We start from the raw sequence: 72,089 nt of genomic DNA on the forward strand, positions 1-72,089 counted from the left end.
GTAGTGAATGGGTTCTTGACCATCGAATGACTCAAGATCATCGATTGCATTGAAATTTGCATGGTACATGTCAACACAAGCAGCAAATGCTTAAAATTTCATACTATCGACATGGATAATGTACATTTATTATTTCAAAATTTGAATTCATTATGAAAATTATCAGGTTTAAAAATTAGGCTATTTGAGAAAACTTAATGAGAACATCTCTAGTCACTGTTGACAATTTTGTAACAAATGTAGCGTCTATATAATTAATTTAATAAATCAATTATTTTTTTATAAAATTAGTAAAATGTTCCTTTGTTTTTTTTATTATTTTTTAATTATGTAGGTATAAATTTATCTACTCATCGTTATATTTAATGAATGTTATTATATATATTAATAATATTTTAATTGTGTCCATTCACTATTTATATGTAATGGAAGAATTTATAATTAAATTTATCTTATTGTATTATTTTCTTTAATCATAATGTGAAAAAGATATAATATTCAAAATTTATCTCAATTCATGTTTCCTAAATTTCGATTGAAGTAATCTGTAATAAAATTATTTTTTGATTCGTGAAGTGCATAACCCCAATTCGTATAAGTCTGTGTGTCCAACATGGATCAATAAACAAATTTATAAGAAAGTGGTAATATAGGTAACATATTCATCACAACTTTGACATGAAAATATTATATATATATATATATATATATAAAAGCTACTCTAATGAAAACCAATTTTAAAATGGAAAATAGAATTAAATAACTTTTTTTAAAAAAAATTACTTCGAAATATAACATATATATTATGCAAATCGATCATTAACAGATGTAGAAAAATACATTGAAATCGGATTTTTAAAAAAAGGTTACGGTTTGAGAAAAAAAATTAAATTAAAAACGAAATGAAAAAACTAAAATTGAGTATGAAAAAGTGCAGAGTGATTGGGTGGGGTACTTTTAGGGGGCATTAAATTAGGTTGATCTAATGGTTGAAATTAGTTCTAAACTTCTATTTTAAATTTACTTTGTATTTGATCATTCTCATATATATATATATATATATATATATATATATATAGGGTTACTCTAATAGAAACCATTAAAATTGAAACTAAATGAAAACTTAACTTTTAGGAAGATAGGAATGGTAGTGGAGCACGAAGGTGGGCCCGAAGGCCAGGGTGGGGCCTAGTGGGCCAGGGTGGGGCCTACTAGTCCCATTGGGGTTTATTTTACATATCTGGGAACTATCTGAGATTATGATTCGAGTTTTGGTAAGGTCCAGTAGACCCGGGGTGGATTTTGGGGATCCAGAAGTAGGTCCCGAATAGATGGGGGCGGGTGATGTTATATAGGGATTGTTTATCTTGGTTTCCATTTAAATTTTTATTTTAATAATTTCTACTTGATCATTTGTTTATATATATATATTAATAAAATTAATAACTTAATTATATTTAGAGCATATTTGTGTTTTGTACAGATTAAAATTTACTTTAAAATTAATATATAGGAGTATTAAATTATCTATACAAATAAACATCTTAAAACGAATATGAAATAGAAAGAGCTAATTAGCGAAAGTCAATATAAAAGGAAGAATGATCAAAAAAATCGGAAAATATTCAACAAAAGAATCGGTAGGGTGAGTGATAATTACCTTAATATACACGAAAAAATAAACTTAATTAAGTTATAGGCTTATTTATATAGCTACATAACCTCATCTGCTCCTGCGTCTTCTCTTAACAGTAGTTGAAATTGTTGAAACATGATCTTCAAGTAGAGATGATGAAGATTCAAACAAAGATTCAATCTCCTCAGCACCTCCAACGGTGTCTTCGAAAAAATTTAATTTTCGCTTATGCGAAATAACGACTTCTTCTAATCTTCTTTTTCTCCGGGGTGCAGGTGGACAACTAGTAGCTCTTGGAATCTTGCTTTCTTCTGAACTTGGAGTTGTACAGTACTCCTCTGCATTTTTGCATGATTCATCACCTTCTTGCACCAAAGTATCTTCGATTTTTCGCTCCGTATTCGGAGATTCTTGAGTGTGATCTTCTTGCTCGGTTTTCGAATCATGATTTACTTCGTTAATTTTACTGTCTCGTGGCCTTGAATTTGGCTGGAGGTTGTGATCATCAGACATAGTGGTGGAGGAGTTGCAAAAAAGTTGTAGAATGATGGAAGGAGAGGGAGAGTGCTATAGTTGAAATATTGGGAGACTTGTTAGTTTCTGTCTTATGTTTTCATTTCAATAAATATAGAACATGAGATATCGTGCGTGTCTCGTCTGAGCATAAGATACCTTAAATATGTAATAATTATAAATGTAAAAAAAGGTGATGGTACACTAATATTATCGCATATAGCATACTTAGTAATTAGCATGAATTTTTGCATTGAGAATACAAATTCTAGTTTCAAATTTATTGTAAAAAATAATAACCACTGTAATTTACAAACGAGGAAGAAAGTGATATACTCGCTGCAAAAAGTAAAGGGGGTGACATTACAATAAGATAGCTACATTAAACTCTTACGAGTTTTATAATCTAAAAATTACTTACATTTCTTCATCTTATAAATTACTTATAAATGTCCTTGTCTATAAGATCCCCCGATTGAATCGAAAGTTGGATCATGCCGGTTTCACAAATCTTAAAATAAATAATTTATTATTTAAATTGAACAAATGACTTATAAGTAATAAGTTAATGAATACTTATAAAATTATATAAATGTTTAAATAATTTTACTTATAATTCAGAATTTTTTTTACTTAAATGGACTAAAATAAATAATTTTTAAATATAATTATCTTAATTCTTATATTTTAAGTTAGAATAACATTTTAATTTTTTTAAAATTTAAAATTAATAAAAAAAATCAAAAATAAGTTAAGAAAAAGTACGTCGTTACTAATATTCAACTTATAAGTTTATAAGTTGGATCGACAAAATAATTATCGATAAATTGTTGCGGACTTATAAGTGAAGAGATTTGTCAAACATGTCCTAAGATTAGGTTCTCTTACTAATTTATGCTAAGGGCTAAATAATCCACATATTATATTTTATACCTTCCTAAAATATATAAATATTATCGAAAGTTATTTAATGAAAGTTTTGTACATTTTTGATGGTCTGTGAGAATGTAAATAGAAAATGAAAAGGAAAAGAATGAAGAATGAAAATGAAAATAATGAGTTAATTTATAAAAGCGCCGAAAACAAAAACACGTTGTGATTGAAGACAATGCATGTTGGTACGTATAAAAATTGTTAAATAATAAGGAAGGTGCCTCCATTGTATGTATCTCACTCTGATAATGTCGTTTACTTGGCAAAAGCCATACTCTACGTGACTACATATCTCTCCCTGATCTCTCACTTGTCTTCATCTGCATTACTGCATAGGATACCCGTTATTTTAGACTTGTATCATTTATCATCTATTATACATTTGATACCTACTTGATAAGAACACTATGTACCAGCAACTTATAATTATTTATATTTATATACAAACATGTTGTAGGTAACCGTGTTGTTTCTGTCAACGGCTCCACGCTAGCTAGGGTTTATCGGGAGAATGTTCAATCAATTTGCAGACAATGTTGCCAGTAATTTTTTGGAAGTGCATGGTTTAAATAATGATAGTTCAGTTCATATTATCCGACATCGCTTGTTTGTCTACATTTTTCTGGGGGGGTCTAAGTGTACGTTAGCGGCCACATGCCTATTGTAATTCTGATATTTGGTAAGGAGGCAAATATTCGTGGAGTCTTATTTTACAAGTCACGGCCGTGAATAGTTGCTATATAGTAAATAAACTTGAGTTCGGTTTATTTTCAATTAGGCCTATCAATGAATCGGAGCTCCGACCCGAGTCCTTCTTAGTGTATATGGATCGCCTTAAAAAAATTTCGATAAAAAAAAATCAAAAATAAATAAAGCGGATATGTATTTAGGTTGATTCGATCCGTTAATGACGCGATTCGGTAAATTATATATATTTATTTATATATATATTTGTATATAAATATTTATAATTATATATTAAAACATATATTATTTTTATTCTAATTAACTAGATTTTTTATAACTTTTTTTTATTCAAATAACATGACAGAAACCAATGAAAATGAGCAAGTTTAGAAGTAGACGCATGAACCGTTCAGTAGCCTGGAGTCTGGACAAGGGTATTTTGCTGCTTGTTGCCAGTTTCGAGAGTAATTAATGGTTTTTCTGTCTATTAATTAGTTGCCACCTTAAAGTTTATATCAGTTGCATATAGAAAAATTATGCATAAGCGGATTTTACAAATAATATTTTAGCATCTTTATGTGTGTGTTGAGAGGGTAATTAGTAATTAAATATTATGTTGGAGTTTTGTATTCTAAATTTTTAATATTACAATTTAGTTATTCATTTTTAATTTCAAGACATCGTACAATTTTTCAATATTAAGAAGACTTTTAATTTAAGTAAACAAATAGAAAAAGTTAAATGAATTTAGACTGATCCGATCCGAACCCGATCCGTTGACGGGCCTACTTTCAGTCGACTCGGTTGAATTCATTTATTAATCGAACTTGAGTTTGAAAATGAAATTATATTCGATAAATAAATGAATACGAGTCGAGTTTACACATGTCTGATTCGAACTCAACTCGTTTAGTTTAGATCGGCTTGTACACATTAACCGGGACTCGGTTTGTTTTATCTGATCTTAAATTATATAATTTACAAAAAATTATAACAAGATACTCAAATATATAAATAAATTTAAATTTTTGTTTTAGTTATTATCGAGGTTAACGAATGATGAATTATACACTTTCTAAAATTTATATACAATATGTGATTTAATGGTCATGGTAATTTATCATATTTTTTTATCATATATTAAGGGTGATTTTTCGTGAATACAAAAATCAACTTGATATTCTTGTTATGGAAAAAAATTAAATGAAATGATTTCGTGTTAACAGATTTTAAAATGTAATTTGTGTATAAGACCGTAAATACTGTGAGTTTTTAAATAGTTGGATTTGATCAAATACAACATTTATGAAAGCTAGGTAAATAACTTGATTTGACTCGAATTTAAGTTGCATTCGTCTTGACTCGAAATACTTGTGATCAAATTCATATTCGACTTGTTAATAATTAAGTTGATCTTGTCAATCAATTTTTTTCACTAGAAAAGTCTGCTTGACTTGATTATAATAAAAATAAGTTTGACTGGACGAGGATAAACAGTAGATTTCGTATTTTACATTTCCGCCTATGTTTAAATATATTTCTGTGTCTGTAAATTTAGTTATGAATACCAATTATGCATTATAATTTATAATTGAGTATATGTTTCAAAAGATTTTGATAGTGAGGAAGAATTAAACTCTAACAGACTTTGAGAGTAAGAGAAAATTAGATTATTAGAGTGAGCGAGAATTGAATATAAACCAAGTGAGAATGATAAGAGACAGACTATTAATCAATTTACAGTAATAATTATGGATAAATATTAAAGCGAAAAGAAAACAATTGGGTATATTTCCTTTGTTATTTATTATAAAATATTTCTCCTTTCATTTAATAATTTTTCAGTTTTTTTGTCGAGACAATTTTTTAGTTTTAGATTAATCCAACAACCTGAAAAAACAACGCTCCATCCTCGTTCCTGCTACAAATTCTCTTTCTTGTGCCCCACATCCTTTTTTTAAGGTTTGCACTCTTGTCTAAACTCTAAACATACTAAAAATTTAATAAAATTTTTAAATATTATTTTCTTTTCTGAGCTCCAAGTTCTTTTTAAATGACACTGAGACGTACTTTGCAACATGGGGTTAGAACATTTTCGAATGGACTTTGCTAAAATGATTTGATAAAGTAATATAAAATAATAATTAACTAAAATTTGCTAAACTATAGGACTATGAGCTCCAATAGAGTTGGGCCAGTTGGCTAACTATATAAAACTGATATTTTATTATTTTGAACATAGTTTATTTACTAAAAAAAAATTAAGTTAACACTAATTGTTATTAGAATGTGATTATAAATTTTTGAAAATTTAAATTTAAATTTTACTAAATATTGATAGATTAAATTTCTGAATACATATATATCCCTTTCACTTTATTTTTAATTTTTACACAAGTCCTGATTTGAATAAAATAAAAATTAAATCAAATGAAAAAAAATGGCTGGAAAATCAAATGGTCGGAGAAAAGAAGAAAAGGAGAGAGAGATTATAGCCAGGCAAATGGATGGGGCTATAAATTTAGCCAAGGAAGATCACCGGCCGGAGAGAGGTCGTAAATGAACAGAGCTGTTTGTGAATAAAATTAGGGATCGACTTGTTTAAGTTAAATTAGGCTCGTTTCGTTTTCTAAATAAGCTGGTCTTGAACATTAAAATGAGCTCGGATAAATAAACGAGCTGAGCCGAACTTCTTGTCTGTTCGGCTCAGACTCGCCTCGTTTAGTTTGGGCTCGGTTCGAACTCGGTAACTCGACTCGACTCAAATAAAGTTTATATATCTAATAAATAATAAATTATTACTAATCACTTAAATATTTTCACCGGTACATTTTTTCATCATTTATTAATAATTTAATTATTTTAGAGATTACTTGTTTTTTCTAAATTTAACACTTAATTTTTTCGTAAATAAATTATCAAATTGTTATCATGATACATTCAACTCCAATTATTCATATTTTATAAACATCATTAAATAACTTGTAATTTATATAAACCAAATATAAGTAAAATAACAAAACATAATAAAATTTGATATAGTCATTTTAAAAAGTAATGTACGATTTATAAAATTGTGAATGTCTCAATAATTAAAAATAAAATTGGATATATTTTTAAAAATTATCTTGAAAAATAAAATAATATAGCTAGATTAAGAAATAAGTGTAAAATGTGAGTGTGCATATATAATTTTAAGGTAAAACTAGTATTTGATCTCGATACAGCTTGTAAAACTATAAATTATAATTTAGGGTTATTCGATTGAAAATATATTCAAAATATTAATGGACAAATCGACTCGGTTTGAGTTCGGCTCAGCTTAGTTGTTCGTGAACAAACTCGTGTTCGGCTCGGGTTCGACTCGTTTATAAACGAGCCGAACTTGAACATCATTTTTCGCTCGGTTATTAAACTCGGCTCGGCTTATTTTAAAATTAAATTAAGCTTGAATCAGACTGAACTCGGTTCGACTCAGTTCATTTGCTATTCTGGTTTGAGAGGTCCATCCTTGAATAATTGCCTATAATTGACAATATTAATCTGCCAGTTGGAGCTTGGGTAACACAAGGTTGGAAATGCTCACATGGTTTTAAGCAAAAACTAAAAATGAGCGCCTCAAGGAAGAGGACTTTAGTTTATAAGAGCATATCAAAAACTACATATGAACGCCTCAAGGAAGGGGACCTTATAAGAACATCTCTAATAAACTCTTTAAACAAATTCTTAAGCGTAAAAATAAAAAATATTGTTAAAATTGGAGCTTCAAGAGACTCTCAGAGACTCTTTAAAATCTTAACAGTCTCTTTTATCTCCTCTCTTTAAAGAGCCAACAACTTGCTCTTAACCTATATTTTATTATAAAATAATTCAACCACCCACTTTCTCTATCCACTTTATATTGTACTTCTCATCAATAAATATATTTTAATATTAAAATATTATTATCCTAAAACCTGTGCGATGCACGAATTGTTTTAATATTATATAAATTTTTAAAACTTTATTTTGAAGTGAAAATTTAAAGTTATGAAATTAATTTATTTGAATTTTTAATAATATGATTTAGCTGCAGGCCCATTACATCAACCAAATTATACTTCATTTTTTGTTTAATTTATTTTAGCCCGCGGTGAATGTTATTTTGTTCTAGACCGAATGGATAATATATATTATTTAGACTGATGACATTATCTTGACCAAACGATTTTTTTTAAAAAATTTATTTCATTTTAGCTTGGTCCAATAATATAATGTTTTTAGCGGAATCAATAATATTTATTATTTTGTTTTAATTAGAGCCTGCAAATTCAACTAACTATATATAGTTCATTTTTATTTTTTATTTACGATTTGATCAATAGTATTATTTTGTTTAGCTCGGCCCGGGTGAATATTTTATATTATTTTGTTTAAACCAAAATCATTAAACATATTATAATTCTATCTTGAATAGTATCTATTTATGAGAGTTTTTTGTTTTAAATATTACTATATTTAGGGTGACAGACCGACTACCAACTAAATTTTCATTATTTTATCTTTAATATAATAGTATAGATAGATAGATATATATATATATATTATTGATATGAAATAAAACATAATTTTTAACTAAAATTTAATGATATTTTACATACATAAAAATATAATAAAACTATATTGTTCAATTAGTAGTATTATTATTTTTTTCTTTCAAAAAGCTCTTATTAAAAAAAAAGTCGTAAACATATATGATTATTAATACATTATCATGAAATTATTTAATTTATTAATTTTAAATGAAAAAATTTAAGAATTTAATTTAAATTATTTTTCTGAAAGATTATATAAAATTAGGATGAGTGTGATACAACGAATATCTTTAATATGGTTACATTTATTATTAATGTAAATATTTTAGTTATAAATAAGTTTAAAATAAATTAATATATTAAAAAATAATTTATATAAATAGGTGTTTTATTAGCATAGATTTTTGAAATACTTTGTATGTATTCTAATTACAATATAGTTTTGCAGTAATTTTGTTTGAACATAGAGACTACTTAATTTTATCACACTTGAACAGTCGGATAACAAAAGATACTGTCTCTCTCCGTCTCCCCGGATACTTATCATGTTTAATTCTTATCACAATCCTAATTATATAATTATATATAGTTTTTTTATTTTAAATTTAATTTATACAAATTCATAAATAAGGGTAAATATATAAATTTAGCATGTAACAAAAAATAAGTACCATATCAAAAATTTTAATATTTCGTCTTTTATATAATATTAATAGATAGTATTAGATTTTTGGGTTGTAGATTTAGTTCTCTCAAGATTGTACGAGCTTTATTCCAATTTGACTGAATATATTTCTTGCGTTTAATTTTTTTTATTAAAAATTGTCTAAAATATTTGTAGAGTAACAGTTGTTTTAGTTGGTGAAAACAAGAAAAAGCAACATATTTTAATTATAAAGGTAATTGATTAGATATTAATTAAATAAGGGCAATTGATTCCCAAAAAAAAGTAAGGGCAATTGAGTAAAATATTAATTTTTTTTAAGAAAGGACAATTATGTAATTAAAGGAACGACAATAAACTTTCTTATTTAATATAATAATATAGATAGATAAATAATTCGACTTCAAAATCAAATATATATTTTTTTTTAATTTTGTTTATGTAATTGAATTGTAAGATAATGCTTACTTTACGTATATTTGTCTTACATTAATAGTAAAAATTATATAAAACAAATATATTTTTACTGTGAACCCGTACAAAATATATGTGCGACAACTACTGGTTAGAGGTGCAAATTGTTTCGACTTTTGTATTGTTTTAAGAATATAGGGTTTTTGCATTGTCTTAAACAATGAGATGAGATTGTTGTTGTCGTCGAGAAATAATGATGATGATGCTAAGTTGTTTTTGTAAATCATTTAAGAATTCATGAATTGCTAAAGTCAAGGAATTTAACGAAGTCTTTAAGTAAAATAATAATTAAATAAAATAAACAATTAAGTAACTTAATTTATTAGTTATTAGTGGTTATAATATTATTATTCTATTTTATTATATAAACTTGTCCGTGATATTTAGAGAAGTCGTTTTAATTAACAGAAATAAAAAAGCTAACGTGTTATAGTTGAAAATAATTTTTATTTATTTTTCTATTATAATTCAATTAGTGAGACTAATAAATTTTTTAAGTAAACTAAGGATAATTCAGTAAATTCAACGTGTACCAAAAAACATGTACCGTACCAAAACTTTTAATATTTCGTCTTTTATGTAATAATAGTAATAGATTTAAAGAGCCGATATAAAGAGTGTTGTTGGAGGTGAATACATTTAAGTTGTTAACAGTCAATTTTTAATAATATATTTGAAGAGTGATTCGTTGAAGATGCTCTAAGTTTCTAGGAAGCCTGGCCCTGGCCCTGTGTTTTCTCAGCTAAGCCCAGATATGAATTTAGAAGGCCTGTGATTCAATGTAAAATATGGGCCAATGTCTAAAAAAAATAGCCATTTTTTTTTGCCAAATTTAAAGCAGATTTCATTAATGAATTAAAAGAGATTCAATCGGGACAAACCCCCAACTGATCATGCAACCAGGTTGAAAAACAAATAGAGTTAGATAATTAGCCATTTTGTTTCCGGATTGCTTAACAAACTACAAATATTCTGAAAATTAAAAATGAAGGTAATGGTTTCCCGGACAATCCAGTACGCATCTCCCCCGAAAACAGTAGCTTCACAATTGACCCTCACATTAATTCGATTGATATTGCAATGAGCAGAGGACTTAGTTGCAACAACGGAGTTTAGAGGCCTCATATTATGAACAAATATTTTTTGTGAGAGGTGAGCACATGTGATTTTCACCACCGTTCCAAACGCACCCCAGCTATCTACCTGCCGGACACCAGTTATAGACCTGCCGAAAGTGTTGTTGATGCGAGATATCCAGATCTCCCAATACACCATCCAATTCATTTTCAACACAACCACCACATCGCACAAAGCGAGACACATCGCATAAAGCGAGACAATCAAACACACAAATAATAACTTAAACAGAACAATACGAAAAAACCCAAAATTCAAAAATCTCGGAATAACACCAAATTGTAATATGTTGTTAGACCAGAGATTTTGAATCCAAAAACTGAATTTTATTATAAAATCCAGATATGAAAACTAAAGTGAAAAACTGTAATGGATTTTTCGAGTTTTGTAAAACAAATCTCGATTTTATTAAAGAAAAAGTGAATAAAAGAAGAAGATGAAGATGAATATGGAGATAGAGATGGGTAGAAAGGGGGAAAAAGAAGGTAGGACGGCTAGGGTTAGGTGAAGCTCTCATGCGAGAGAAACCCAGTTTAGGTTGAAAAAATGACAAAAATAGCTGATTTTTGAAAAAAATTAACAAAAATAGTCATTTTGAAAAAAGTGGTCAATTTTGGCCGATTGAATACTCCACTGTCAGTTGGGTATCCCAATTTGTATAAGATACTCCACTGGTAGTTGGGTATTTCATATATGGATACTCCACTGCCAGTTGGGTATCTTATATAAAATGGATACTCCACTGACAGTTGGGTATCCCATCGGCCAAAATTGGCCAACTTTTCAGAAATTGATTATTTTTGTCAATTTTGTGTAAAAATAGGCTAAATTTGTCCTTCACCCGTTTATGTTTGAGTTTTGTTTTATATATGAGGGAGTTAGTTAGAATAGAAGAGCAATGGTTCTTTCTGGGAAATAGATTTGGAAGTCTACACAAAAAAAATAGCCATTGATTTGGTAGTTAGGTCTCGTTCATAGGTGTGGGTTGCGTCATGCGTGGCTATTATCATCACACAGTATAAAATATGACTAGTTAAAGCCTAGAAGATAGATTAAAAATAAAGAAAATTTTGAAGTCGGTCGATTAAATTAGGGCCGACCTAATGAAGTGGACTTGCTGGGTTCCAAACAGAGTGTACCCTCCCCTGTCATCATGCACACATCAATTAGATACATGTTACGTCCAACAGGGTCTCCTTTTCCACATTTTCAAATCTAATTAAATTCGTCATTACTTTTTAACCCCTTCAGGCTTCAAGGCTACAGCAATGTGAAAATTGATCCAAATTCCGAAATCTCGAAACACGTATTTCTGGAAATACTTACGTTTTAATTAAACAAACCGAGTTTCATAAAATAAATTTTTTATGGCTTCGGAACTCGATTGTTTGGACGGTTTAATTTATTTGAACAGACTGGAATTTAAATAAGAAAGCATACTCGCTGTACATTTCCATTTTTCGAGTTCTCACCACCAACCTGCTCTTCGATCCCTCTGAACTCAACCATAATCATCAGAAAAATCTCCGGTGATTGAGCTGCCTACAAAATGTCTCAAAGTCAGTCGGAAGAAGAAGAAGAAGAAGAAGAAGAAGACGAGCCAAGACTAAAGTACCAGAGAATGGGAGGCAGTGTGCCGGGGATTTTATCTGCCAACTCAGCTTCATGTATTGCTGTTGCTCAGCGTTTGATCGCTCTCGGTACTCGCGCCGGTTCTGTTCACATTCTTGATTTTCTAGGCAATCAGGTACTAATATTACTATTACTTTTTTTAGTTTTTATTTCTGGTGAATTATTTACTTGTTGTCTCGTGATCACGGAGTTTTAGCCAGTGTTAGAGCATGTCTTTGTTTCGACTACTCTGCGTTAAACTTAAAATGTTGCTCCCAAATACTCTTATGGGGAGTTTGGATCATGAGATTTCAACTAATGGGAATGAGGTTTCAATATATTTTTGTATTGAAATCTCATTCCCATTCCCGTTAACCGGGTTGGAATCCCATGATCCAAACATCAGTTCTTAGTTAAGTGTGAGTCATCATATTTTATTTTTAGGCCGTTTTGTTTTAATTTTGAAGTACAACTGTATCCTTAACAGTTGAAATGAATTTAATCCTATCTATGATATTTAAGGTGTGTCACAACACCTTGGCTGTCAACCTATTGGAGTTGTATGGTTGACAAGAGGTTGACAAAACTTGGCAACTTTCTAAAATGGTTAAAATACATATATAAATACAAAAAGTTTATATCAATAATGTCTTTTTTAGTTTATGAGTCATTTACAATTTTAATTTAAGGGACCACATAGACAACAATTAAAGGTTGCTAATTATTGGAGTTGAATGTTGCCAAGTTGATATAAAATTGAGTGAAAATAAAATATTAATATATATGATGATTTGGCAAAGTTGGCAACTAGCTTGACAACCCCTTATTGGAGATGCTTTTACCACTTGAGTTATCTCATCAGGATAATGTGTGGTTTTTATGATTAGTTGTTTGTTAGGTTAATACATTATATATAGGATTTTATTTTTAAAGTGTTTGTTAATTTGGGATAAAATTACAATAATTTTTGGAAACAGGATTCATGTTCTTCACTTGTTTTGTTTATAGCATGTATGAAGGTTATTCTTAGGAATATTATTAGCTTTCATTTTTTTGGGAAAACCCGTAAATTGGATATTCTTCACTACAATCTCATATTCTCATTGAAGTAACATATTGTCGCTGTTGGTGTTGAAGACGTGTTTAAACCAAATTCATTATTTGTCGAATCCAATCCGTGAGAAGAGTCCAGGCAAGAGATGATATAATGTGGCTTTTTGTCATAATCAAATATATGGATCAGTCTTCCTTTGTTTACTTTTTGCAATAATTTTTGCAATTTATAGATAGGGGTTTATATTATCTTTAGCAGGATTTGGTCCTCTCAAATTGAACTTCATACTATTTCCCAACATCTTACCTACATGTGTTTATTTATAAAATGAAATATTAACCTTGGCTCGGCCAGTTAAAGATGCGATACATACGGGAAAAAGATCCTCCCCAACAAGTACTAAAGGATCATTTAGTTGATATGCCTGATAAGAGTGTATGCAATCCTTCTACAGTTCTACTAGTGTAGAGAGGTATTGCATGCTTACCTTTTTTTCTTAATTGTATTAGTATAGGAAGGTAAAACATGTTATGTACAGAAACACGCAAAAACGGTTGAAATACTTTTGCATAAAATATGGATGAAAACATTTGTATATAAAGTTTGCACGATGATCTGCATTATGTTTAGTATGAACATAAGAACTTAGTGGTAGCAACAAGTGAACAAGAAAGTAGGAACTAGGAAAACATTGTAATAGGGGACACAATTTAGATATATATATATATATATATTTATATATATATTATGATTGAGCTGAGAATCACTGCATCTTGCTTGGTTGCAGAAAGAGAATCAGTTTTGCTGAATATGTTGTGCATCTCTACAAAATGATTGAATATAACTTAATCAGGACACTTAATATCTAGCTTTGTGAAAACAATTACATATAGGAAGACTTTAGAATCTATATATATTCAAAAATTATGTCTAGTTTGTTTTATTTATGCTGATAAATTTAAGTAACAATAAACTACCCCTTTCGGCTTTGCTCATAATTTTTTTGACTTTTTACTGCAAAGGTTAAGCAATTTCCAGCTCATGGGGCTGCTGTCACTGATCTATGCTTTGACATAGAGGGGGAATACATTGCTAGCTGTTCAGATGATGGATCTGTGGTAATAAACAGTCTGTTTACTGATGACAAACTGAAATTCGAATATCATCGTCCAATGAAGGCTATTGCTCTGGATCCAGATTATGCAAGAAATTCCTCCAAAAGATTTATTGTTGGCGGTTTAGCTGGCCATTTGTATTATAATATGAAAAAGTGGATTGGTTATCGTGACCAGGTCTGATCTCCTCTTCTTGCTTGTTCATATATATATCTTGCCAAGGTTGAAAGATTGTTGAATAGGGTTTGCAATGCATTATGCTAAACCAATAGTCATTTCTCTTCTTTTTGTAAGGTTCTTCAATCTGGCGAAGGTCCAATTCATGAAGTGAAGTGGAAAAAAAGTCTGGTTGCTTGGGCTAACAATGAAGGTGTAAAAGTTTATGATACTGTAAATGATCAACATATAACGTATATTGAGAGACCACGTGGAAGCCTACGTCCTACACTTCTGTTTCCTCACCTTGTCTGGCAGGTCAGTTAGAAGATTATCATGTTATATAGGTGACTTAGAGAGTGCAGATTTGCATTGATCCATATATAAATATACAATATCAGAGTTCATAATTGTGAATCGACATTTTCCTTGAGACATGCTATCACTCTGACACTATATGAAATTCTTACGTTTGATTACCATCATTCCAATAAATTCAGGATGATAGTCTATTGGTCATTGGTTGGGGAACATCAGTAAAAATTGCATTGATAAAAAGTAATCAGAGCAGTAGCACCAACAAGACTTATAAGCATATACAGATGTCCAGCATGAACCAGGTGGATATATTGGCATCTTTTCAAAATAGCTATTACATCTCGGGAATCGCGCCCTTTGGAGAGAGTTTGGTTGTTCTAGCTTATATTCCTGAAAAGGAGGGTGAGAAGGAAATTACAAGCAGCAATTCATCACACCAGGTGTTCCTTTATTCCTTTCCCTGTTATAAACTGTTGCGTGCCTCCACTGTTTTCTTCTGCCTATTGAAATTTTCTGCCTTCTTGTAATTTCTATCTGGATACTAGCTCTATCTTGCATAAGTTTTTTTTCAGTCTTCTTCTCCCTTATCATGGATAACAAACAAGTGTTCGGCTGCTTTGAACTCACTTAGATGATACCTAAGCTGTAGTCTTGTCGATGATTTTAGACACATTCCCTTATAACTGGAACCTCATCCGCTGATACTTATGCCAACCTTTTTTTCAGATTAACAATAACCGGACGTGATAAACTAACTTCGACAAACTTTTTGGATACATGTTAGGCGGAGTGAACTTTGTGACAGTTACTACTAGTATATACGGGGCTTACCAAAAGAATGATCTTGGTCAGTTTAAGAATATTTCAATTTGTACTTCCCCAATCTGTCATGTTGGTTATATCACATGATTATCTTGTTACCGAAGTTACCATATTAATCTTCATAGTATTATTATTTCTAGTCATTCTCATATCTACTAATGCAATGAAATCGTACCTTATATCGTATGATCACATTAATCAGAGAGTAGAGCCATGGATTAAATGATCCTGGACCTAGAGGGTAAAGAAGATAAAATTTTCATCTGAAATATCTAAACAAATTCTTTTGCACAGGGAAATGCTCAGAGACCAGAAGTGCGTGTAGTCACCTGGAACAATGATAAGCTTGCAACTGATGCACTGCCTGTACATGGCTTTGAGCATTACAAGGCAAAAGATTATATCCTTGCTCATGCCCCTTTCTCAGGTAAAATTACCTTAAACCATAGTATATGGTTTGCAACTTAGCAGATAACAATTTTAGTAAATGGGGTCCTTTTTATGTAGGTAGCAGCTACACAGGTGGTCAGTGGACAGCTGGCGATGAGCCTTTTTATTATATCGTATCTCCTAAAGATATAATAATTGCAAAGCCTAGGTTAGTCACCCTTTTTGGCACACCACATACATGCCTTTTAAGTCCATTTAATATGTCATCTTCTGCATATTGACAACTACTCTATCATAATTGTTCAGTAGAGAATAATGTACTATAACGATAATGATATCCATGAACTCGGCTTAATTTCTTTTCACTAGACTAGGTTCAATTTATATTCGTTATAGCTATATAGTTAATGGTCAGGATACCGACTTTCCTCAAACCTTATTATCTTAAGATATGGGCCGATTTGTATGTTATGCACTTATTCCTCCTTCCCTCTCACGTAACATCCAACTTCAGGCATGGATAGTGGATCACCTTGAGGCTAACTCTGAGCAATAATCTACAAGCCTGTCTGTGTAAATTGGTTGAGATTTGAAAGGGGTACAACAGGATTGAACTTGAGACATCACTGTGATACCCTGTTATGGGGCCTCCTTTCCTAAAATCTTGAGATAATTGATTAGAATTGGGCCTGAAATGTGTATCAAGCATCTTAGAAATTGCTGTTCAAGTCTTGTGATTAACTTATGATTATAAAACTAATTCAGGTATTTTGTAATTATATTTTTATCATTTTATATGGTCTTGCGTATTCTGGGTAAGCTCTTTGCGGCTTCTGAAGGCCCTTTAACTTTTAAATATTGCAGTTAAATTTTTTTAATTTATGCAAAGGCCCCAGGCTATTTTGATTTTTATATGTTATTGAGGACTTATAGGTAAAACAATGCCGTCATTTGTTTCCTACCTCTTTCAACCAAAAACATTTATTTGACCAGCAAGAATGATTAATGTTGCTTTTTAGGGATGCAGAGGATCACATATCTTGGCTTCTTGAACATGGATGGCACGGGAAAGCTTTAGCAGCAGTTGAAGCAGGAAAAGGAAGCATGCGGCTTCTTGATGAAGTAATTTTCTCTTCTTTTAACTCTTGTTTTGTTTAGGGATCAGGAAAAATATTTCTGTCTCTTTGTAAGATGAGTAGACTTGTGCATCTGTTTCACAAAGGTATACTTCCAGTCTCATGTCTCAAAAAACAGTGCCTTCTTTGACTTCTTGTTAAACGTTGACTATATTTCAGTAGCAGGTAATTATAGTGAAGCACCTTAGTTTTCAAACTAAAAATTAGTATAATGGGGAAATGAAGGTTTTATTGGAAATCCTACATATGTTGCTGTTGTTTTAGTGTGTTACTATTATAAGTGTCTCGTCACATTGAATTCACTGTTCTCCTCAATTATGATTTGTATTTTTACCTTTGTATTTTTACCCAGCTGACTTCCCTTGGTTACTGGTAAATGTGTCACAGCATAATTATTTGCCCTAAACTTCCCTGCACATAATCATTACCGCTTTGCGATTTAATGACATTAAAGGTGCTTAAATTATGGAATGTTACTGTTCTGAAATTTAGGAATTTTCTTAATTTCAAAGGAATTTCAATTTATGCTAAAACTTTGTTTAAAATTTATGGAGCCACGTGTTTCTTTCTCTGTGAATGGAGCAGTCATTAATTATTAATTTTTATTGATTGCACCAATTTTTTCTTTTATGTAATTCTATCCAATTGTTCATAGGTTGGTTCAAAATATCTTGATCATTTGATTGGGGAAAGAAATTATGCTAAAGCTGCATCTTTATGCCCAAAGTTGTTGCAAGGTTCGGCCTCTGCATGGGAGAGGTGCTGTATACCGCTAATTATAATTACTCTGGATATGTTTAAAAATATATTTCAAAGCTGATAAATTTTGCAGATGGGTTTTCCACTTTGCTCATCTGCGGCAGCTTCCTGTTTTAGTTCCTTATGTACCAACAGAAAATCCAAGGTTGCGCAATACTGCATATGAGGTCAATAACCGTAACTTTTTTTAATTTTTCAAGTGGGGTTTCTTGCTTTTCAATAATTTAATTCAAGGCAGTATATTTCTTTGTTATGCACTCAGGTTGCTCTTGTGGCTCTGGCAACAAATATGTCCTTTCATAAGGAACTTTTGTCAACCATTAAAGCCTGGCCTCCTTTAATTTATTCTGCAGTGCCTGTCATTTCAGCTATAGAACCTCAGCTTAATACTTCGTCCATGACTGATGCTCTTAAAGAGGTGGGATGAATGATTATCTGCGCTTTTCAGTATTATGTTCAGTCTTGATGCAACTATATTAAATTACCCTAATTTGCCAGGCATTGGCAGAGATATATGTTATTGATGCACAATACGAGGAAGCCTTTTCACTTTTCGCTGATGTAAGTTTTATGAGTGTGCACCAGTTTTGCATAATACAAAAGGCATCATAATTAAAGATACCCTGTAAACTGAGGAAGTTACTATTCTTAATTTCACAAAGGAGCAGTTGGTATAATCTTATTAATTATTCAAAAAATTTCAGCTTCTGAAGCCGGATTTGTTCGAGTTCATTGAAAAACATAACTTGCATGATACAATTCGTGAAAAGGTAAGTCTCTAAACATATATCTCTAGTTGGGCCTAGGTATTTTTCATATTGTTTTGAAAAATAAGAATGTTATATATTTAATTTTGTTATTTCGCATAGCATCATTGCTTTTTCATTGACAGCAAAAATTGTTATTATGCAAAATAGACTTTAAAACTTTTTCATTTTTTTTTCTTCAGTGGAAAAATTCTTCATGTCACCCTCCTTTCAGGTTGTACAGCTGATGAAAGTAGATTGTAAACGGGCAGTTCAATTATTGATCCAGCAGAGAGAGTCTATTAGTCCAAATGAAGTTGTTTCACAACTAATGGCTACAAAAGATGACTCCAGATACTTTTTACATCAATATCTGCACTCTCTGTTCGAAGATGACCCTCATGCAGGAAAGGATTTCCATGATATGCAGGTATACAAAGAGATTATCATCAAGCCTTAATTTAACATTTTTTTTTCATTTTGAACTTAATGATTATCATGCAAGTGGACAAGTAGGAAGAATACGAAATAGTTCCTCAAGGATCTGATTAGCTTGTGATTGAAAATCATCTACACAGATAGGAGTAAATTCTTGAAATTGTCATGAAAAATAAACTTATGATAGGTAAAAGAGGAAGTCAAACAAGGAATTATGCATTCATCATACATAGTGTTGTTGAAAATTACACGATGGAAGTCATATTTATTGCATAGTCTATTCTATACTAGTGTATGGATTGACCGTTAGACTTGTCTCCGATCTCTGGGGAATAACTGACATGTATAGCATGAACTAGTTGAGTTATTGGGACATTCATGTTACTTTTTAATTTAAATATCTTATCTCTCACAATATAAATTAGTATCTGCTGAACCAGAAACAATTCAGTATTTTGAAACCCCAACAGCATTTTCAGCAATTTGCACTTCACTCCATCTATGCATGTACCGATCTGGTAAATTTTATCACCAAGGAGACCTACCTGCTGCTATAATTATGCAGCTTGGAGTTGAGTCTACCAGTGATCGTACATATGAAGTTAAATCTACCATACACAACATTTTGCATGATTACATTCCAACTATATAAAAAAAGCTAATATCTTTTCTTCATAATTTCTCATTATATGGTCCCCCTTAAAACAAAAAATTAAGACAACACATGCCCCATTTATCATCTACCTCTGTGGTTTGCTGGACCATCTTCAAAGTATGAAGTCTTCATGGTTTTAGGATATCATTTCAAACCAGGTCAATCAGACTTTCTAAAGCATGAGTTGAAACTCCCAACTTTCTTCTATCGTTTAAACTCATAGTAACAAGCAACATAGTTTATTATTTCAAACTACTAAATCCTGTACTATTATTACATATCTTATAACATTCATGTGTAGACTTGGTAAATTTTCAAGCATCAAAATACTCCAAAATGCTATTTTATCTTGTTATCCTTGTTCTTTTCATATTTGTTTAGAATAGTATATTAAGCATGATCCTGGAACAAATTATAATGTGTTATGTACCAAGTCTTATATTGAGCTAATGCAAAGTATAATATGAATTTCTCTAAAACAATTCATTAGAACTTCTCAGTAAATTTACTTGTTTTCATGATAAATTTCCAATCTTCCGTCTTTCACACTGTAGTTGCTTTCCTGTGGATTTCCACAGAAATAAGCGAAGTGAGAGGGTTTCGGCTTGTATGATCCCCTATACCCGTCCTTCATATGATACCTTTTTAAAGCATCTTTACCTTGTGGTAATTTAAGTGTAAGATATAGTCCACCACCTTCTTATTATGTGCTTCTCTTAATTGATTGTCCACAAATACATACATATATGTACTTTAACTCACTAATTAATCGAAAAGACGGCTTCTTGTTTCTCACCTGAAAAAATATCAGACGGATAGACTTTAAAGTTATGTTCTTTCTCTCATTATCAAAGTCTATATTCTTTTGTTTTGTACTATTGAACTCATCAACATGCAGACATAAATTATTATCAAGCACGCAGACATAAGTTCTTATCAAGCACATATACATAAGTTCTCATCAAACACCTTCCACCATATCATCCCAATACACTGGCTTGTAACTATATCTTATATTATTTAATATTTTAATTAGCCTGAAAAATTTAAACTTCGAGATACATAGCGAAATTCAAATATTTGTTTTAGAAAAATGGAAGTTGAGAATGAAAGACAAACTATTTATTCAAAAAATAAAAGTTCTAACCGTCTCTTCCCATTTGTGCTTAAGCTTCTAGATCTTTCTGCAACGGTACCAACATCTTCTAACGTCTCCTTCTTTTATCCTAAAAATTCATGTACCCTTAGGTTTTGTGGTATCTATAATAAACTATTTGTTGGCTACTAATTTAACAAGTTTTATTATGTAATGCATTTAACAAATCATGTAACTATCATACTAGCATAGATCATTAGTTATTTGTTTATTTAGCTATTGATGCACTATAATATATTTTATTTCCACCTAATGACTGCTGTAGGTTGAGCTTTATGCGGACCATGATCCGAAGGTGCTGCTTCGTTTTCTACGGAATTGTCAGCATTATAAGCTCATGAAGGTTAGCTGTCTAATTGTCTGCAAAAAACAATCTCCTAAATGAGTTTTTTCCGCATTGCTTTTCCTAAGAACTCAGTTTCAGGCTTATGAAATATGTGTTAGCAGAGGTCTGCTGAGGGAGCAAGTTTACATTCTTCGAAGAATGGGAAATCCCAAACAGGCCCTTGTAGTTATTATAAGTGAACTACGGGATATAAAACAGGTATTTCATGAGTTCTTGAAGCTTCATTGTTATTTGACTTATCTAATATCATCAAAAATTTAGTCGACTGATCATTGCATAATAAATTGCAGGCCATAGAGTTTGTTAGTATGCAACATGATGATGAAATGTGGGAAGAGTTGATCAGGCAATGTATTGACAGGCCTGAAATGGTAGAATGTTGTATATATAATTTATCAGTTAACTGCAAATTTTTTGCTATGCATATGTGATTAATCATTTTGCACAGATCTCATTTTCTTTTTCTTAATGGTAGGTAGGGGTGTTGCTGGAGCATACCGTTGGCAATCTTGATCCCCTCTATATTATAAATATTGTTCCCAATGGCTTGGAGATTCCTCGGTCAGTTGGAACAAAGATATTTGTTTTTTTTGAATTTTATTACTTTATGTCCTTTGATTTCAGTTATGGACTTCAATTTTTTGTGACTTCTGTATATTTTCTACATCTATGTTCAGTTTAGAGTATGATACGATCATATTGCAGTTACATGTTGCCTTAGTTGCTTGATATTTCCCCAAGGAATTCAGAGATTTCCATGTACTGCAACCTACTTCTTCTACAAACAGTATTCTTGTTCTCTTCACATTTAAGGTCATCATGGCTGGTCTGAGCAGTGGAATCACAAAAACTCTATGTTCATTGATATTTCTTTAATCGGATGTGCCTTTTAACAACATTGATCACGCCATTTTGACTAGGTACCCATAGCTACCCAAATGTTAAAATGATTTTCTAAGATCAAAGATAAAATGTTTAATATATCAAGTGAATCAATATAGAAATATTTTTTTTCTATATTTTAAAAATGCTCACAGCCTCACACACTATCTGTTATGAAGTATAAGCCTCTCTGTATATACAGGGAGAATGGGTAACCATCTGATAGAAGTCTTTTTGATGTGATGATTATGCCTTTACTGCTATGTTTATTACAATACTAGTATTAGTGCATTACTCTTTTAACAGGGATCAGTGTAGAGTGGCACTTCAATGTAATAAACTATTTTGCCTCACTGGAACCTATGTTAGGTCATTATAATACCCCAGCCAAAGCTACTGTCATTATCGTGCGCATCGGAACATGTATATATGTTGCATATATGTACTTGTTAGAAGTTTCTCTTCTGTATCCAAGTACAAATTAGAAAACTATAATGGTTTATACTTTTTACCTGGATTTTGTTTTCTATCAGGCTAAGGGATCGTTTAGTCAAAATCATAACAGACTACAGGACTGAAACTTCTCTTAGGCATGGGTGTAATAATATACTTAAGGTACTTGATTCTTCTGTTGTGCGCTATCCCCTTTTACGAATATCCCCTACACATTAACACAGAATTCTGGGCATTGATACCTGCTAATTAGGTTTGTATACTTTGACCTTAATTTTAATCTGCCAAAATGCAGGCTGATATTATTAACCTATTAATTAAATACTATGAGGATGCAAGACGTGCCATCTACATGAGCAATGAAGAAGATGAAGTGCGTTCTAAAAGGGATGACAATACAACGTCCCAATTAATGGAAAGATCAATGAACATGAAAACCATGGGTATAAAGACAAAAACTAGGGCAGGCGGAAGATGCTGTGTGTGTTTTGATCCCTTCTCCATTCAGAATGTCTCAAAAATCATTGCATTCTACTGTTGTCATGCATATCACATGACATGCCTTATGGATTCTGCTAATACAGCTGATGACAAGAAAACACCAGAAGCTATTTCCCACGACGGTGCATGGTATTATGAGTACGACGACAGTGTCCTTGAAAATGTTGATGACAATAATGTTGCCAGTTCAGGTTCCCCACAGATGCGATGTATATTGTGTACCACAGCCTCTACTAAAGTACATTGAGTTTACGTATTCTATTCTTGTGTGTGTGTGTGACGGTGTTGTAATTTTATTAGTTGATTGAGGGCAAGTATATTGGTTGATTTAGAAGTTATCTTTCTGGGTGAGGTTTCTTGTAAAAATTGCAGCGCGTGTGAATATTGTTTACAGAGGTGAACATTCCCCCCCTTGGACAATATCTTTTGAATTCCCAAAGTAGAGGGGGCTTGTATTTTTCTTTGCAGACTGCAGGTTGCAACTTGAACTAATTTAATAAACCATTATTCATATTGATTATGTATTTCTGTAGCCTGGTTCATGAAACTGTTAACTTTAAATCTTAAATACTTGATACACTTTAAGGATTAAGTATCATCTTGATCGAGGTAGTTTACCAGTCTAAAGTTACTTTAAGTGAACAGGAAAAGAAGCCCATTGTTGATTCTAGGATTATTGATCAAGCTTTATATAATTCTTGATTCTTGACTACACCCCAAAAATAAAGACCAAACAACCGAACACTTACATGCTAAAGTGTGATACGTTTTGTTCTTATTAAATGCGACTGAAATAGTTTAAATTAACGAAAATATTAATTTTTTAAGTCAGTTTGTTATTTTACTATCTTTCAAAAATATTTGCAAAGATATGATTTTTAATAAAAAATAACACCTTCTTTAACATTTTCAGAAAAATAACTGTTTTTTATTAGCAATTGAGGTTGTATTCTAGATTGTATCCGGTTGCAAAATCGTATTTTACGAAAAGTTTCGAAAAAATGTATTTTTCCAAATAAAAACTATAAAAAACCTTTTTTTGCAAAAAAAAAAGAAGAAGCTTGAAGAATTCATATTTTTCAAAAGATTCAAAAAAATTATTCATTCTTAACCACAAAAATTTATATTCTAAACGATATATATTCATAAATAAATACAAATAATTTGACCCAGCACAGTAGGTTCCAAGTTATACTTTATGACCCAGTGATAGCTCTCATTTGACCCTAAAAGGCCCAATTATCTATGCCTTTAAAAAGGCCCAATAGGCTTTTCAATCCCTCCACAGCCCATACTCCACTATCTTTCTCTACCAGAATCAAGTCTACACAAAATGAGCATTTTTGTTTGAGCAGTTGAATTGAGTCCCAAAATGTTGAGGCTAAAGCGACTGACTTGGATCAAACCCACCATTCACTCACCACTCCTCAATTCTCCTTTAGCTGCTTCTAATCCCTCTCAATGGACCCCACTTCGCTTCTTCGATTTTTACAAGGTTATGCCTCTAAACCTCCATAAATTAATACTCTCGGGATCGAAAAATTTTATTCATTTATCGAGATTAAAAATATACATTCGCGAAGTTTAAATGTATTTATTAATTAGGATATAATATAACTATTACACTATTTTTTTTAGTTTGTTTGTGAAATTATGTCTTACTTAATTGATGTATGTTATATTGTTATATTGTATTGAGTAATGATGAAATTATATGTGATTGTAGCTTGGCAACAAGGAGGAGATCGAGAAAGAACGAGCTAGGCTGTACGATTCGTAAACCTGGTTATTTTTTGTTTTTTTAGTGGTGCTTGTACAGATTGTGAATGTGTTTAAGATGTTTGTGTATTTGTAATTTAGGGCAGTAACGATGAGATGAATCGAGGTTACTTTGCCAATATTTCCGAGCTCAAGAAACACGGTGGCAAGGTTCCGTTTGCTTGTTTTTTTTTGGGGATGATTGATACTTTTCTATTTTGGATATCCATGAATTGTTATTTATAAATTATTATTGTATTTTGTGTAGATTTCTGAGGCAAATAAAATTATAATTCCAGCAATGGCAGCTCTGAAGTTTCCTGCCTTGGATGTGACATACCCGAATGGTACGAAACTGTCGTTGCCAACCGTGTTTAGTGCCAATGGAGTTGATACCAGCACCATGACTGTGCCAAAGGCATCTTTGATGTGTCTTTCGTTCCGTGCTAGTTCACAGGTTCGACAGTTTAGGGAATGATTCAGAATGTTTTTTCTTCTTTTTTAGTTGGTAAACATACGTATAATGTAATCTATGCATGTTATATTAAAGTATCTACCATCCACTCCTTTTGTTTACGTTTAAGAATAGATTAAGTCTTCCTTGCCTTGCCAATTTTCTCAGCACTAGACTTGCAGCTGTAGGTTCATAACTTTCCCCGGTATATCCTTAATAAAAATTACTTAATTCTTTAGTCGAATGTGGAAACTCCATATGCGCTAATTGGATATGAAGTTCTATAGTTATTTTCAGCTTTTAACTAACACTGTTTATCATGTAAAGACAATACAAGTCCTTACAATGCTTTAATATGCTTTAACGGTTTAACGAAGGAGTTTTATTAGTTAAACAGTTCTGAAAGTGTCTTAAATTGTGGATTTTCCCCCATCTTGATCATATGATTGGTGGTGGAATCATTATAGCTTCAACAATATCATGATGCCATCTTTTTATTGTTTTTTTGCTAAGCAAAAGTGCGTTTTCCGGGAGTCAAACCGGGGTCTATTGCTTGGAAACCATCTTTTCATTGTTAACCATAAAAAGCTTACATTTCCCTAGTTTCCTTCAAGTCTTTGATGATCATGAGTTTTTTTTTATTAAACTATATTTAGGAGGGAAGATGGCTTTATTTTGTTTACTAAATCTTTTGATGATAAAAAAAATGTTTGGGCAAATTGTAGCATGACATATATATATATATATATATAGATATATATAAATATATTCTATTGAAATTGAGCCCATGGCATCTCGGTTATCTGAGAAGTTTCTAAATTCTTTGACAGACAATGGTAAATACTTGGACCATGCCCTTTCTTGATGCATTTAGCAATTCGAAGGCAGTTCAGTTATACGAGGTATGTTAACGTTCTTATTTAAAATTTATGGCAGTTTGCACATGTACTTTCTACTTTTACTAATTACTAATTAACCCTTTGTTCCAGCCATGCGAAGAGTGAATAATCGCAATCTAACTTCTTAGTAGAACTATGCACATCACCATCTGATAAATATGTGCACAGCTGATTTGCAATTTAAGTTCGGCTTTTAGAGGATGGATCTGTTGAAACAATAATATCCGATACTGGTTTCCTGACATTCTAGTAATGCGGATATATTGATTAGTTCGATACAAATAACCTAATTATCTATCTTCAAGTAATTGCACTTTGATTATTGTCCCGAGTCTATTGTTATTTCATATGATGTTGAGCAAAAAATTTAAAAATTAATTTCGATTGAACTTAAATTTTTTATTAAGGGATTAATGTTATTGTAATTTTCAAAGAAGTTTCATTTGACTAGATATGTAGATTACAAAGGATATTCTAGATATTAATAATACTGTAATTAAAGAAATTGTTTATATTATTTAATATGGTAGTTGATTATTATTAGGAAATAAATACTGATCAGGTGAAGTTTTCCTCGTTACACCTAATTAACTTCATAAACCACTCTTAGAAGATCACCCTAATTATCATGGTGGAAAAATCTGTTTTTTGCCAAGTCAAATGAAAATATCTTAACATGGTTAATTGTTTATGTGCTGAGTTTAATTTTAATTTTATAGGAATAATGCATGAAATTAATCTACTTTTTCTTAATTATCTATACATGTATGGAAATTTATGTGAAACAACTTTATACTTTGAAGTTTAATTATATAATATTATATTATGTTTGTTCAGTACAAGTACATGGTTACTTGTAATGTATATTAACAAGTTTGTTCCACTTTTAGGTTTCCTTCATAGACTCTTGGCTACTAACACGCAGTCCTGTAAAGAAATTACTACTTCGTATAATGAGAAAACCTGACCCCGAAGAAAAGAAGGATATGCTGCAGAGGCAGATTGTTTATTTCTTCGGTGACCATTATTACTTCAGAAAGGATCTCAAGATATTAAACCTTCTTACAGGGTACCAACTTGTTGTTTTTCTTTCCATTCCATTTTAATTAAACTGGTTTGATAATATTGCTGAGTTACCTTTTGAGGTCAGTTGGTAAACATCTACACTGTTGTCTTTCATCAGGTATATATTCTTGCTTGACAAATTTGGTAGAATACGGTGGCAAGGTTCAGGAGTTGCATCAAAAGAAGAGTTGACGTCTCTTTTTTCTTGCACATCGCTTTTATTAGAAGAGAATTGAGATCAGCGTGGTGTCGCTGGGGACACATTCGATATGTAATAATAAAGTCTAAAGATTTTGCCTTATCTCCATTTTTAGAAGGCCATACATTTAAATTTATGTTGTAGTCTTTCTTCTAATTTGATTTGAATCTTGGGAGGTATTTTAGTTCTTCATGTAGAGAGCATGTAACCCAAGAACTCTGACCAGGGCCAGAGGGAACAGTCGACAGCTTTTAACTGGTATTTTTGTGCAATATCAGTTTAACTTTGTATTTTTGTATGCATACTGCTACATTATATATTTAAAGCGTATGAAGGTGCAGTTGACACCTTTCTAATTACATCTCATATATAAAAACTAAAAAAACTGTATAGGAAGTACATATACACATGTAAATATGATTGTAGTTAAATACTGTTGCATCACATTGCTTGAGTTTAAGTTTGGCAATCCATTGGGGCCGGCAGCGTTTAATTGGCTTAACAAAAAGCCACATTTTTCCATAGATGAATCTTAGCAAAAGCACACCGATACCCAGCGGAAGCCAAGCAGCCCCGTCGCCATCTGCTCAAGCGCCCCAAAACAACAGTATTTGCTCGTAAACTCCTGTATGATATAAATACACTATCTACCGTATATAAAAATATACATGATATACAACGAATCACAACCTTTATATTATTATCACAATCAATATCAATATATACAAAAAATCTCACGATCATACTTAGATTTCCCCAACACAAGTGTCTCCCACACTGTTGCCTATATTCTACCCAATACAAGCAATATGATATCACCCCATATATGTTCACAACTGAATGCCTAACGTATAAATCGATCAACCATAAATTTGAACTCTAATGCAGTTTTATAACTGTCGGGCAGTTTATAAAACTGTCCCATGCCTTGCGACTGTCCCCTTAAGTGCTTGCCACTTGTACCCCTATTATTTTTCAGTTTCCCTTATCATCCAAATGCTATGACTCCTCATAACCGTCAATAACCGTCACCAAGTGATTTGCTACTCACACACTAGTTGTTGCTAAGACTGTCGCCAGCAGACTCGGCAGAGCGAGTAGCCCCAGTAACCCCAGCAAATCAGGCTGCGCGCACAGCTGTTGCCGACTAAGAGTCGCCATGCTCAGTCGTCTTGGCAATCGCCGAGCGGCGTCTCATCCAAATCAGGTTCCCCGACTCATGCGCAACCAAAAAGTCTTACAAACCCTCCCGCACCACTTGAGTCAATATTCTCATTAACTTAAGTTTTGCCTCAACTTCATGACCATCTTCAATTTTGCCTTCACCATGTCAACAACCCAGTCAAGCGTCTCAATGCTAGCTCTCCTTAGAGGCCATGATGTCGCTGCCAATTTTGTGAAGTCACCCCACTAACTCGTACAATGCAAACAACCAAATCAGTGCTTTTGCTTGCCTCCCACCTGCCTGACTTTGTTACCCATCATCCAAGAACTCGTCACCTATTCTCCAAACAATTAATCCAACCTGGGCGCTGGGCGCCTAATTGTGCAGACTCCTTAGGCTCGCCTTCTAGCCTCCAACAAATGCTTACTCCGTTTCGAACAATACCCCCACACTTGGAGCATCATCAACAACCTGCACAACATTAACTAAATGTAATGATCCATCCCTTACCATTGGATGTTCCTCAGCTTCTTCAACCAATAAGGCGTTGATCTTTTCCCTCTTAGGACATCCCCTCATGAAGTGTGTGCCACCATAAAGACATCAACCCTTTTTCACTTGTCTAGGCTCTTGCCCTTCATTGTTCACATCCTCATCGCCCCACTTCTTTTTTCCATTTTTCTTCTTGTCTTTTCCAGCCTCCCTCAACATTAGCCACAACTTCTGTCCCATCTTCTGAACTTGAAAGCTTGTAATCTACTAACCCATTCGCAACAGCAATCGCCGTCGCCAAGTCCTTGACAGCCCGCCTACGTAACTCATTTTGGGCCCAAGGCTTCAAACTAGACATGAAGTTAAACAACTTGTCTACCTCATACATGTTATTGATATCCAGCAATAAACTACTGAACTCTTTCACATAATCTCGAATATAACCACTCTTTTTCAGCGCCTTCAAATTCTCTCTTGCACCCCAAGCCACATTAAGAGGTAGAAACCGATTTTTCAACTCTTGCTAAAGTGCTTCCCATGTTGCAATAGTCATCCTCCCAACACTTACATCTTCCATTCGAGTGCGCCACCAAAACCTTGCATCCTCCACTAGATACATACTTGGGATGGTGACTTGTTCTTCAACACTTATATGAGCAGCCTTGGCATATTGCTCTATATTTCACAGAAAATTCTCCAACTTCTTGGCACATTGACTCCCACTAAATGCCTTCGGTTCAGGAATGGCCATCAGCACCACCCAAGGAAGTTCCTGCCACAGCCCTCTTCAAGACAACAATCTCCTACCTCATGCTTTGCAATTGATCGCTCATGCTTTTCGATGACGCTGTTGCTATTGCAAATAGATCAGTAAATTTTCCATTATTTGTAGCCCTGTTTGCCCACACAGTCGCCGTCTACCCAAGCACAACAGCCTTCCCTCACAAACGCCTATATGATATAAGTACACTATCTACCACAATATGTATATGAAAGTGCACATGATATATGACGAATACCAACCTTTATATTATTATCACAATATATACAAAGGATCCCATAATTACACTTAGATTTCCCCAACCCAAATATCTCCCACACTATTGCCTATATTCTACCCAATACAAGCAATATGATATCACCCAATATATGTTTACAACTGAATTCCTAACATATAAATAGATTAGCCACGAATTTAAAATCTTAGGTAGTTTTATAACTATCGTGCAGTTTATAAAACTGTCCCCCATGCCTTGCAACTACCCCCTTTAGTACCTGCCACTTGTGCCCCTATTATTTTCCAGTTTCCCTTGTCATCCAACTGCTATGTCTCCTCATAACCGTCAATAACTGTCACCAAATGATTTGCTACTCATATACTAGTTGTTGCTAAGACTGTCTCCAGTAGCCCCAGGACACTAAACCTCCCGATCTTGCTAGCCGGGGCACAAACCAGACTCCATGCACAACCGTCACCGACAAAGAGTCGCCATGCCCAGTCGCCTTGACCTTCACCGAGCGGCGTCTCATCCAACTCAGATTCCCCGACTCATGCTCATCCAAGAAGTCTTACATAACCTGTCTATGAGAATCAATCCTTGAAAAGACTGGAAGAAACCATCAAAGTATCATTTATTTACTTAAAAAAATATGGCATTTATTTAAATTGCATAAATAGTCGACAACACAGACACCTAGATGTGGTGGTTAAAATGAACGGTTTTTCTATTATGTGCCCATGAGCATACAATAAATATAGAATTCTATAAGTTTAATATATTTTAATTGGTTCCATTTTTATAGTAGTGATGGATCCCTTCCATTCACCAAAACAACACCAATTAAAATGATCTAAAATTATAAATTCCGCGCTTATCATATACCCATGAGCACAGGAAAGAAAAATCCTAAAACGAATAATAATTGCAAAACAACAACCATATAAAAGGTGGTTATAATAAACAGACGTCACACTAATGTTATCTTCAATAGGGTGAACGTCATCTTGACGAGTTAGGCAATCATTAGACATAGAGTCACATATATTATTCTATAAAGTATTGCAATTCATCCCAGCCATTAGATGGAAAATCCAACGGCCCTGATTGAAAAGAAAATTCCTCCATACTGCAGTATAATGGTGTAGTATGACTAAATTACTATTTTACCCTCGCCTCCATACTGCGGTATTTTACCACAGTACATACCTTTTTCTTAAGGCCCCGGAGTTAACGAAATGAAGAACATAACTAGGAGTTAAAAAAACTACGATTACAAACGCGACTATTATAGTGCAATCTGTGTAAACTGTGCATGTTAGTCTCAAAGCATGACATGGGTCCTTTGTTCAGTAATAACAAAAAAAAGACTAGATTTTCTTGTATTCTCTTAAGAGGTTGAAGCTAAGTTCTGAGAAATCAAGAACTTAGATTTGTAGCAGAACATTTTTGATTTTTAATAAAAATATCAAGTAAGTTTTGATAATTGCCTTTCTGTGTCTTTTACAGTTAATAGATTATCACTACAAATTACTTAGCCAGTTGAGTTCTAGTAAGCCAAAATACTTAACTTGATTTTATTGAAATCAAATCAAAAAGATTTGAAGTAAAAATCAAGAAACACATATTCACTCCCTCTGTGTACATATCATACCTAACAGGGTTCAAATCTTTTTATTATGACCGCCACCATATTGATTCAACGTCCTCAGAGAATTCACAGACATACTTACAAAACTCGTGCAGTGGTTCCGCACTTTCAGTCGGGGAAAACTCTGATACCATTTATAACATCCATAGCGGGGTGCATAACGGTTCCAACAACCCATCACATATCAGTCCAAAAATATTAGTAATTTGGTAAAAATTTAATTATTGAACATGTATCTAAAAAAGCCTCAAACCTTCTTATTTTAAACAATGTGGGATATGATGTTACAACTCCCCTTCCACCAGGTCCGACCCTTTTCGAGTCATCTTGAAGCACCATGACAATAACTATATTTGGATTGATATATAATAGATTTCTCCGCTCGTGCTTATCCTATTCATTGAAAGAGTATACTACGTCAGAAATCTACTTTATCTGCTACTTTTTTTGGAAAGGAAATTTTCCAATCACCCAATGTTGACAAAAAGTAAAAGAAAATTTCTTCATCTCCTAATGTTGACAAAAAGTAACAAACTTCTACCTACTCACAACTTAAAATTATTTGTTTATCTCTCACTGTATATACTGCACTATATAAGAAGAGATATATCTAAGACTATCCCAAACACTCTCAAATTTTCTTTCTTCAAAATATTCCTTCTTAGTCTATATATTAACATACAAACACTTTACTAAAAAGAATCATACATGCATTCATCCTGAACGAAGAAGAGAGTGTTTGTCCACAAATTTTTATCATCTATTGTTGGTCGTCATCCTCCCAAATTTTTAAATTTTAAAAATATAGATCTACATTTATAAGGCATAATAGCTTTCTCTTCCACAAGACCATATTTAAAACGTTCGTGTATCCGATTTCACCTTATCAGAAATCCGGCTAATTGTCATAGTACTCCGCGATAACAATTGTCTTGTTACTTTTGGTACATAGTTGATTCATATAAAATTTTTCACATGTTAATTTATTTTTATCTCTTCAAATTTAAAATTTGATTTTGTTTAGTTTTAATTTACAGATTACTTACCTCCATGTCAAAGATATGACTAAAGGTGCGACCATGAAGACGTAACTGGCTCCAATGCCATTTTTGCTAATGAGAAAACAGCTGGATACAATATCTTTCTCAATGATTATTGGGTTACAAAGGTCTACTCTACTCCATTTTTGATCTAATCTCTCTTGTTTGGATGCATATTGCAAAATTTTAAAGCAGAAAATTGGTGTTTTAAACCTTACTAATCCCAAAACTCTCTCTGTGAGGAATTGAATTCTTTCTTACATATTTTCTACAACAAGAACATGTAGTACATATGATAATTTCATAACCAAAAAATAGTTTTGTGGGATTTCAAGCTAGATTTTTTTAAGGTTATGGATTTTATTTGATTTTATTAGATACATATTTTTCCAAAAATAATGTTTTTATAATTTTCCAAAACTTCAAGTTATCAATTTCAGGTTTCTTTCTCAGATCGGCCTTTAGATATCTATATGAGCACTAATGACATTATTGAAAATGATGGTCATAATTTTGTAAGTTTTAGATTAAGGTATTGAAATGTATGTGCATTAGTTTGATGATATGTTTAACAAAATCCTTAAGTAGAAATTTAGTGTCTGTAGCCTCAACGGATAAGACCACTTTGGCTATCCGTTGATGGTGTAGCTTTACTTAGAAATAAGTCTAGTGTTGTAGCATATTTCAGTCTCTGTATTTAAAATGTAAATCTTGGAAGTTGAGAGAAACTATGAGTCATGTTGACTACTAGATGATATGCAGATAGGAAGGCCAATTGTAAATACTTCATGCCTTGTAATTTTGTATAAGTGAAGTGGTATCAACGGATGACTTAAAGACCTTCAACGGATGAGAAGCTAAGCTTCAACGGATGTCTCTAAAGCTTCAACGGATAAAGTCATCAACGGATAACATCCTTCAACGGATGAGTGCATCAACGGATGAAAGCTTCAACGGATAACATCCTTCAACGGATGAGTGCATCAACGGATGAAAGCTTCAACGGATGTTCTGATGATTAGCCGTTGATAAGGGGTAGTTGTACCTACAAACAGAGGCACATGGGTGGATAGAGACAACTGAGATGTGGTAGCCGAATTTCAGGAACAACAGAAAAAGCAGCCGTTCTTCTCTAGTACAAAGATGCAATAGTCAACAAAGTACTGGAGTGAACAGGAAAAGAAGCAAGTGAAGATCTTATTTTATTACTGTATTTTATATTGTTCTTCACTTGTACACTTGGTAATATAAAAACCAAGTAGAAGCTAGTAATTAGAAGTGAGATTTTCCAGAGCTGTTTAGAAAAATATTGAGAGAAAATTCATCTAGTTTGTACTAGGATGCAGCTGTGATCAACATTGTTTAATCACAGATTTTCTAAAATACCATCTCTGGTGGAACAACAAATCCACCAGAAAAGTTTTTAAGGTCTGTTGTGTTCTTTACATTTATGCTTGAATATATATCTGTCTGTATTAGCTTAAAGCAATTCACACACTTGTTCTTCTTGAACACACAACTTTCATAAACTGCTCAAAACTTGAAAAAGTTTTGAGATTTACATTCAACCCCCCTTCTGTAAATCTCATTGTTAGTCCACTAGGAATAACAATTGGTATCAGAGCAGGCTCTTGACATACAAAGAGTTTAAAGATCTTGGAATCTAACAAAGATGAGTAAGAAGGATATTGGAGTAAAGATCCCAGTTCTTGACAAAGACTGTTATCACCATTGGAAGGTGAAAATGCACCTTCATCTACTCTCCCAAGATGAAGGTTATGTAAACTGCATTGAGAATGGTCCTCACATTCCCCACAAAGTAGCAACAGTTGCTACAGCCACAGTTGCTGTTGGTCAATCCATTCCAAAACCTAGAGCAGAATGGACAATGGAAGACACAGAAGAAGTCCACAAGGATAAGAAGGCTATGAACATTTTGTTTAATGGTCTTAACATGGATATGTTTGATAATGTGATAAATTGCACAACTGCCAAAGAGGTTTGGGACACAGTTCAACTACTGTGTGAAGGTACAGAACAAGTGAAAGAAAACAAAATGCAGCTTCTCATTCAACAGTATGAATACTTTCATTTTGAAGAAAATGAATCTTTAAATGAAACATTCAATAGGTTCCAAAAGCTGTTGAATGGACTGAAGCTGTATGGAAGAGTGTACCAGGTGAAGGATTCAAATCTTAAATTTTTAAGATCCTTGCCAAAGGAATGGAAACCCATGACTGTCTCCTTAAGAAACTCTCAAGATTATAAGGACTTCACTCTTGAAAGATTGTATGGAATCTTGAAGACTTATGAACTAGAGCTGGAACAGGATGAGGTATTGGAGAAGGGGAGAAAGAAAGGAAGTTCAGTTGCATTGGTAGCTGAAGATGAGAGGAAATGCAGACAAGAAACTGCGAGATCTACATCAAACTCCAAAGATGATATAAGAAATCAGGAATCAAGCAAGGGGAAAGAGCAAGTTGCTGAAAATGAAGACAACTCCAGCTAAGATGACTCAGATGGTATTGATGAGCATCTTGCATTTCTGTCCAGAAGATTTGCAAAGATGAAATTCAAGAAAAACACTAGAGCCACTAAACCTCACAAAAACACTGTGGACAAATCCAAGTTCAAGTGTTTCAATTGTGGTATAAGTGGACACTTTGCAAGTGAGTGCAGAAAGCCAACTTCTGAAAAGAAGAAATTTGAACAAGTAGATTACAAAAAGAAATATTTTGATCTACTCAAGCAAAAGGAGAGGGCTTTCATTACTCAAGAAAGGGACTGGGCAGCTAATGGAGATGAAGAGGATGAAGATGTGGAGTATGTCAACCTTGCTCTCATGGCTGATTCTGAAGAAAATGAAGTTAGTTCATCAAGCAATCAGGTAATCACTACTGACTTAACACAGCTTACTAAAGAAGAGTGCAATGATGCTTTTAATGACATGTCTACCGAATTGTATCATTTGCGTGTGTCTCTTAAATCTCTTGCTAAAGAAAATAGTAGGATTAGAGAGAACAATCTGTTTTTAAGTAATAGAAATGCTTTGTTAGAAGATAAGATGATTGACCTAGAGAAAACAAAGTTGCATTGTATATCTGTTGAAAATGAACTAGCTGAATCTGTTAAGAAAGTAGAAATACTTTCCAATCAATTAGAGAAAGAGCAAGAGGTGATTAAAGCCTGGAAGACATCTAGGGATGTAAGTGCTCAAATTGCTAAGGTCCAAGGAATTGAATCATTCTGTGAAACTGCCTGGGATAAAAATAAAAAGAAACTGGAATTAATTGATGGGCTGTCAACGGATGTGGAATCAACGGATGATGAAAGTTATCCGTTGAAGGAAGAAAAGGAGCATCCGTTGAAGGTTCCTCAATCAAAACAGGCAGATGTTTCTAAAAGAGAGAATCTAAAGAAACTCAACAAAAAGTTTGGTTCAACTTCAAAGAACTTTGTCAAAGAAGAAGCAAGCACATCCAAAGATGTCAGTAAGGTGAATGTAGGGCACATGACCTTAGAACAGTTAAATAATAGGCTCAAGATGGTTGAGGATAAAAAGGAATCTAAAAGAAAATCCAACAGAAATGGGAAGGTAGGAGTTAATAAACACAACAATTACACACCTGATAGGTATGCTCCTAGAAAAAGCTGTGTGCATTGTAGTAGTGTTAATCATCTATCTGCTAGTTGTAAATCCATTAAGAAGACTCCCATAAATGTACCCTCTTCTATGCCTAATATGTCTGCATCACCTCTGCATGCTATGCCTGTTATGTCTCAACAAAATCCTTATGCACATTTTGTAAACATGCCATATTTTAACAATCCTTATCTTGCTGCATTTAGTATGCCTCAAATGCCATACAATATGCCCATATGGAATAACATGTTTGCACAATCAATGCCTAATAATTTTACAAATGTGCTAAATGACTCTGTGACTAACCCTACACCTCAACCAACTACATCTAAGACCAAGGTTGACTCAAACTTACCTAAGTCTAAAGATGCAGGAGGAATGAAGTCTAGGAGAAAGGCTAACAAGAATGGACCCAAGGAAACTTGGGTACCAAAATCAAATTGATTGATTTTATGGTGTGCAGGGAAATGGAAGAAATCTATGGTACTTGGACAGTGGTTGTTCAAGACACATGACAGGAGATTTCTCCCTGCTCACAGAGTTCAAGGAGAGAGCTGGCCCTAGCATAACCTTTGGAGATGACAGTAAAGGGTTTACTATGGGATATGGCTTGATTTCAACAAGGAATGTCATCATTAATGAAGTTGCATTAGTTGATGGTCTCAAGCACAATTTACTGAGCATCAGTCAACTATGTGATAGAGGGAATACAGTTTCCTTCAATTCTGAAGCCCGTGTTGTCACTAGTAAGAAAGACAACAAAGTGGTTCTAACTGGAGTTAGAAAAGGAAATGTGTACATAGCTGACTTCAACTCTACAGATGCAGAATCCATTACTTGTCTCTTCAGCAAAGCAAGCACAGTTGAAAGTTGGCTATGGCACAAGAAGCTATCTCACTTGAATTTCAAGACAATGAATGATCTAGTCAAAAAGGACTTAGTTAGAGGAATCCCTCTAGTTGAATTCTCAAGGGATGGTTTGTGTGATGCTTGTCAGAAAGGCAAACAAAGGAAAGCATCATTCAAAAAGAAGCTTGAAACAACAATTGATGAACCATTACAGCTGCTACATATGGATTTGTTTGGACCAGTCAATGTATTGTCTATTGCAAGAAAAAGATATTGCTTAGTGATTGTAGATGATTTCTCAAAGTTCTCATGGGTCTATTTTCTTGGATCAAAGGATGAAGCAAGTGAAATCATTATCAATCACATCAGGCAAGTCAACAATCATCCTGACTTGAAGGTTAGAAATATCAGGAGTGACAATGGAACTGAATTCAAGAATTTAACATTAAGGCTGTTCTGTGAAGAAAATGGAATCATGCATGAGTTCTCAGCTCCAAGAACACCTCAGCAAAATGGGGTTGTTGAAAGAAAGAACAGATCTTTAATTGAAGCTGCCAGAACAATGCTTGAAGAATCAAAGTTACCAACATATTTCTGGGCTGAAGCTGTTAATTGTGCCTGCTTCACTCAGAATATTTCTTTGATCAATCAAGCTAAAGGCATGACTCCTTATCAGTTGTTCAAGAGAAGAAAACCAACTCTAAACTTTCTTCATGTCTTTGGATGTAAATGCTTTATACTGAGGAATCAATCTGACCATAAAGGGAAGTTTGATGCAAAGGCTGATGAAGGGATATTTGTTGGTTACTCAGCTGGAAAATCTTATAGGGTCTACAATCTAAGAACCAACATTGTTATGGAATCTGTGCATGTTGTGTTTGATGATAAAAAGATTGATGGACTAACAGATGAGGGACATAATGAGAGACTCAAATTTGACAACATTGAGATATATTGTGATGATAGTGAAGAGGAGACTGATGGAGATGACACTTCAAAAGGGATTCAAAACATGCCCTTGGATAATGCACAAAATACTGCATCCGTTGATAGAGGCAATGCAGTATCCGTTGAAAGACATAGTGCATCATCCGTTGAAGTACAAAATGAAGCATCCGTTGATCATAGTTCATCAACGGATAATCGATTTACATCATCAGTTGATAGAACTCCAAGTTCCCTGCAAAGGACCAACAACTCAGGGGGAGTTTCAACTAGTCAACACTCTGTCTCACATCATGACAATACTGAGGCCACCTCATCTAGAGCACATCTTCCACCACAAAGGAAATGGACCAAGAATCATCCCTTTGAACTGATCATTGGTGATGCATCATCTAAAGTGCAAACAAGAAAAGCCACTCAAGATGAATGTCTGTATAGTAGTTTTCTGTCTCAGGAGGAACCTAAGAAAGTGGAAGAAGCTCTATTGGATCCAGATTGGATATTAGCTATGCAGGAAGAGCTGAACCAATTTGAGAGAAACCAAGTATGGAAGCTGGTACCCAAACCAAAGAACAAGAGTCCTATTGACACAAAGTGGGTATTCAGAAACAAGATGGATGAAAATGGCATTATCATAAGGAATAAAGCCAGACTGGTTGCTAAAGGCTATTCTCAGCAAGAGGGAATAGATTTTGATGAAACATATGCTCCTGTTGCAAGACTTGAAGCCATCAGAATATTTCTAGCCCATGCAGCCCATGCCAATTTCAAAGTCTATCAAATGGATGTCAAGAGTGCATTTCTAAATGGGAAATTAGAGGAAGAAGTCTATGTAAGTCAACCTCCAGGATTTGAAGATCCAAATTTTCCAGACTATGTGTATTATCTGTTGAAAGCACTCTATGGACTGAAGCAAGCACCTAGAGCCTGGTATGAAACCTTATCAAAATTTCTTTTGGAGAATCACTTCACTAGAGGTACTGTTGATAAAACTCTCTTCTTTAGGGATGTTAATGGCTCTAGTATACTTGTTCAAATTTATGTAGATGACATAATATTTGGCTCTATAGATGATAAACTTTGCAAAAAGTTTGCAAAGCTAATGCAAAGTAATTATGAAATGAGCCTAACGGGAGAACTAACCTATTTTCTTGGTTTACAAGTTAAACAAGTTAGTGATGGGATTTTCATTAGTCAAACTAAATATATTTATGATCTTTTAAAGAAGTTTGACTTAATGGAATGTTCATCTGCAAAAACTCCCATGGCCACTGCCACCAAACTTGAATTAAATAAGACTGAAAGGTCTGTGGATATTACAAGTTATAGAGGCATGGTTGGTTCACTTTTATATTTAACTGCTAGCAGACCAGATATAATGTTTGCTACATGTCTATGTGCTAGATTCCAAGCTGATCCTAGGGAGTCTCACTTAATTGCTATCAAAAGGATTTTCAGATATCTCAAGGGTACACCAAATTTAGGTATTTGGTATCCTAGAGAATCTGGCTTTGATCTAATTGCTTATTCAGATGCAGACTATGCAGGTTGCAAAATAGATAGGAAAAGTACAACAGGCTCCTGCCAATTCCTGGGAAACAAGCTTGTATCATGGTTTAGAAAAAAGCAAAATTCAGTCTCTACCTCTACAGCTGAGGCTGAATACATTGCTGCTGGAAGTTGCTGTTCTCAAGTGTTATGGATGAGGAACCAACTCCTTGACTATGGACTTCATGTTGATAGAATTCCTATCTTTTGTGACAACACAAGTGCCATAGCCATAACAGAGAATCCTGTGCAGCACTCAAGGACCAAGCACATTGATATCAAGTACCACTTCATTAGGGAGCATGTCATGAATGGTACAGTGGAACTACATTTTGTTCCAAGTGAACAACAAATTGCTGACATATTTACCAAGCCACTTGATGAATCAACATTCACAAGATTGGTAAGTGAGCTAGGTATGCTTAATTACTCTTAAAATTCATGTCTTTATTGCAATTTGAATTGAAGCCTGAAATATATTAGTTGCTAAGAACAAATTTGACTTTTAACATAGTTTATTCCATCAACGGATGTTCCCTATCCGTTGAAAGTCAAAATTGCTCTATCAACGGATAATCATTATCCGTTGAAAGACAAATACATTTCTGGAATTTTTATCCGTCAACGGATAAAACTGAAGTACCTTTCAACGGATGACAATTTGCCTTATCCGTTGAAATGTCACATCAATCAATTCAGGTATTTAACAGCCGTTGATTCTATTCTCTTAACCGTTGATACTCATACATACATCTGTATGTATTGGTTTTAAAGGTAGTTTTTAGAATACTTACAGTTTATTCTTAAAACGGCTGAAATTCACTAACGCATATTTATTGATAAATCTTTATTTTATATTTTTGTTTATTAATTTGAGAAAGCATATAAGTCCTTCTGATTGTTCATTTTTACTTTACGCTTTCTTAAAATTTCAAGCATTTACCATTTTCTCTCTGCAAAAACTTCAAGTTATTCTCTGCAATTTCTACTCACAACAATGGCACCAGTAGTGAAGATTATGTCTCAATCTGGGTTCATCTATGAAAAGAACAATTTCATAGCTTTGGTAGAAAAGAATGAAGCCCACTCAGACTATCACAAAATGATGGACTTCATCAAAAACTGTAAACTTAGCTATGCAATGCTGGAAGCCCCAACAATTTTCTGTGAAGTAGTTGAGGAGATTTGGACAACTGCTGAGTTCAACTCCATGGATATGACTATCTCCTTCACTCTCAAAGGTAAAACTCACTGTATTAACTGTGATGATTTACAAGCATGTTTTAAATTGCCTGAGAACAATGCCATGACACCACACACTGATAGTGATGTATCCAGCATGTTAGATTCCATAGGTTATTCTCTTAACTCTGCTAATTTAGGGAGTATTAGAAGAAAAGACCTTAGGAAAGAATGGAGTTTCCTTGGGGATGCCTTTATAAAGGTTTTCTCTGGGAAAATTAGTAATTTTGATGCCATAACTTCATCTCTGGTTAATATGCTCTATATGCTTGTTTCTGATAGGTATTTTAACTTTAGCAACTATGTGATGCTAGAATTAGGTACTAGATTAGGTAACAAAGCTAATAGACCTAATAACATCTATTATGCTAGATTCTTTATGTTATTGGCTAACCATGTTGCTGAAGGTTTAGTCATAATCAATGAGAATAATAAACTCAAGTGCTGGGCACAAGAGAAAAGAGTTCTTGCAGACTTGATGAGAATGGATCTTAACAGCAGTGTGTCATTGGTATATTTACCAATCATGAATGCACCTCAGGTAGGTGAGGTAATTGCTTCTACAAATCCTACTTCTTCCAACCCCTCTATTTCTTTATCTTCTAGTGTGGCCATGAAATCTGTGATGCCCCAACAGATTTCTACCAAGGTCACCAAAACTAAACTTTCAAAATCAAAGACAAAGAAATCCACCTCTGTTGTTTCTCAAAAGACAACAGTTGTAACACCAACTATTAACCCTGAGGTGAGTGAACAGGGTGTGAGTGGTGAGGGGAGGGGTGAACATCAAAGAAACCCCCAGGATAAGGAAGGAAAGTTGAGTGCTTCCCAAGCTAGCCAAGCCACAGTTTCTCAAAAAGCTGTGGTGGTTGAAAAGGTATCTAGCACATCCCTAGTAGCATCCTCCCAAAAGGATGTTACTATTGAAAATAGTTCCAAACCAGGAACACAGAACAAACGAGGGAGGGACACTAAAGCCAAACACTCACCAACAAAAGCCTTTATTAGAAGAAAGAAGGCTAGAACCCAATCTTCTACACAGGGTGCACACACTGCACAGATACATCCATCTGTATATATGCCTTCTCAAACTCAGTTTGATGTGACTCCAATAAATGTGGAGTCACAGCCCCATTCTCTCACAATAAACACACATCAATCACCAAACACTTCATCACCATCTCTGGATGTGGATATGTTATTCCCATCAATTCCTGATTCTCCCTCTTTACAACTCAGGGAGAAGCCCCACTCAAATACAGGTGATCATCATCTCTTGGATGATTTGTTGGATCACCTGCAAATTCTTTCAGATATAATTGAAGGATCTGTGTCACCACATCTCAAATCAATCTACACAGATTCAACAGTTATATCACTTTCAATTTCAACTTCTTTTCCTTCTTCAACGGATATCACTCATCCGTTGACAAGTGGTTGTTCTTCAACGGATAAGCTTAACAGCAGTTATCCGTTGATAATATCAGTTTCACCTTCAACGGATATTCCACATCCGTTGACAGTCTCTACACAAATAACTGAATTAATCCCAAGTGTAGAAGACATGAATACTGTGCAATCACTCTTAGGATTGAGGGAAGGGAGTGACAATTTGAGTGAGAGGCTGGGTTGCTCCCAGGCAAAAGGAGAGATTGAGAGCTCAAAAATGCATGCTATTTCTTCCAGCATGGCAAAAGTAAGTGAGTGGAGTACCACCTTAGTAGGTGAAGGTGAGGGAGTGAGTTGTGTGAGCCAGGGGGAGCCCCTGATGCAAGAACATAGAGAAAAAGAGAGAAAAGCAGGTACAGTAGATACAAGGGTGGAACCAGCCATTGCTAATGAGTCAATGATTGTGGATGATGCTGAAAAGGAAAGACAATTTCAGTAACATTACAAAGCTGTAATTGATAACATTTCTTTGGATGCTGACACTTTTACTCATCCTGTGACAGCCTATCAACTGTTGGCTGCTCAGGGCAATGAGAAAGCAGAAAGGTCACTACATCTAGTGCACACAACAGAATCTCTTCAAAGGGATAAAGCTGCCATTAACAAAATGCCTTCTACAGCTGGTGAGCCATCTGAGGAATTTGGAGCAAATTCTGATGATGATGACTCTATTTCTTTTTATGGAAGCATGAACTTAGGGGGAGATGAAGGCCCTAGTTCAATTCCAAATCTACCTGAATGGGCCTTGACTAAGGAGTACAGATCAGGGGAATTCAATGTCTCTTTAGTCAAACAAATCAACACTATTCAACAGGCCATTCAGAATACTTCACATGCAAGTATCAAGGCTATCCTTCAAGCTCACCTGGACTCACTGCATCTCATGAAGCTGCAGCAAGTGAAGCAGAATCTGAGTATGGATGATCTCAGGAAGGATATTGCTGACTTGAAAACCTATACTTCAGAAAAATTGGATTCAGTCATGCCCTATGGTACATTGCAGGACTTGGTTTTGAGATTGAAGAAAGAATCTGTTACTGAAAAACGGTTGGCCAAGTTAGAAGACAGAGTTCAAGTTATTGAAAATTCTGTGGCCACCATTCTTCACAATCAACAATCTCAAACCAGTCTCCTAATGCAGCTGGCAAAAGCACAAGGCTTGACCCCTCTCCTTGATGATAACAAAAAGGGGGAGAGTAAAAGGGAAGGGGAAGGAGAGCCATCTACAAAAGTCAACATATCTAAAGTGCTAGTTCCTGCCATCACTACTTCTCCAATCATTCAAATCAAGGGCAAGCCTGATGGAATTGATTTGATTCAGCTAGCAGCAGCTGAAATTCAAGTGAAAGAGGAAAGGAGGAGAATTGATGAAAGGTTGCAACTGTTGTTTGGTTCTACACAAGACAAATCAACATCTGTGAAATACAGCACAAAAATTGAACCAATCAACATGGAGCTCATGCCAGTAGGGAGTCATAAGGATGGAGAAGCTTCTTCCAAAGAACTACAAGCTATAATTCTCAAGCCCAATGAAAGATCCAATAAGGACTCAACAAAGAATCCTTTAAAAGAAGTGGACTTTCCTCCTCCAAAAGCTGATGAGAACAAGATTTTAGGCAGAAGTATTGCTTATCTCAAAAAGACCATGGATGAGGCTGTAAGGAGAAATAGAGCTATTATCATTAGAGAGGGAAAGAGCATATGTGTGATGCAAGGACATCCCAAATTCTCAATAGCCAAGAAGGAAGAAGACAAGCAATTAAAGGCTGACAAAAGAGCACAAGCAAAGCTTGAACAACAGCTAAAGTCAAGTCTAGTTGAAAAAGAAAAAGGGATTGAAGTCAGGGGTGAAGACAAGACTACAAACCTAGATGAGGTTTTAGGGAGTATATTTGGTGAGAGTGTGGAAGAAAGAGAGGAATGGCAGAAGGGAAACAGAAGAAAGGCCAAGGCACATAAAAGGAGTGGAGATAACACTGAAATAACCAAACCTATATCTAAACCACTACCTTCCATACCTGAACCCCTTGTTGCTGATCCCACAATAAACATCCATGGTGAACCAATCATTCCAAAAGAGGAACCTATTGATTGGGACACTATCAAATTGCCTACCTTTCTAACCACTCTTCCACTACCAAAGAAACAGAAAAGAAAACCAAGATCTACACCTCCCTTAACCTCTAAGAAATTCACTCAAAAACAAAAACCTAAGCCTAAGTCACCCATTTCTAAAGATGATTATGTTCACATCTGTGACATAAAAGAAATTTCAGACATTGAACTCTATCTGGATGAGCTGGAGGATGTAAGGGGAATAGCTGCCTACAGACAGTTACCAGAGAGATTAGTGTTCAGATATAAAGGAGCTGGGGAAAGAACATGGCCTCTCCACAGGATTCTGGATGAAGGCTACTCTACCTTGATTAGAGTCTATTCAGCTATACAAAAGGATTCTGGCTTTACCAGAACTGCCAAGACTGAAATTCTCAACAAGATAGCCAATATAAGGAAAACCTGGAGGGAGCCCAATGCTTTACCCAGGACTTTACTCATTCAAGAAAGGGAAATGAAAATTCTCAAATCACCTCATTGGTTGATGGAATTTAGAGATGATAAAGGAGTCAGAAGATTTTTCAGACTTGAAGACCAACTCAAGATTGCCAGCAATGAAACTCTCAAAGAAATGCAATCTAAGTTGGATGTCAGTGTTGAAGATGAAGCTGAATTCTTCAGACAACTCCAACTCCAAATTGAGGAAAATGACAAAAGGCTAGGAAAGAAAACCAGGGAACAAAGAAGAAAAAGATGATTTGCTCAGACTAAAGGAGTGTCCTTGGAAACACTGTAAATCTTCAATTATCTCCTAGTACATACACTTTTGCAGCATTTTTAAATTTCTACTTAGTTTCAACTCATATATCTGTTAAGTGTTTTGTTATCATCAAGTTAACCCTGAATTTATGCCTACAATTCTTATAGACATAAATAGGGGGAGATTGTTAGGAATGTATGTGCATTAGTTTGATGATATGTTTAACAAAATCCTTAAGTAGAAATTTAGTGTCTGTAGCCTCAACGGATAAGACCACTTTGGCTATCCGTTGATGGTGTAGCTTTACTTAGAAATAAGTCTAGTGTTGTAGCATATTTCAGTCTCTGTATTTAAAATGTAATTCTTGGAAGTTGAGAGAAACTATGAGTCATGTTGACTACTAGATGATATGCAGATAGGAAGGCCAATTGTAAATACTTCATGCCTTGTAATTTTGTATAAGTGAAGTGGTATCAACGGATGACTTAAAGACCTTCAACGGATGAGAAGCTAAGCTTCAACGGATGTCTCTAAAGCTTCAACGGATAAAGTCATCAACGGATAACATCCTTCAACGGATGAGTGCATCAACGGATGAAAGCTTCAACGGATAACATCCTTCAACGGATGAGTGCATCAACGGATGAAAGCTTCAACGGATGTTCAGATGATTAGCCGTTGATAAGGGGTAGTTGTACCTACAAACAGAGGCACATGGGTTGATAGAGACAACTGAGATGTGGTAGCCGAATTTCAGGAACAACAGAAAAAGCAGCCGTTCTTCTCTAGTACAAAGATGCAATAGTCAACAAAGTACTGGAGTGAACAGGAAAAGAAGCAAGTGAAGATCTTATTTTATTACTGTATTTTATATTGTTCTTCACTTGTACACTTGGTAATATAAAAACCAAGTAGAAGCTAGTAATTAGAAGTGAGATTTTCCAGAGCTGTTTAGAAAAATATTGAGAGAAAATTCATCTAGTTTGTACTAGGATGCAGCTGTGATCAACATTGTTTAATCACAGATTTTCTAAAATACCATCTCTGGTGGAACAACAAATCCACCAGAAAAGTTTTTAAGGTCTGTTGTGTTCTTTACATTTGTGCTTGAATATATATCTGTCTGTATTAGCTTAAAGCAATTCACACACTTGTTATTCTTGAACACACAACTTTCATAAACTGCTCAAAACTTGAAAAAGTTTTGAGATTTACATTCAACCCCCCTTCTGTAAATCTCATTGTTAGTCCACTAGGAATAGTCATTTTTTTTGGACCGAACCGGACCGAATTTATATTATGGACCGGACCGATCCGAACCGAAATATTCGGTTCGGTTCGGTTTTGGACCGAATTGACCGATTTTTTTTAAAAAGCAAATTGCATTAAAAATTAAATCATAAATTATAAAATTTAAAATATAATTAAAATAATATGATATGTAGAGTTCTAATACTCCATAAATATAATTACAAATTAAAAATTTTGATTATAATTTTTAAGATATATATATAAAATATAAATAATACGAAATTATAGTATTTATGATTTGGTATTCGGCCCGGACCGAAATATTTGTTAAAAGAACCGAACCGAATCGAATTTTATTTCGGTCTATTCGGTCCGGTACGAATAGACCAAATTTCTGAAAAATTTAGGACCAAACCGAACCGAATTAGCACGGTTCGGTTCGGTTTTTCGGTTGCGTTCGGTTATGATCAACCCTAATTAGTTCTAATTCGTCATGAGGTTTTTGGAACATCGAGCATATAGGAAACTAGAAAATGACACCAATTTTTCATGTTTGTTGGTTTAATTCGTTAAAACACCATTTATCTACATATTATTTATATTTTTACTGCAGGAAATGAGCATGTGCCATTTTTTGTTTGAGAAAAAGCTTACACATAGTGATGTGAAAGGTCAAAATAGAATGATAATCCCCAAGGTAAATTGGATCACTTGATCACAAACCCAATTTCAAAAATTAAAATTAATCGAAGTAGTATGAAATATGGTCTTTGTTTCAATTTCTGATGTTTACTTGATCAGTCACCGGTTATATCATTCTTCAATAAAACTATAAAATGTTGCAGGTTGATCAACACACCGACATTCTTTCGTTAATGTGTTCAAAAATAATTTTTTTTAGTTAATGGATTTTCATTTACTAATTTCTCAATTTTTAAAAACTAAATGGCATGACAAATTATTTTACCATGTTTTTTTACAGGCATATGCTGAGAACTGTTTTGGAGAACTCGCCAAGCTAGGAAGTTCAAGTCATGTCATCACGGATGACATCGAAACCAGAAAAGTCTGGAAATTTTATTTGAAGTTCGGTAGAAAATTAAATACAATATTAATCCAATGCAACAATAGAGCTCATATTAATGAACTCACTTGAGCCATGTAAAGACATATCTTTTGTACAGATCCGATTCTCGTGATTGAGTGTTGTGCATGTTACCTAACAATTTTTATGTGTTCTTTGGCTAAACATTGACGAAGATGAAGTGGAGAGAAGTATCGTGAAATACTATTAATTAACTAACTGAGAGTTTATAATGAGATAAATATACAAGTAGTGGAAATGAACGGCGCTAGAAAATTTGTCACTAATCTACTGACCAAGGGTAAAAAAGGAAAACTACAACTTATAAGACTAATATGTACAAATAGAATTAAGTAATTTCTCTTGCACTTTATGTAAAAGACCATTTGTGATAAGAAATTCACGACGGAAGGATATGGCACACCACTTTACGACGTAAAATATCAAATTATCGTAAGTGCTTACGACGGAATCCAAAACTGTGCTTACAGCGGAATCCAAAACTATCGCAAGATTATTAGCCTACTAATAAAATCTAACCTCAAGCAATTAAAGAAAAAAAGAAAATTCTTACACGTCATTTCAAACTTGAAACAGTTTAAATATTCTGTCGTAAGTTTATTATTTCCTTATATATTTTTATTTAAAATTTAATTATAAAAATGTTAATACTTTATAGAGAGTGATACAATAACATTTTTCTATAAATTTACAACGAAAATATTATGATGTCAAAGTTTGGCATGTCCAACTTATGATAAATTTACGATAATGTCGTCAATTCTTATTACAGAACTCTTTTCCATCATAAGGTCGGTAAATTCAACTTTTTCCCAAAAAATTGGCTTTAACTTCAACTTTCCTCAAATTTTTGGGGTCAATCATATTTCGTCGTAAGTTAAAACGTGATATTTTTAATTCCATTTTTGTAAAATATTTCCCCCGATCTTACCGTATTGATGTCAATATCAATATATTAGACTAATATTTCTAATATTTAAGAAAAATAATTTATTTATTTGGTTTGAGATTTTAATGGACAAGTACTACGTTGACTATTACTTTAAATTAAAACTTAATAGAATGAAACCCAAAGCTTGAAAGCTCATTTCAAACTCCAAAACTTCTATTTAGGTCTAATCTTGCCAATTTGAAGCTTGAGTTGGTGCTCTAAAGCTTTGATTTTGAGTTGTGTCTTAAGTTAGGATTTATGAAAAAAGAGAGAAAGAGAGGAGAGATGAGGGAGAGAGTTGAGGGATAAGTTAGAGATAGTAGAGGTATGAGGAGAGACGGGAAAGGGTTTGAGGGTTGCAGTCGGGGTTGGGTGTGGGAAAAAGGGAGAAACTCGGGGTTGGGTTTGTGATATATTTGGAAAGTGAGAAATAAGAAATAAGGTTGAGGAGGAATATTTTTTTGTTAAAAGGGGGAAATTTTAGGACAGAAACAAGGTGGGGGGATGACAAAGTCATTTTTTCAAAAATTGGGCATAGACAACTGTTTCTAACAACAACCAATGTCAAAGTTAAACCGTTTATTTGGCCTTTTCATTTTTGAACATAGACCACGACTATTATGTAAAAGTGATGTCACCACTCCTATTTAACGTCGCTAAATTATGAACCGATGTTAAAAATTATTTTAATATGTGATGCATTACGCGCCGATGTCTAAGCACCAATGTCATATGTACTATTTTTAGTAATGGATCTCAAACTTTGAAAAAATTCTTTAGAATCATGTAACAATTAGAGACACAAATTATAGAATTCGATAAGTAATTGCATCATGTGGAATAAAGTCTAGAAAATTTAACAACAGAAAAATCTCTAGAGCATTTGATTCAAAATATGATGAACCATTATGAGTACAAGTAAATAAACTAAATTCTTGCAATATTTTTTAGTTCCTCAAACTCCAATCACTTCCAAGATTCAAAATAAAAAATAAAGTCATATATTTTTTTTCATTTTTTTTCTAACTATTTAAATATAAATAGAATATATTTCTAAGTCACATTGGTATATAAACTTGTTCAAGTTTTGTACATATTTTGCATCTACTAATATATGTGGCCAAGTAGTCCCCCTCCTTATAACAGTCAAATCATCCAAACCGCAATCGAATGTATATGAGGCTGATATGGGCCTAAATATAGCCTAGATAAATAATTAATGTCAAATAAATTAGGCCTGATATGGTCCAGCAACGAAGCCCAGTTAACAAGGCCCAAAACCCTGAACATTAATTAATTTCGTAATTAATTAATAAGGAGAAAAATAGCTATTAAGATGAGTCCTAGTGGGGATATAAATCCTGGTAGATTGGCCTCCAAGGAACCTCATGGGATAAGGAATCAGCTTCCTACTTTCTAGGACTCCAAAATCCATTCTAATTCAGAGACTTGCCCACCAAGTCTCCTAACCCAAGTCCAATTCAAGGACTCCCAACATCTATATGAGGGGTCTCACCCCCACCAAACAGAACTATATTTTTTAGCTTGATTCTCTAATTCACAGAGATACGTAGGCATCTCGTAAAGGCAGAGTTAAGCTACGAAACACGAGAGCAGCCATTAAAGGCCTAGAGCTCCCGAACCTTAGTATAAAATACAACAATTAATATATCTTAAGTTTTTATCCATAATATTTGGCGCCGTCTGTGGGAAGCACAACAACAACCATGGCGAGAACACGGAGAACAAGTAGCGCCCTTGAAGGAGGAACACCCGCGGGGACAACCCAAACGATTTCGTCAACCATGGAGGTACCTCCATATTCAACCTATGCCGCCACCCAACGAGAAGCCCAGATATGGGCAACTGGACCTCAGCCACAAGGGACGATTCCCTCGGCTACTCAAGGGATGAATCCCCAACTTCAGCAGCTACACACACCTATGAATTCTCGACCCATTGGGTATGAGTATTCAACTATTGTGACTACTAACCCCCCTTATGGGATGCCCCTTTACCCCGAGGTTGGGGGAAGTGGGCATGCTGGACGGAGTGAAGCACGGAGGCAAACACCCCTTACATTCAAGGTTTGGCTCCTATCCCGGAGGATCAGGAATTTTCTGGTCCTTATACTGAGAGAGATTCCGAATCTTCGGACGATGAAGTGGCCCCAAGAAGGAGATGTGCTGGCAAAGAACCGATAACCAATGGCAACCAACGTCCTAGGAGTACCCGATGGATGAATCCCCAAGAGGTACATGAGAGAATCAAGGCCCATGAGGCTGAGATTCAAAGGCTGAAGCGCGACTTGGAGGCGTACCAAGCTCCCAGACCCCCATTACCACCTAGGGGGAGAAATCCTCCTCCAATCATAAACCTGGATGGTCCGTCACAAAGAAGGGTTGTAGTCCCGAGAGCTGATCCAAGCAATCTTCTTCCCCTTGGAGATCCTGATGATCCTACTCCACCATTCACTGAAGAGATAATGAATGCCCATATCTCAAGGAAGTTTAAGATGCCCACTATCAAAGCTTATGATGGAGCGGGAGATCCCGCTAATCACGTCAGGACCTTCTCCAATGCACTGTTGGTGTAGCCCGTGAATGACGCTATTAAGTGTCAGGCCTTTCCTCAAACCCTGTCGGGTATGGCTCAAAATGGTATAGTCATTTGCCCCCGAACTCTATTGGGTCCTTCAGAGAATTAAGTCAGGCTTTTAGTAAGCAGTTCATCAACGGGAGAGTGCATGAGAAAAGTTCAGCATCCATCATGAGCATTGTGCAGGGAGCGAAGGAATCCTTGAGAGATTACCTGAATCATTTTACAAAGGAAGCTTTAAAAGTCCCGGACCTTGATGACAAGGTAGCCATGATAGTACTGCAACAAGGAACTAGGGATGAGTTCTTTAAGATGTCCTTGGCCAAGATCCCCCTTGAAAGCATGTTGCAGCTCCAAGATAGAGCCGGGAAGTACATCAAGGTGGAAGAGAGCATGAGGAAGACCGTAATAAGTAACGAGCCCGCTGGAGGCAATAAGCGGAAAATCGATCTGAAATATATTGCAAAGGACAAGTATCCTAGAATTGAGCAAAACAATGATTCAACCCCGAAGAAGGGAGGACCTGGACAAAAGTTCACTGAGTATGCTAAGTTGAATGCTCCTAGAAGCCAGATTTTGATGAAAATCGAGAAAGATCGAGATATTCGTTGGCCTAAACCCCTGAAGGTTGATCTTGCCAAACTCGATAAGGGCAAGTATTGCAGATTTCACAAAGATGTTGGTCATGACACCGATGAGTGTAGACAACTGAAAGATGAAATTGAATTCCTTATTCGAAAAGGAAGATTGAATAAGTACACCGGAGATGGAGGAGATAGGAACAACAATGTGAGAAAGAACTTTGATGATCGTAGGAGATATCAAGATGATCAAGGGCGAAATCCCCAACCTAGGGGACCAGTGATAAATGCGATCTTTGGAGGACCGCGATCCTGAGGACCTGTGATAAATACAATTTTTGGGGGACCAACTACTGCTGGTTTATCCAAGAATTCAGAGAAAGCATATGCTAGAGAAGTCATGCACATTGTCGGGGAAGCCCCGAAGAGGGCTAGGACAGAAGTGACAATGACATTTGATGATTCTGACTTGGAAGGTGTGAAATTTCCTCATGACGATTCGCTGGTCATAACACCGATAATCAGGAACAACCCAATGAAGAGGGTCCTTGTAGATAATGGAGCCTTGGTGGATATCTTGCTTCATGATACTTTCTTGAGGATGGGTTACTATGATTCGCAATTGACCTCGACTGACATACCGATATATGGATTTGCAGGAGTAGAATGCCCCGTGGAAGGGATAATTAAGTTGCCAACGACCATAGGACATGAGTCAAGGCAAGCAACAAAGATGTTGGACTTTGTGGTGGTGAAGGCTAGTTCAACTTACAACGCGATTATGGGAAGAACAAGGATACATGCCTTTAAGGTAGTACCTTCTTCCTACCATTCAGTTATGAAGTTTTCCACCAGGAATGGGATTGGAGAAGAAAGAGGAGATCAAAAAATGGCTAGAAGTTGTTATGTGGCCTCATTGAGGGAAGATGGAGTTGGGGGGCAGGTTCTGCCTATTGAAGATCTGGATATCCGAGAGAATGATGAGAAAAGAGGGAAGTCAGTGGAAGACTTGGTTTCGAATCCTTTAGCCCCCGAGGATCCTGAGAAGGTGACTTTCGTTGGAGCCACACTAGAGGAGCCCCTTAGAGGGAAGTTGGTGAAATTTTTTCAAGAAAATATTGATGTGTTTGCATGGTCGGTGACTGATATGCCAGGTATAGACCCGGAACTGATCACTCACAAGCTGAATGTGGATCCAAGTCGGAAGACAGTGAAGTAAAAGAAAAGAAGCTTCGCTCGGGAGAGGCAAGAAGCTATTAAACAAGAAGTAGAAAAGCTCTTAGAGGCTGGTTTCATTAAAGAGATTCAATTTCCGGAATGGTTAGAAAATCCTGTAATGGTAAAGAAGGCAAATGGAAAGTGGAGAATGTGCGTGGACTTCACTGACCTAAATGATGCATGCCCAAAAGATTGTTTTCTGTTGCCAAGGATAGATACATTGATAGATGCCGCTGCTGGACATGAGATGCTAAGCTTCATGGATGGATTTAGTGGATAAAATCAGATCAAGATGCACAAGGACGACATCCCAAAGGTATCATTCATCACTAACTTTGGTGTTCATTATTATCTTGTTATGGCATTTGGTCTCAAGAATGCAGGAGCCACCTATCAAAGGTTGGTAAATAAAATTTTCAAGGATCTTATTGGTAAAACCTTGGAAGTTTATATTGATGACATGTTAGTCAAGAGTCTAGTAAAGACTGACCATATAACCCATTTGAGGGAAGCTTTTGAGTTCTTGAAGTACCACAAGATGATGTTGAATCCTACAAAGTGTGCTTTCGGAGTAGGATCTGGAATTTTTTTGAGATTTATGGTCTCCAAGAGAGGAATTGAGGCCAATCCTGACAAAATAAAGGCAATCCTAGACATGGAACCACCAAAAACTATTAAAAATGTTCAAAAGCTCATTGGAAGGGTTGCAATGTTGGGGCGATTCATCTCCAAGTATGGGGACAAGTGCTTATCGTTCTTCAAATCCTTAAAAAAGGTAAAGGATTTTGTATGGAGTGAGGAAAGCTAGAAGGCAATCGAGGAGTTAAAGAGGTATATGGCCCATGCCCCGTTGTTGGCCAAGCCAGCTCTGAACGAAGTTTTATACTTGTACTTGGCTGTTTCAGAGAATGCCTTGAGCGCTGTATTGGTTAAGGAGGAACTTAAAATCCAGAAACCCGTGTACTATGTTAGCAAAATTATGCATGGAGTTGAGTTGAATTATTCAACTATTGAGAAGTTTGCTTTAGCCTTGGTAATGGCTTCAAGAAAATTACGTCCTTACTTTCAGGCTCATCAAATTGAGGTGCTAACAAATCAGCCCCTGCGAAATATCATTCATAGTCCTAAGGCTAGTGGGAGGTTGATCAAGTGGGCAATAGAGCTGGGAGAATTCGACATCAAGTATAAGCCACGAACGGTAATAAAAGCCCATGCATTGGATGACTTCATGGTGGAATGTACCATACCCAACCAAGAAGTCGGGGGCAGGAAGATACTGTACCTTCGAAATAGAAGGTGATGAAGGGAAGGAAGTTAAGGAGAAGGAATATTGGGTCCTCTATTTTGATGGAACATCAAAAACAAATTCAAGTGACGCATGTTTGGTTTTACAAAGCCCCGATGGGTTCTTAAATGAATATGCTATGTAGTTAGACTTCCCAACTACGAATAACGAAGTAGAATATGAAGCTATGATAGCTGGCCTCGGCCTAGCAAGAACACTAAGGGTCAAGAACTTAAAAGTATGTGGAGACTCAAAGCTGGTAATATCCCAGGTCAAGGGAGAGTTTGAAGCAAGGGATGATACAATGGCTAAGTATGTTCTCCTAGTAAGGGCAGTGATGACCCAATTCGATGAGTGCCATATTGAGCACATCCCAAGGGAGGAAAATGCTAAGGCATATGCATTGTCAAAGTTTGCTTCATCTGATATAGAGAAAAGTTCAGGAAGTGTATACTTCTGCATTCCGAGGACACGGAGCATTGATGTTAAGCTTGTAGCTCCTATAAGACTGGGGGCATCATGGATAGATCCCATCAAGACCCATATTCAAACCGGTTGGTTGCCAAGAGATGCAACTGAAGCACGAAAGTTGGTTGTTCGAGCACTAAGGTACTCCTTGATAGATGGAATTTTGTACAAAAGATCTTATATAGTTCCTTACTTAAGATGTCTCAGGCCCGATGAGGCCCGTTTGTCTCTTGAAGAAGTGCATGAAGGTATCTGTGGGCAACACTTGGGGGGCAGAGCACTAGCTCATAAGATAACCCGTTGGGGCTTCTATTGGCCAGAAATGATGGTCGATACCAAAGAGTACGTGAAGAAGTGTGACCGCTGTCAGAAGCATGCACCTGTCGTTAGACAACCCTCCGAGATGCTGACCTCCATCAATTCTCCCATCCCCTTTGCTATGTGGGGAATGGATATACTTGGACCTTTCCCTATGGCCTCGGCACAAAGGAAGTTCCTTATTGTAGCCATTGATTATTTTACTAAGTGGATTGAAGCCAAACTATTAGCCAAAATCACAACTAAGCAGGTTGCACAATTCTTGTGGGAAAACATCATGTGCCGTTATGGAATTCCTCGTATCCTAGTTATCGATAATGGAACACAATTCAACAATGAGGAATTTAAGAAGTATTGCGATAAGAATAAGATTGAGTTACGATTTACCTCCGTAGCTCACCCGCATGCCAATGGGCAAGCGGAAGTGGCAAATCGAATAATCTTGGATGGAATGAAGAAGAGGATTGAGAAATTCAGGAATAATTGGGTGGATGAAATACTCCCAATACTTTGGGCTTACAAAACTATTTGTAGAGTCACTACCGGAGCCACTCCCTTCATGTTGGCGTATGGGGCAGAAGCAGTTGTCTTTGTAGAAATATCACACTCATCTCCCCGAATCCAGGCTTTTAATGTTGAGGAAAATGAGGAGGGCAAAATATTAGCCTTGGACTTAATCGATGAAGTACGGGATGAAGCACATGCGAATATAGTGAACTATCAGAAGAAAGCTTCATTCTATTACAACCTAAGAGTTAAGGAAAGGTTCTTCAAGTAAGGAGATTTAGTCCGTAGAAAAGTGGAAGCCTCTTGAGTAGGGCAGAAAGGAAAGCTTGCCCCAAACTGGGAAGGGCCCTATAAGGTTAAAAGCGTTCAAGGAAGGGGAACCTATAAGTTAGAGACTATGGATGGTTTTGAAGTCCCGAGAACTTGGCATGCACAAAACCTGAAGGTTTACTATGTGTAAATCAGTTGAACACGATTCTCACTTGTCAAAACGACAAGTAGGTTGAAAACCACCTTGAAGCTTTGCTTGCGTGGGATTTTATATTTTAATTCCAGTAGGATTTACATTGTTGATTCATTATTGTTAAGGGTCGAACCCATACCATGTAAGGTTTTGGAAAACCATACTTTATATTAATAAGTTTGAAATTATTTCAACTTTGGATATTTAAGTTGTGATAATACTTTGTGTGATTTTAACAAAAATCATGTTTTGATCGTTAAAAGAAGAAGACTTCAAGAATTCTTCTATTATATAGAGTGCTTGTTGCACAACTCAAAGGACCAAGTTGTTCAAGTCATTGAACATTCTCTTTAAAAAGCATAATAAGTGCTGAAAAATTAAAGGAGAAGGGTATGAAGAAGAAAGCAGCATAAATAAACCCCGAAGGGTAATAAGTTCCGGATATAAATAAGTTCAAACAGTAAGTTATGAATAAAAATAACAAACTAGAAACACTATTCCTCCATTTGAGAGCCCTCCTTCCCCTGTTCCTTCTCGGCACCTTTCTTCTTAGTATCCTTCGCGGGAGAAGCAGGAGGAGAGGCAGTGCTGGGATCCAGAATACGATCATCAGGCTGGGGAGAGTTGAAGAGAGCATCCAAGCTATCCTCTGTCTCCGGCTGCTCGGGACTTATAAAGTTCTTGAGATCAACTAAGCCAGGATGCTTCTCCGAGATAGCCTTCACAGTTGCATCCCATCCCTGGGTAAACTGCAGAGAATAAAGACCCTCATCGTGGATTTCCATAAGATTCTTGAATTTATCAGAATCCATGTAATTATCAATGAGTTTTTTCTTATCACTCCTAAGTTTAACCAGCTCGGAATGAGCCTTAGACAACTCCTCCCCCTTCATCTCTAACTTCTTCTGCAGGACCTCGACCCTCTCCTTCCATTTCTTCATCTCCCTTTCGAACTCATCGGAATTTCCCTTCCAGGACCTAGCCTGATGAAGGGCCGCCTGAAAGTAGGTGTTGCTCTGCACAAAGAAACATGAATTAATACAAGTTTATAAAAATAGGAAAGTTGGAATTTTAAAAGAAAGGAGTGGTATGTTACCGCAGCTTGGGCTTGAGAACCCAGAAGCTCAATAGACTCAATGTCACTCCCCGTGACAATGTTAGTGAAGTCGTGGGGAGTGATGGAATGGTATGACCAATCCTTGGCATGTTTGGTGGATCCAACCACCGTATCGCTCCTCCTGAAGCCCCAGTTAGGCCTAAAGGAGTGCGCCTTGAGTGGAGGATCCACATCGTCCCCCAGCTCGACCACCGGGACATGGGGCCTAAGGAAGGAAGGAGCATCAGCCTTGCTCCGGGGGTCTTTGTTCAGCTTGGCCCTTTTCTGGCAGCCAGATTCCCCCTCCTTAGGCCTGTTGATGTTGTTGATGGCCTCGCAAGTTGAAAGAAAAAGAAGAAAAGTATTAAAATTCTGGAGATAATAAAGTTGCAATAAAAAGGAGGAAAGAAATAGTTGAACAGATAAATTTACCCTTATCACTGGCCTGAGAGAAACCAACTTTCTTCAACGAGAACTCCTCTAAAAGGGTCCAAGTATCTGTTTTTCCGTCATCCGAAATGAGGGCTTGATAGGCCACCTTCTCCTCATCAGTTAACCTGATGCTACCAGGACTACAGAAGAGTGTGGCCCAATCACCCCAGCCCAGGCCAGCCTAACAAACTCGTCCCTCCATTTAGGGTTATTCTCAACTCTAGAGTTGCTATAAAAAATATGGGGAATTTTGGGCCGTTGACGAATTAAAACCCAACCCGGTTGACCCAAGGAACTGTTATAAAATTGGAAAATTTTCCTAAAGATAGCTACTGAAAGAGGAAATTTATTTCTAAGACACAGAAACATAAAAAAAATAATATTTATCCATACATTAAGAGGGAGTTGACATGGGTTGATTTTTACGTCTACAAGTAAACGAAGAATAAATTCGTGAAATGGGAACCTATGACCCGCGGTCAGGGCTCCTCGATATATAAACAGAGTGTCGCCCTCCCAGTTACATGTCCTATCCCCAGGGGCGGCTGGGGTAATCCTAAGGTGGGGTGGAAGTTTATACGTGGTGTTCATGGACTCAATTCTACCCTTAAACTCGTGTAAAGTGTAACCATGGTTGTATGAATCTAATTCAGATAAAGAGGGATATTCATCGCCTCTAGAGTTTATCATATCAATTAAAGAAGTGTACGGAGATTGGATTTGAATGGAAGTACCTCTCTTGGAAGTGTTCATCTTCCCCAAATGAGAAGTGAAGTGCGGATTCTCACTTCTCACTTCTATTTTATAGGCGAAAAGCTCGGAATACGGGGCATTTAAGGCCCATAAAGCAAGGCCCAACTTGAGGAAAGCCCTCCATGGGGAAGTTTCAGGGATATTCTAGAAGAAGGAATGGAAATTGAAGGGTCAAAAATCGACCAGAATTTTGAAGAAATAGTTCGATCAGATTCCTGGTCGACAAAAGGTAGGAATCCTGATCGAATTTTCATTCGATTTAAAGGGTAAAAAGCCACTTAGTTCGATCAGAGTCCTGATCGACAAAGGGAAGAATCTTGATCGATATTTCATTCGATTATAAGGGTAAAAAGCTACTTACTTCGATCAGAGCCTGATCGAATTTTCATTCGAACAAAAAAGAATAAGTTTATTTAATTCGATTAGAATCCTGATCGATTTCAATCAGGATTCCAGGCCTACCTCACCTCAGACCTCACTGTCAAAAATACACTTAGTTCGATCAGGATCCTGATCGATTTCGATCAGGAATCCTGGTCGAAACATGATCGACTAGAGCGGCAAATCTTAAGCTAGTTCGATCAGGATCCTGATCGATTTCGATCAGGAATCCTGGTCGATTTTTGCACAAATCCTGGTCGAAATTCCATCGACCAGAGAAGCAAAATGGCAGTTAATTCGATCAAGATCCTGATCGATTTCAATTAGGAATCCTGATCGATTTGAAGCATTTTCTAATCGATTAGACACGACTCCTAATCGATTTAGAGCCGAAAATTGAGAATAAATCCAGAAAATGGATAAATTCTGAAAATAAAGGAAAAATCCCAGAATTAAGGGATAAATTCTGAAAATTAAGGAAAAATCCCAGAATCAAGGGAAAAATTCCTGAAAATTAAGGAAAAATCCCAGAATTAAGGGAAAAATTCCTAGAAATTAAGGTAATTCCTAAAATATGGGGGTTAAAGCAAATCGTTGTAAATGTGTAGGTCGCTCCACACTTTACGCAAAAATAATACCCTGTAAGGGAACGAATGAATTTAACTTCTGCGAAATCTTTTGCGATTTCCCAGAAGTTGGGGGGCAAATGATATGGGCCTAAATATAGCCTAGATACATAATTAATGTCAAATAAATTAGGTTTGATATGGTCCAGCAATAAAGCCCAGTTAACAAGGCCCTAAACCCTGAATATTAAATAATTTTGTAATTAATTAATAGGGGAGAAAAATAGCTATTAAGATGAGTCCTAGTGGGGATATAAATCCTTGTAGATGAAAGGAATATGTCCTAAGTCCAATCATGTATGAGGATTTAGGAATAACTTTTATGTAATCTGTTTTGATTTCATTGATATTAATAAAAGACTTGTTTTGTTTTTATTACGGGCTTTATCTATTTAAGTGTTTAAATAAGATATACCATAGTTTAGAGTAAAGCTTTTTATGGATTATGATGAGATCATAATAGTGAGACCTAAAAAGATGATAACTCTAAACTTAAATAGTTCCTGGTCATAGGATTACTAACTGGTAATTAATAATCTACAGAGATCGGTACATACTATGCTTGCTTCATTATGAAGGATGTCTGTTCTCATAGATATTTGTGTGGTAACACTATAGCTAGTATGTAGGTGCTTATTATGGAATAAGTTCACTGAACATGACTCGCACAGCTGAACAACTGATGGAGTTCACTCACGTGTTAGCAGTTGTTCACATAGTGATAGTTGTACAAGTATCCTTAGACTTGAGGTCATCATAGTCATCTTGTGTACACTGAACTATGCTTTGGTTTAGTTCTTAGTGTCCAGGGACAATTATTAGGGCTCTTCTGGGTATAGAAATTTGTACACGAAGATAGTGTATGATCAATAAAGGATCTACCCCTTCCAGTGAAGGAAGCGAATGTTCAAGGCTGATCCACTTATGCTAGTTCAGGAATCTCTGGCCAGAGTGAATGAAATTAGAAAGGAGTTTCTAATTTGCATAGAACTACGCATAGTAAATGGTAAGCAAGTGATTGAATTAGATAGGCTTGACACGAGATCCATGCCTTGTATTTAATCGGGATATTGTAGGGTAGAAGGAGTTTATTGTACGGTAACTATTCACTGACAGGTTCTTGGTATTCTAAGCAGTGAATTCATATTATCCGGATAGTCGCGATATGTTGAGAAGCATCACTCACGATGTAGAATAAATGTGATTAATTAATTAATCATATTTAATAAATTAGAGAATTTATATAAATAATGATAAAATAATTTTATTATTATTTATTTCTACTACCGGCTTAATATTGAACCTACAGGGTCACACCATAAAAAGAGAATGATTTAATGGTGGAGGAATTAATTAATAATGGCTAATAATTATTTATTTATGAAATAAATAATTAATTGGCAAATTTAATAATTGATTAAATGAGATTTAATTGATTATAAATTAATAAAGAAAAGTTCTTAATATTATTATTTAAAGGATTTAATTTTTGGAAATTAAATCAAGAGAGAGAATTATTTCTAAAGTGTTTAGAAAAAGGATTAATGATTAAAAGGTGTTTTAATTATTAATGAGAATAATAAATGGGATAATAATAATAATATTTATGGGAAAATTTCAGCTGAAAATTTTGCCTATAAATACACTATTATAGACCCTATTTTATTCTAACCCACATCGTACCCCAAAACCCAAAAAGTTTGGAAAACCCAATTCTCTCCACCTCCTTCCTGCTCCTTAACATCGTTTTCTTGGTGGATACCGGTGGAGTGCTTCACACTTGAGGAACAACTGCTAAGGATCTCTGATCGTTATCTTCGAATTATTTTAAAAGGTTAGATTCGGTCCCTCGAATTTTTATTCATGATTTATATGCTTTTATTTGGATTTTATATGTGGAAAAGTGTTCTGTCATGCCCCCGCTGCGTTAAAAATCCAACAATGGTATCAGAGCATAGGTTGTATGCATATAGATCTGTGGTAAAAATTTCAGAATTTTATGTGCTTGTATGAATTAATTATGATTTTTACAAGTTATATTATGGATTAATTTTATTTGATGAGAAATCTTTTCTCAGAATAATTTTTAATGTTGATTTGGGTTCTACAAGTGTTGTAGATCGTCTGGGTATTTTTTTCATAATTTTATGATGTATAGATTTTTTATTATGAATTTTTGAAGTTCTTAAAATTAAATTTGTAATTAAATAATCTTGTATATATATATAAATTGTTAATAAGTATATATATATATCTGCTGTTGCTTCTGTGTTGAAAGTCACGGCTGTCAGTAAAGGTAGAAAGAAAAGCAGACACAAAACAGAGGAGTCAGGCACGGGTTTCGAGAAGAAGCTGTTGACGGCTGCAGAAAAACAAAAAAATAAAAATAAATAATAGGGGTGTAACGCATTCCGGGAATGCGTTACACACCTGTGGCGCATTCACGGAATGCGTTACACCCTTAAATGGCTGAAAAGGGGTGTAACGCATCACCGGAATGCGTTATAGGTCTTGTAACGCGTTCCTGTAATGCGTTACAGCCCGTCTATTGATTTTAAATTTGATTTTCTGGGAGTTTCGTAACTCCGTTTTGGGCGTGCAATATACCGTTGGATTCGTTTTTTCGAGACGGATCTAATGGTGTAATCAATTTTAGTTTATATAAAAGTTTTAAACTGTTTATATTCCATGAAGTGTTTTAAAGCTGTTTTTGATCGTTTAAATTGATTTTTAAATGCTTCATGTGATACATAGAGATGTATAATGCTTAGACTAATGTGCTAGATGATATAACATGCCTACCTTGATGTTTATTCATGTTGATATATGTGATATATGCTTAGTTTATCATGCGATGATAGATTTAGGTGAACTTAAATGAACATAAGGCGTTTGTTAGACAACCTAGTATAATGAAATTGTTTCATAACCTTAAGAACAATATTATGAATACAATCATGAGATTCTTGTGTTTGTGAAACACGTAATTGAATATGAATTTTTGATATGAGAGAAAGGATGATTCTGTCAACAACAGATTTCTATCTGTAAGAAAGGGTTATTAAGTGACGCCTCTTGACAATGCTCCACCCGATCTGGGAATCATCTGATTATTGATTATTGATTTGAAATATTTAATTTAAAAGGAAGAATCTCTTTATAATATGATTATGATTGTAACGTAATATAATCCCTCTAAAATTAAATAATATCAAGTAGTAATTGGCCAATGACACAACGGGCTTATGTCGGTCATAGTCTTCCAACATGATAGAAAAGTAGTTCTTATTTTTGAATCATTGTCGGTTCGTGCTACAGCCGAGGGCTTTGATTTCGAAATAAGAAATACTTGTCTATTACATAGAGATGTGTACATTGAATAAGAATCTAAAGGTCGGTACGTGCTACAGCCGTGGGCCTTTGGGGACTGATTCAACTGTACGGAATGTTGGGTTAGACTTGACTTAGAATATTGAGTTTGTCGTGCTACAGCCGAGACTCAATTATTCAAGAGGCTAAAGTTTGATTAGGGAATAACATGAGATGTAATTGACAAGAGTTGTCTGCCTATTAAACATTACATGGCGGTTCGTGCTACAGCCGAGGTCGTGTAATGGAATGTATGATCCCTATTCCCACTAGCATTATGAATGCTTAATTTTTCACGTAGGGGGTTGAATAAATTAGAAAAACTAGTGGGAGCCACTTATGAATAAAGACCCGATTCATATAGTGTTTTGAAATGAAATCGAATATTTGCTAAGTGTTGTTATATGTTTATCATTTACAGATTTACTTTGTACGTTATGTCTTCTGCACTATCACTCAGGAATATACTGGATGCTCACAAATTGACTGGTCCTAATTATGCTAACTGGCTTCGAAACTTGAGAATTGTTCTCAGGATTGAGAAGCTGGAATACGTGATTGACTCACCTAAGCCTACTGAACCTGCTAGTGATGCACATAATGATGAACACGTTGTGTATCGTAAGTGGATAAATGATGCAAATATTGCTCAATGCATCATGCTAGCTTCCATGAACATTGAGCTACAAAAGCAACATGAGCATATGGATGCTCACACTATCCTCATACATCTATAAGAGTTGTATGATGTGGCAGGGAGGACAGCTCGATATGAGTTATCAAAGGAGTTGTTCGGTTGTAGGATGTCTGAGGGATCATCTGTGAATGACCATGTACTTAAGATGATCAATTTGATTGAACGTCTTGGACAACTTGGTTTTGCCATGGATGGGGAGCTGAGCCAAGACTTGGTCTTGCAATCGCTTCCGAGTTCATTCTCGCAGTTTGTTGTGAACTTTCACATGAATAAGTTGGATGTCAGCCTGCCTGAACTCCACAACATGTTGAAGACTGCAGAATCGAATTTTCCCCTAAGAAGAGTTCTGTTCTTCTAATTGGTGAAGGTTCCAATCCTAAGAAAAGGAAGAGGAACTCTTCCGAGAAAAAGAAAGTAGGTGAGAAAACGCCGGTTCCACCAAAAGCTGAAGACCCCGAGAGCAAAGTTGTTTGCTTTCACTGTAACAAGGTGGGGCACTGGAAGAGGAACTGCAAGGTTTACCTTGCAGAATTGAAGAAGAAGGGTAGTGAGACTACCGCTTCTGATTCAGGTATGTTCATGATAGAAGTGAATATGTCATTTCTACTTGGGTATTAGATACCGCCTGTGGTTCTCATATCTGCAATTTGTTGCAGGGACCAAGGAGAAGTAGGACTCTTGAGGAAGAGGAGGTGATTCTACTGATAGAAATGGAGTAAGAGTTGCTGCTGAAGATGTAGAATCATTTCATTTACATATGCCTACGGGCAAGACTATTGTTTGAAATAATTATTATTTTGTTTCCTCGATTGTGAGGAATATTATTCCCATGTTAGACTTGGCTGGATTTTCATTTATTATTGAGAATAATGAATGTTCTATTCTTAGAGATAATATTTTTTATAGACGTGGTACTTTAAATAATGGTCTGTATATATGTGACATAATTTACTTCAGATTGAATAAACTAATAAAAGAAAAGGGATGATGAAAATCTCACTTCATAGTGACACTGCAGTCTCCATTTAGTGGACATGGAGAGAGGGCTGCAGATTTGCTAGGAATGGTACACACAGATGTATGTGGACCAATGTCTACGCAAGCCATGGGTGGATTTTCATACTTCATTACTTTCATAGATGATAGATCTGGATTCGGATATGTGTTTGATGAAACACAAGTCTGAGGCCTTTGAAAAGTTCAAAGAATATAAGTATGAAGTGGAGAAACAACCAAACATAGTATTATAACTCTTCGATCAGATCGAGGTGGTGAATACTTTAATGGAGTGTTTCTAGATTATCTCAAAGTAAATGGTATAGTCTCCCAGTGGACTCCTCCAGATTGGTATCTGAAAGGAGAAATCAAACTTTGTTAGACATAGTTTGGTCCATGATGAGCTATGCAAATCTTCCAGTATTCCTATGGGGTTATGCATTGGAAACCTCAGCATATTTACTGAATAAGGTGCTTTCCAAATCTGTTCCTCAAACTCCGTATGAGATATGGAAAGAAAGGAAACCGAGTCTTAAACACGTTAAGATTTGGGGATGTCCAGCTTATGTCAAGAAAGTTGACCCAGATAAGCTGGAATATCGATCCGTAAAATGTAGTTTTGTGGGATATCCTAAAGAGACTTTAGGGTATTACTTTTACACCGATCATCGGGCGTTTGTCTCCAGACATGCTACCTTCTTGGAAAAGGAGTTTATCCTTGAAGGAAACAGTGGGAGCAAAATTGGACTTGATGAAGTTCAAGAAGCACAAACTACTACGGATCAAGTGGAAACACCTGTTCTGACTGAACAACCTTTTGTGGAACAGCCCATTCATAGATCAGGGAGAGTGTCTCGCCAACCTGAGAGGTAATATGGCCTTGTCATTGAGAATGACAATGAGTTGTCGATCATTGATGATGACGATCCTGTGACCTATAATGAGGCTATGAGTAGTGTTGACTCAGAGAAATGGCATAGTGCCATGAAATCCAGAATGAAATCTATGTATACGGTATACAAAAGATAGATTATAGCAGATGGCCAGGTGGAGACCTATAAGGCCAGGCTTGTGGCAAAAGGATTCAAACAAAGGCAATGGATTGACTTTGATGAAACTTTTTACCTGTAGCCCTGTTAAAATCAGTTCGGATTTTACTTGCGAATGCTGCTTACTACGACTATGAAATCTGGCAGATGGCCAGATGGTTTTCTTTCCAAAAGAAATGAAAACCTAGTGTGTAAGCTGCTGCGAACCATATGTGGTTTAAAGCAGGCTTCTCGAAAGATGGAACATTCGTTTTGATGAGACAATCAAAGAATTTGATATTATCAAAAACGTAGATGAACCATACGTCTACAAAAGGGTTAGTGGGAGCGCGATAACATTTCTTGTATTGTATTGAATTAGAGTTGACACACATAACAACATAGCAGACCCACTCACAAAGCTACTTTATGAAAGTAACTTTGATCGTCATAATGACAGGATGGGTATTAGATACCAGAGTGATTGACTTTAGTACAAGTGGGAGATTGAAAGGAATATGTCCTAAGTCCAATCATGTATGAGGATTTAAGAATAACTTTTATGTAATCTGTTTTGATTTCATTGATATTAATAAAAGACTTGTTTTGTTTTTATTACGGGCTTTATCTATTTAAGTGTTTAAATAAGATATACCATAGTTTAGAGTAAAGCTTTTTATGGATTATGATGAGATCATAATAGTGAGACCTAAAAAGATGATAACTCTAAACTTAAATAGTTCCTGGTCATAGGATTACTAACTGGTAATTAATAATCCACAGAGATCGGTACATACTACGCTTGCTTCATTATGAAGGATGTCTGTTCTCATAGACATTTGTGTGGTGACACTATAGCTAGTATGTATGTGCTTATTATGGAATAAGTTCACTGAACATGACTCGCACAGCTGAACAACTGATGGAGTTCACTCACGTGTCAGCAGTTGTTCACATAGTGATAGTTGTACAAGTATCCTTAGACTTGAGGTCATCATAGTCATCTTGTGTACACTGAACTATGCTTTGGTTTAGTTCTTAGTCTCCAGGGACAATTATTAGGGCTCTTCTGGGTATAGGAATTTGTACACGAAGATAGTGTATGATCAATAAAGGATCTACCCCTTCCAGTGAAGGAAGCGAATGTTCAAGGCTGATCCACTTATGCTAGTTCAGGAATCTCTGGCCAGAGTGAATGAAATTAGAAAGGAGTTTCTAATTTGCATAGAACTACGCATAGTAAATGGTAAGCAAGTGATTGAATTAGATAGGCTTGACACGAGATCCATGCCTTGTATTTAATCGGGACATTGTAAGGTAGAAGGAGTTTATTGTACGGTAACTATTCACTGACAGGTTCTTGGTATTCTAAGCAGTGAATTCATATTATCCGGATAGTCGCGATATGTTGAGAAGCATCACTCACGATGTAGAATAAATGTGATTAATTAATTAATCATATTTAATAAATTAGAGAATTTATATAAATAATGATAAAATAGTTTTATTATTATTTATTTCTACTACCGGCTTAATATTGAACCTACAGGGTCACACCATAAAAAGAGAATAATTTAATGGTGGAGGAATTAATTAATAATGGCTAATAATTATTTATTTGTGAAATAAATAATTAATTGGCAAATTTAATAATTGATTAAATGAGATTTAATTGATTATAAATTAATTAAGAAAAGTTCTTAATATTATTAATTAAAGGATTTAATTTTTAGAAATTAAATCAAGAGAGAGAATTATTTCTAAAGTGTTTAGAAAAAGGATTAATGATTAAAAGGTGTTTTAATTATTAATGAGAATAATAAATGGGATAATAATAATAATATTTATGGAAAAATTTCAGCTGAAAATTTTGCCTATAAATACACTATCATAGACCCTATTTTATTCTAACCCACATCGTACCCCAAAACCCAAAAAGTTTGGAAAACCCAATTCTCTCCACCTCCTTCCTCCTCCTTAACATCGTTTTCTTGGTGGATACCGGTGGAGTGCTTCACACTTGAGGAGCAACTGCTAATGATCTCTGATCGTTGTCTCCGAATTATTTTAAAAGGTTAGATTCGATCCCTCGAATTTTTATTCACGATTTATATGCTTTTATTTGAATTTTATATGTGGAAAAGTGTTTTGCCATGCCCCCGCTGCGTTAAAAATCCAACAGTAGATTGGCTTCCAAGGAACCTCATGGTATAAGGAATCAGCTTTCTACTTCCGAGGACTTATTCTAATTCAGAGACTTGCCCACCAAGTCTCCTAACCCAATTCCAATTCAAGAACTCCCAACATCTATATAAGGGGTCTCACCCCCACCAATCAGAACTACGTTTTTTGGCTTGATTCTCTAATTTACAGAGATACGTAAACATCTCGTAAAGGCAGAGTTAAACTACGAAACACGAGAGCAGCCATTAAAGGCCTTGAGCTCCCAGACCTTAGTATAAAATACAGCAATTAATATATCTAAAGTTTTTATCCATAACAAAGGCCGATGTCCAAAAATGTTAATAATTTGATACAAATTACATATTGAACATGTATCTATAGAGGCCCCAAAACCTTCTCAATATAATCGATGTGGGCTGTTATAGCTCCCCTTCCATGTTGTGGTTCAGCCATGTTCTAGTCATCGTGAAGCACCATATTTTTCTGTACATTTAGTTTTATATTTATTTAACTATAATTTATCTTGGATTTCTCGCTCGTGCTTATCCTATTCATTTAATAAGTATGCAGTGTCAAAAATCTACTTTATCTGCTATTTTTTTCGAAAAGAAAATTTTGTTATTTCTTAATATTGACAAAAACTAACAACCTTCTACCAACTAAATACTCTAGCTCTATGCCTGTGCCATGCACGGGTTAATTTATAATCTATGTTTTACTGAATTTTTAAAGTATTTTGTGTTCTTCAAAAAAATTTGTTATTATAATTTTAATATTAAAATATTTTATTATAATCAATTTTTTCTATTGTATTTTTCTGTACATTTAGTTTTATATTTATTTAACTATAATTTTTTGTTTTTCTTTCTCCATCTAATGATTAAATTTTGGCCACGAGCATGATTCTTTTACATCAATTATATATAGCACATATGTTATATTTATATTTAGGTTATCAATGTCAAATATAATAATACAATAATAGCTAAATATATAAGTAAAAAAAGTACAATTTTTAAAAAACATACATTATTCATGAAGAACATATAATTTATTGAGGGAATAAAATTAATTTATTAAAAATTAGTTAAATAAAGAATAAATATTTTAAAAAATTATATAAGAAAATGATAATCATCCCGTTACTTTCATTCATTTTTTTGATTTTTTTTCTTTTTTGCAAGAAATTCATCATTTCTTACTTTACTCATGAAATTAATATTTTTCATAATTTTTAATTTTTTTAAATTCTTATTTTATTTTCACTCTATAATTTTATTTTCAGATGGTGAATATTGTACAATTTTTTTAAAAAATACATTATTCATGAAGAATATATTATTTATTTAAGGAATAAAATTATTTTATTAAAAATTAATTAAATAAAGAATAAATATTTTCAAAAATTATATAAGAAAATGATAATCATCCCGTTACTTTCATTCATTTTTTTGAATTTTTTTTTTGCAAGAAATTCATCATTTCTTACTCTATACATTTAGTTTTATATTTATTTAACTATAATTTTTTGTTTTTCTTTCTCCATCTCATGATTAAGTTTTGGTCACGAGCTTGATTCTTTTACATCAATTATATATAACACATATGTTATATTTAGTTTATCAATGTCAAATATAAAAATACAATAATAGCTAAATATATAAGTAAAAAAGGTATAATTTTTTTAAAAAATACATTATTCATGAAGAACATATAATTTATTTAGGGAATAAAATTATTTTATAAAAAATTAGTTAAATAAAGAATAAATATTTAAAAAAATTATACAAGAAAATGATAATCATCCCGTTACTTTCATTCATTTTTTTGAATTTTTTTCTTTTTTGCAAGAAATTCATCATTTCTTACTTTACTTATAAAATTTATATTTTTCATAATTTTTAATTTTGTTAAATTCTTATTTTATTTTCACTCTATAATTTTATTTTCAGATGGTGAATATTTTGAATTTCAATTTACTTTGTCTATTTTTTTATATTAAAAACTTTTAATAGAAAATATATGGGTGAATTTTGGTGCGACCAATTAAATGTGAATTCTTCTAATAAAAGAAAACTAATTTTTGATGAATGAATTGGAGTTCGATATATAACATTTTTAGCAGTCAAGCTTAAAACGAATAGTTTTTTTAGGAGTTTAATTCTTGATAAAGTCTCTCCATACTGTACTGACCCTCTAGATATTTAGCTATAGCTAGCTGTGTCATGAGCCAAAAGATTCCCTTGATTTGATAAGATTTTTATCGCGAAGATGATATTATTTATTGTTAACAAGTTTGACAATTTTAATTTTAAAATCAACTATTAATTCTTAGTATTTGTGCTCATATTCTAATAACAATACGCAGTAAATAATGAAGAAAAGGAAAATCTCGCATGACATTTGGGAATATGACCTGATGTGCTTAAACTCATCATTCTAATTTTCTTAATTTTTGAAGAGCATTTATCATTTTATAAATGGCTTGTAAATAAATTATATAATAAATAAACGGTCCAACTAATAATGATTTCAAAGAATTCAAAAGGTCAGATGATTAATTATAAATAACTCCCAACTCTTGATCTCCTACTCTTGCTCACCAGTATATAAACAAGCAAAAGATGTCTCATTTTGCCATACCTCTTCCACACATGTTTAATTTCTTAATGTTGGTTTTTGCATTTCATCTCGTAGTGCTTTTTATTAATTTGAATCTTTGAGTTATGAGTTAGTTGTACAAATATGTATACTTACAAGCAGGTTGCAGGAGGCCAATAATAAGCTAATAAGTTAGTTTATTTTTCTGATTTTCATTGAGTATACTTTGTTTTCTATAGGCCAATCTTTTTAAAACTATATTTTTTTCATGCAAACTTGATTCTTGCGACTCACTAGAATTCTTTCGATTTTGATTTTAAGAGCTGGAATATAAGATGGATATGCAGCTACAAAATTGTTGTCTTGGTTTGTGTTTCACTTTGTTCCCTAAATATATACTAGTTGCAAAAGGAGAAGGTTAAAGGCAAGTTTGACAAATAATATAAGATTTTTACTCTCAATTGATCCTTAATCTTGTGTTGTCTATAATAATATAAGATCAAGTACATCAATTGCTTTCATTCTCTAAATCAACTTTTGTGATCCAATAATTGTAATATGTATATATTATCTTTGCAAGTAATCTGTTACACAGAATCTTTGCAAGTAGTCTGTTACACAGAATCATAAGGTTTGGCATAAATTGATCATTTATTGGACCACCTTTTTTATGGTTACCTCGTTGAGCTGATTTATTATGTAATTAGTAATCTATTTTCTACCAATGAACAGTAAAAAGTAACCAGAATTTGCATTCAGTGAGTATAATTAATGGGTTATCTACAGAAATAAACTCTGAGGATTATTAAGTTTACAAAGCACATCTTATTAACAATTTATTCGATAAATCCTTATATTACAATGCATGACACTGATATTTGAAGTTGATGACTTTCTTTGATTGGCGTGTCCTTCACAAATGTCAAGGTAAAGAAAAATAAATGTAAAATATTAAACTTGCTTTTCCTAAAATGACCACATAGAATTTAAAGTTAACTCGAGGCCGGAACTCTTATATTCTAATTTCAAGCATACAGTTAAAAATTGAGAACATATTACTAAAAAAAGTGCTTGAACTACTACTGAAATTTCACGAACATTTTATCAATAAATAATAAATAATTTTGAATGACATCTTTCACGTCGGTATATTTTCAAAACTACTCATACAACCTCGTATCGATAAAGTAATATTTTCCATATAATTTATATAAAATTTCCAAACTTTCTTTATTATATAGTTCCACCTCTAAACCTACACATTTATAATTTTGTAAGTTATTCAATAATTTAAGTTACTCATATAATTATTCATCTAGAACTATAAGATTGTTCCATAATTTGGTAACTTAAAAAATATACTAGAAAAATAAATATATATTGGTATCCCTAATTTGAGCGTACAATTCAAGAAATAATAATGATTAATGATGTATTGTTATTATTATCCCTAATTATATATATATATATAATATTAATATAAAGATAGTTAAACATATTTTTAGTAATTATACACTTGTCAATTTATATACTTGAATCCATTTCAGTTTTTAAGAAATAAATTTTCACCGCGCGTTTTCAACTAGTTTCTCTATAACAAGCAACATATCTAAGGCATTCCCAATCATTCTTAAATCTCATTTGCTTCAAAATCTTTCTTCCTTGTTTATTAATCTTGCATCATAGCGTATTAATCTTCCTTCCATGGTAAGAATTAGGACTCTATATAAGCCTATAAATTAAGTGAAATCAACGGTTTCGATTCAAAATAATCTGAAATATCTTAATACAATTCGCCGCTACTCACCTTTCGTTTAACCCCCTCCCAGTTTC

The 72,089-nt window shown here is 34.4% G+C and overlaps 2 protein-coding genes and 1 long non-coding RNA gene across 7 annotated transcripts; all 3 read left to right on the plus strand.

The window, feature by feature from the left end:
- The first annotated feature begins 12,154 nt into the window (after positions 1-12,154).
- On the plus strand, positions 12,155-23,676 carry LOC141689978 (vacuolar protein sorting-associated protein 41 homolog). 3 transcript variants are annotated; one of them, XR_012562628.1, is made up of 20 exons: positions 12,155-12,365; positions 14,306-14,575; positions 14,693-14,872; positions 15,055-15,312; positions 15,989-16,121; positions 16,202-16,292; positions 17,104-17,206; positions 17,876-17,979; positions 18,053-18,146; positions 18,242-18,397; positions 18,478-18,540; positions 18,684-18,749; positions 18,961-19,155; positions 21,240-21,317; positions 21,399-21,518; positions 21,611-21,691; positions 21,796-21,881; positions 22,026-22,240; positions 22,736-22,817; positions 22,951-23,004. XR_012562628.1 is itself a non-coding variant. In XM_074494534.1 (19 exons), exons 1-19 carry the CDS (start codon positions 12,168-12,170, stop codon positions 23,401-23,403), a joined length of 2,811 nt encoding a protein of 936 aa, XP_074350635.1. In that variant the 5' UTR covers positions 12,155-12,167; the 3' UTR covers positions 23,404-23,676. The 3 variants fall into 3 exon arrangements, 2 of the variants coding, with proteins under 2 accessions (XP_074350635.1, XP_074350636.1); XM_074494534.1 differs by lacking the exon at positions 22,026-22,240 and having other exon boundaries at positions 22,951-23,676; XM_074494535.1 differs by lacking the exon at positions 22,026-22,240 and having other exon boundaries at positions 16,001-16,121; positions 22,951-23,676.
- Positions 23,677-24,466: 790 nt separating this feature from the next.
- LOC141693847 (uncharacterized) lies at positions 24,467-27,890 on the plus strand. Of its 2 annotated transcripts, none has more exons than XM_074499025.1 (7): positions 24,467-24,651; positions 24,883-24,923; positions 25,022-25,085; positions 25,183-25,371; positions 26,199-26,270; positions 27,158-27,336; positions 27,451-27,890. In XM_074499025.1, exons 1-7 carry the CDS (start codon positions 24,529-24,531, stop codon positions 27,566-27,568), a joined length of 786 nt encoding a protein of 261 aa, XP_074355126.1. In that variant the 5' UTR covers positions 24,467-24,528; the 3' UTR covers positions 27,569-27,890. The 2 variants fall into 2 exon arrangements, with proteins under 2 accessions (XP_074355126.1, XP_074355127.1); XM_074499026.1 differs by having other exon boundaries at positions 24,555-24,651; positions 25,017-25,085.
- A 4,584-nt stretch (positions 27,891-32,474) lies between these two features.
- Positions 32,475-47,837, plus strand: LOC141693429 (uncharacterized). 2 transcript variants are annotated; one of them, XR_012563120.1, is made up of 4 exons: positions 32,475-32,781; positions 32,862-33,005; positions 47,233-47,316; positions 47,602-47,837. It is a non-coding gene; the product is annotated as an uncharacterized LOC141693429 (long non-coding RNA). The 2 variants fall into 2 exon arrangements; XR_012563121.1 differs by having other exon boundaries at positions 32,875-33,005.
- Positions 47,838-72,089: the final 24,252 nt, after the last annotated feature.

Source organism: Apium graveolens, chromosome 10 (assembly GCF_009905375.1).
Source record: "Apium graveolens cultivar Ventura chromosome 10, ASM990537v1, whole genome shotgun sequence".
Lineage (NCBI taxonomy): Eukaryota > Viridiplantae > Streptophyta > Magnoliopsida > Apiales > Apiaceae > Apium > Apium graveolens.

Coding starts and splice junctions, on each gene's coding strand:
- LOC141689978 (XM_074494534.1), top strand. CDS start 12,168: ATGTCTCAAAGTCAGTCGGAAGAAGAAGAAGAAGAAGAAGAAGAAGAC. Junction 21,692..21,795: donor GTATTGACAGGCCTGAAATG/GTAGAATGTTGT, acceptor TCTTAATGGTAG/GTAGGGGTGTTGCTGGAGCA. Junction 22,818..22,950: donor GGTGTAATAATATACTTAAG/GTACTTGATTCT, acceptor GCCAAAATGCAG/GCTGATATTATTAACCTATT.
- LOC141693847 (XM_074499025.1), top strand. CDS start 24,529: ATGTTGAGGCTAAAGCGACTGACTTGGATCAAACCCACCATTCACTCA. Junction 24,652..24,882: donor GCTTCTTCGATTTTTACAAG/GTTATGCCTCTA, acceptor ATGTGATTGTAG/CTTGGCAACAAGGAGGAGAT. Junction 25,086..25,182: donor TCAAGAAACACGGTGGCAAG/GTTCCGTTTGCT, acceptor TATTTTGTGTAG/ATTTCTGAGGCAAATAAAAT.